The sequence below is a fragment of the Setaria viridis genome, chromosome 8, assembly GCF_005286985.2.
Source record: "Setaria viridis chromosome 8, Setaria_viridis_v4.0, whole genome shotgun sequence".
NCBI classification, from domain to species: domain Eukaryota; kingdom Viridiplantae; phylum Streptophyta; class Magnoliopsida; order Poales; family Poaceae; genus Setaria; species Setaria viridis.
The window spans coordinates 29,270,122-29,342,210 of NC_048270.2; positions in this window are offsets into that span (position 1 = coordinate 29,270,122).

A 72,089-nucleotide genomic window follows, 5' to 3' on the forward strand; every position below is an offset into this window, starting at 1 on the left:
CATCAGTCAGGGCTAGGGAGTAGCATTTGTTCCTGATCTCCCTGAACCTCTGCACATACGAGGATACCGGCTCACCACTTCTCTGTCTAAGGCTAGTTAAATCAGAAAGCTTCATCTCATGGACCCCCGCGTAGAAATACTTGTGAAACTGCCTCTCCAGGTCAGCCCATGTAATTATTGAGTTAGGTGGCAGTGTAGCGAACCATTGGAAGGCCGACCCGGACAGGGATGATGAGAAAAGGCGCACTCGTAGAGCATCTTGCACCGCTGCCTCTCCGCATTGGATGATGAATCTGTTCACGTGCTCTACAATGGAGGTGTCATCCAACCCCGAAAACTTGGTGAAATCGGGAACTTTGTACCGATGGGGAAACGGCAGTAAGTCATAAGTAGGCGGGTATGGTGTCTTGTATGTGTAGGTTTGCATCTTCGGTTTTAAACCGAATTGCTCTTGAATCACCTCCGCTATGCGTGCCGTCCAGTCTGGTTGTTGCTGATGGACTATCGGCTGGGGAACCGGCACGTGTTGGTAGACCGGCGGTGGGATGACTAGGTGGTGGGTGAGAATGTGGGGCGCTTGATGTGACGTGGCCGGTTGAGTAGTCGGGATCGGTTGTCTGAGTGAACCGACAGCTTCGTCATATAGCACGATCGGCGCAACGCCCCAAAGTGCTTCCGTTGCTTCTGCCCCCCTGCTCATCTCTGGCACGACGGACTGATATTGTGGCATCATCGGCCGCGGAGCCGATTGGAAAGGTGCTTGGATTGGAATACTTCCATAGCTGGCCGATTGATCTTGGACGGCCGACACCGATGGTGCCCCCCAAGGCATTGAATTCAAAGGAGACAATTGCGCGGAGGACAACTGAACGGATTGCGGCTGGAGATACGGCGCGTTGTTAGGACCCAGAGGGATTGATGATGAGGAGGTGCCAGGACCTCCAATTGGAGCCTGGATCGGCTGAGGAGCCGAGTAAGGTGTATTTGAATAACTCCTGGTCGGGGCCGTAATAGGTGGGGCATACGCCGGCCCCTGGTACCCTTGGGATATGCCGTTGGCCAAGGAGCTAATGACGGCATTGTATACCGTATTAGAAATCACCGAGGATTGATCAATGAAAGCTTGATAGACAGACTGTTGAACCATCTCGGACATCTTGCCTGAGTCCTCGGTGATAGTGATCTGGCGGGGAGTTGGAAACGGAGTCTTTTTGACAGTTTCCCCGCTCCTGGTACGACTGAAGGATTGCAGACACGTGTTCCAGTAGTATGCCATCTGCTTTTCTAACTCTTCCTTCTGGTCGTCCCTGAGGTCTGCTTCCGTCACTTTGATGATGTTGTCTTCCGAGACTTCGGCAGCTTTCGACATATTGGCGGTTGTATTTGTCCCACCGAGTGTGCCAAAACTGTGTTGGTGCTAGAAATCGGCTGATCGAATTCCCAGCGTCGGACACACGACCCGGGAGAATCTGCTTAGCTCCTGTTCAGGTGATCGCCCTGGTATGGTTCGCGCGACGTGCCAGCCAATCTGACCTGTTGATTGGCAAGGAAAGAAACGTGTTAGATCCCAGAGGTTGCGATCAGCTAAGGTTCCGATCTCGAGATAGCTTATCAGCGAATCAGCCGATTTGCCGTAATAAGGAAATCGACTATAATGCAGCCGATTACCGGGCAGCATTAATAAAGAAGACTGCTGGAGTAATCTAAACAACGCTACTGTAACAACACTAGGAATAGATCTAAATCGGCTATGCGTAAAATAATAGATTGAATAATGAAGCACAAGAAAGCCGAAAGCTCCAATTCCTAGCCGGATAACTAGTGATAAAACTAGAACAATAGGTAAAACCTAGAATTCTAGTGAATATCGATAACTGGTGAATAAATCTAAACGAAATGACAGCGATGCGCCCGAAGTTAAAGCTTAGATATTACTCGGTAAACGGAACTTACAGAATCAGCCGGAGGTCAAGTTGATGCAGCCGAGCCAACTCGTACGAACTCGTGAAAAAGAAGAAAAGTATTGGCGAAGTCGCCTGCTCGAAAGTAAGTACGAGGAAATAGTAGTTTGTTGTATTGATTTGATGATGATTACAGATCTACAAGGGTGGCTATTTATAGCCTTTTACAAACGACTCCTTAACCGACTAGAACTCTATCTCTAATTTTAAACGAAAATGAATATTTACAAGTACGATTCGTACTGAGTTGATCATCATGCTTTCACGGGCTGACTCCCTTTTTATCTTCATAATCCACTTTAAGCCCATACCGGCCCAATTGCTCCAGCCTCCTAATCGGCCGATTTCTACCAACTTCAATCGGCAAGGGACAGCCGATTACGGCCCACATGTCGGGGACTCCGACTACTCCGACCCTGGGACCTAAGGTCAGGCGAGGCGGAATTCCTCCCTCGGATGTTCGGGCGTATCCGACCCCAGGACTCAGGGGTCGGGCGAGGCGGAGTTGCACCCTTAAAGGGCAATCGGCCGATCCTTGACTGTAGCACCAATCAGCCGATTTCCAACCATGACCTCTGTGTCTTATCGTATCTCCTAATTTCTTCCTTTCCTGACACCGATTTCATACGTGTCAAAATCTGGCGTCAACAGGGCTGATTTGCGAAAAATGAGAGGGCTTAAATTCAAAAGAAACAGAGCGCAGCTCAAATCAAACTGTTACAGCTTGGTCGAAAAGATCCGAGCCCTCGGATGTGCAGCGAGCGGAGGAGATCACGCGGCTAGACTCGAGTCCAGCCAGACAGGCGGCTCGGCTCAGCTTGCGGCTCAAAGCTGGGGAAAACAGATCTAAGCCGATCGATTCGAGATTGATGGCGGACGCGCGTGGCGCTGGCGTCAGCATCGGCGGGACGGCAAGGCACGGCAGCTCTTTGCCGGATTTGCTCGAAATCGAGCTCTCGGCCGTGGTTTTGCGTGCGGCGAACACCAGAAGCATGAGAAGATCAAGCCGATTTCGTTTCGGCGGTTCACGACGACTGAGACTCACTGTGAGGTGGTGCTTGGCGGCGGCGCTGGAGCTCGGGTTGCGGCACTTGCTAGGGTTTTGGGGCGCTGCTGCGGGGTGCTTCAGGCTTGGGGAGGGGGGTGGCAGCTTATATAGGATAGGCTGCCGGATTCGGGTAGGAGGCGGATTCCGCGTGGGGAAATCATGCGGTGGTTGCTGGAGGCGGGGCGGAGTCTGGCCACGGTCGGAGAGGAGTCCGTCCGGAGGACGGGGATGACGGGTGGGAGGCCGATGCCGCTGGGCAGGCTGGCGGAACGGGCCGAGCAAGCGAGCTGGGCCGACAAGGGAGATGTGGATTGAGCCAGTAGAGTTGAGGGGAAAGGGGGCACTACTAGATTTTAGGGCATTACCACAGCCATCATCCCATCAACGCAAATTTGGTTGCAATAGGTAGGGGTTATTCAAACGATTTTTAGTTTTCATTGCAACCGGTAGGCATTATTGCCACCATTTGAAAATTCGTTGCAATAGGTAGGCGATATTGCCACGTGTGTTTTTCATTGCAATAATTAATTGTTTTCGTTGCAATATCGACGGGTTATTGCCACGAAATACGTAATGTTGCAAGGCTTTGATATTTTTGCAATGAATTTGTCACGTTGCCACATAGCCCAAGGCAACAACGGAAAATCTGCTGCAATAGGTTGGTGTTGTCGCAACGAGTTGAAAATGGTTGCGAGTTGCTTAACAAATTGCCACGGTTTTTTTGCGTTGTTCTAAAGTTTTTTTTTGTGTTGCAATATGTAAGAGTTATTGCCATGAAATACGTAATGTTGCAATTAGGAAGAAATATTGCAACGAATTTGTTACATTGCCACATAGCCCGTGGCAACAACAAGAAATTTGTTGCAATAGATTGGTGTTGTCGCCACGAGTTGAAAAATGGTTTCGAGTTTTACTTAATGGAAAAATTAAAAGATGCGCAATGAGGGAATCGAACCAGGGTCTCCAGAGTTTGGACTGGAGCACCTCACCACCACGCTACACAATAGTTGGGTGATGGATAGGAGCCGAAGTAAAAGAATTAAATTCTATGTTAGTTACAGAAATAAATTTTATGAAAATTCGTTGCAATAGGTAGGCAATGTTGCAAGGCTTTGACAGTTATTCCATTAACCTCATTCAATCAGTAATTTAATACTGTAATTGTATTTGTCAGGTAGACCAACAGATTGATCAACCGTAACATGACAGATGGGGATCATAGCAAAGACATTGATCAAAATGAGGCTTATCAAGCAACATTTTTCCACCATGCACATAGGCAGTCCAAAAGAACATGACAGATGGGGATCATAGCACTAGAGGTTATGTTACAGACGAAACTAAACACTTTGTGAACCAAGACCTACTTAATGTCTACCTTCTTCCTGCCAAGCCTCTTAACTGCTGCAACTAATGTTTTTGCCTTCTCTTTAGTTATGTCAAGCTTCTTGGCAAGGTCATGGCGCTCCTGCACCACTTTGTTGTACTTTTCGTTGGCATGATTCGCGTACTTCTTGAAAGCAGATTTCAACTCATCGAAATCAGTCTGCAATACATCAAACAGTTAAATAAAATTAGTCTGCAATACATTCTGACATTCAATGTTCAGATTATTTTAATGTTCAATGATTAATGTTTCAGGGGTTTATGCATGACTAACATTCTGACATAGATACATAGATAAAAACATAGACATTCCCCTGTTCACATTCCTGTCATGTTCAATGATCAATGTTGAATCAGTCTCCCAAATATTGGCTAAATGTTCAATGGTTCAGGGGTCAATGTGCAATACATAGCTATATAGATAAATGTTCAATGGTTTAATGACTATCTTAACCATCTTTGAATTGTAGTAAAAATGAGGGATACATAGATAAAAACATATATGAAAGTAAGAACATTACGATTTCATCGATGCATTGCTCGCACATGTGGTCAATATCGTCATCCGTCTCTGTGTCAGACTCAGTTTCGTAGTCAGAGTCAACAGCTATCTTCACCTGAAAAGATTTCCCCAGGGTAAACCCCCTCGAAACCGACCACGTGGTAGGCCGCCTGTTGACGCCACTGTGTAATTGTTGACAACGTGAGGAAGAAGCGTCGTCACGGCAGCCCCGACCTCCCGCGGTGTGGGCCTTCAACGGCGTCTCCAACTTTATGAGGTTGTTGCCCTGGGCAAAATGACCCCTAGCGTCGTGATGGTACTCCCTCATTGACCCGGGCGGTGCGGATGGGGAGCGGCAGGGACTTGGGAGGGGAACAGATCTAGGGGGAGGATGACTGGAGGAGGATGGGGAGGAGGTTTGGGCTCGACGAGAGGAGGCAGACTAGACGAGTGTCGATGTTTTAGACTGGCAACCCGCCCAGGGGGTACCCTAGGTGGTCTTTTGTGCGGTAAGGGTCGTCGAGAATCAAGGAATCAATGGTGACGCAAAGAACATGATTTAGATAGGTTCGGGCCGCTAGATCGCGTAATACCCTACGTCCTGTGCGTTGGTTTGTATTGATGTTTTCTTTGATCTTGAGAGAGATGTCTTGAGGGGGGTCCCTGCCCGGCCTTATATACGCGGGAGGGCAGGGTTACAAGTCTGAGTCCTAGTCGGGTACTATTACAGAGTTCTACTCAGTACTGGCCCGAGTAGTTTTCCATAAACATACAAGACTAACCCAAGAAGGATACGCCCATCCTTGTTCTGATCTTGTCCGAGTACGTCCCTTGGTGGGCCGTCCAACGCCTACTCGTGGACCTGGGGAGTATGCCTGACAAGCCCCGGAGTACTTTGTAGTCGTGCGCCACAGTCTTGGGCACTACGGGCACTATCTGAATAGTTTCACAAACTGAAGTGCTCGAGTACTGTCGCGTGGCTGGAAGGTACTCTTTCTGCAGCTTCAAGTCGTTTCCACTCCCGAGTAGTTTTATATGGTAGTGCGATGTCAATCGCACTCCATATGGAGTAGCCCCCGAGCCTTAGGTTGAGTCGAAGAGTCAGGCTTAGGGTCCAACCAGCTTTTGTCCATTTTACCCTTGGAGATCCTGGAAAAGAAAAAACTAACCAGCGGGTATGGTACTCGCAGCCCCCGAGCACTTAGGCAATCTTTGTCGTTGAAGTGGTCAGCAGCCCGTTGAATAGAGTAACCATTGGGTGTTTAAAGTGATTAATACATGATTAATCTGTCCATCGCGCAATTGATGCGTGGAAACCGGAGCTGGCAGAGATAAAAACTGGAAGGCCCCCTTTCGGTCACTGTTACGTCGTACGGCCATTAGATCTCTTCTTCTTCCTCCTCTGCGCCTCCACTCTGCATTTCGCCACCGTGAGAGCCGCCGCCACCGCCATTGCTGCCTGAGAAAGATCCGAGTGTCGAGCCCCTTCTACCTTGAGGTTTAGTCCATCGAATGCGCACCAAGAAGATGGGCAAGAAACTCGAGAAGATCCAGGGCAAGGCTTCGGCGACGGGCAAGATTAAATCCAAGAAGGGGAAGGAGCTGGTGCTGCCGGCCGCGAAGGTGGGGCCAACGAACCAAACTGCACCGCCGCCGTCTGGGGCAACCTGGCAACACTCGGTGATGAAGGAGGAAGCAGTCCAAGCGTTAGTCGAGGCAAAGCTCCTTCAGCCGAAGGAGATCCTTGAGTGGCGCCCCACATTTCCCAATGCGTGGCAGTTTGAGGAACATCCTGCCAAGACGGTGATGCTTGCGCATTTTTGTGGAAATGGGATTGGCGGTGCCCACCTCCGACTTTTTCAGAGGTATTCTCGAGTACTACAAACTTCAGCTTGTCCACTTGAATCCCAATGGTGTACTGCACATGTCTATATTCGTACACCAGGCGGTTTTGGGGCTGCCTGCTGGAGTATCGGGTACGGCGAAGGAGGTGTCGCCAGTACTTGTTACTGGTACCTTGCTGTCCAGTGTGATCGCCAGTGGTAAGCGTTGTCCCCTCCGATTGTATTCGTTTGAGTAGTATTGTAGTCTTAACTTAGGTTTTGTAGGCCTTGGCGAGAAGACAGCGCCGGTCGATATTCCCACGGCGCCTAGTACTCGGCCGCCTGTCGCCGAGAAGAAGCGTGTGCGACTTCTGCCATGTTCAACCCGGTGAGCTTCCTTGTCTTTTTGAATGACGTTGGATTGTCTTGAAATCATGTAGTGACATTTTTTTGGTGCAGAGATGCAGAGGAGACTATCCCTGTAGAAACAGGGATAGCGCCGGATCCCTTGACTACAACATCTGTTCCTTTGGAGGACTTGACTGTTGAAGAGGTACCCGAGGTTGACGCTGGCCATCTTGGAGCTACTATGTTGATGCTTCAAGACGTGATTCGCTCGGTGGAGGTTCCCGTTGCTGCATCAGGTTCGGGAAGTGCTGGCCTATCATCATCTTCTGGCGGAGCGCTGGCTGTTGTTGAGAAAACCAAACAAGCGACTGCTCTAGGTAAGTGCCTGTAGTCTTTTTTTATTGTAGTCGTAGTCGGTAGCTGACATGGTAAATGTTGTAGGTGCTGCTCTGGGTACGATTCCTCATCTTGTGGAGAGTACCCAAAGACCAGTTCTTGGCCTGCCTTCTGATTTGGAGTTCCAGAGAGCCATCGATGTTTTCCGGGGCTTCCAGGTAGATTTCCTCGTTGATTTTGTTGCATGACCCGAGTAGTCGTGAGGCTTGAAACTTATCACACCATACTTGGATGCTATTAGGAAAGAAGCCATCAGTTGGAGTAGGAATGTGCTCGACTGACAGAAGCTCTTCGGGTTCATGAAGTCGGGGCGAAGTCCTTTGCCGTGGAACGTGTGGATCACGCGGTTCTGTAGAAAAAACTGGAGAGCCGCTACAAGTCCTTGAACAAGAAGTATCAAGGTAAATGTTTCAACTACTCTAGGTACATCCAACTATAGTTGGCTGTGGCCTGAGTTCTTTGTTTTTGTAGAGCTTAAGAAGCAGGAAGCGGCTGCAAGGAGCCAAGTCATCGACTGGAGAAACGCTCATGAACGAGTGGCAGATGAAGCCGAACATCTTCGGGCCGTGCTTACGGAAGCACAGGCTGCTTGCGAGCATCAGCAGGACCGAAAGATGCAGAATGGTGTGATGCTTGCCATGGCTATGGTGGCATGCAAAGATCATGCCCAGACCTTGGGAAGACTTCGAAGCAAACTCCAAGAGTTGTCTGGGGCGGCCGAAGACTTGGTGAATGTCATAGCCCCCGTGGAGGAAGGCGCAGGACCGCAATCACTAGTAGAGCAACTAAGAGCTGCCCCGAGTAAAGTGGTGGGACTTTGCAAGACTGTTTGCAAACAGGTTCTTGCAGTTGTGAAGTCCTACTACCCGAGGGCAGACTTGGTGGCAGCTGGTGATGGCGTGGCTCGCAACTGCACAGAGGAGGCTTATGCGCAGTACCTCGAGGAGGCGGAGCCTATTGCATCCAAGATGTCGGAGTTTGTCTCCTTAGAAGAGCTTTGAGCTTTATGTGTACTCTTGTATTTTGTGTCGAGTACATTGATACTTTTGAATATCGAGCCTTTGGATTTGTTGTTTGTCGTTGTCTTGCAAAGAGTACTTTACTCCATTTTGTTGAATCCCGAAGTGCTGGAATCGGCTGGGCCCGACCCTCTAGGGGAGGAGCTCCGTCTTGCCCGACCCTAAGTCTTGGGGTTGGCTAAGCCTGACCCCTTCGAGGGTGGAAACTCCACTTTGCCCAACCCTGAGTCTTGGGGTCGGGTGAGCCTGACTCTTTGGGAAGGGAGGGGGGGGCGGCTCCGCCTCGCCCGACCCCGAGGGGGGAAACTCCGCCTCGCCCGACTCTGAGTCCTGGAGTTGGGTGTGCCCGACCCCTGAGCAGGTGGTCGGAGTAGTCCAAGCCCCCAAGATAATGGTGTGAGCATAGGCCATGCTTGACTTGGAGTAGTTCTGAGTGTCGAGTGGTCGCAATGTTGTCGAGTACTCTGCTTTTTGAGGGACACGGGTGTACTGTGCTCTTTTGTCCTTTGTGGATGCACGGGTGTACTGTACTCTTTTTGTCCTTTGTGGCATAAGTACTGTCATGTGGGCAGAGTCAGGAGTCGTCAGACTCATTGATCACGGGTGCACAGTAACCCTTGGACAGGTGGTAGTTGCATCTTTCGGCTATAAATAGAGCCAGTTGGAGAGAGAACCAAGCCAAGTTCCTGAGTAGCGATGGATTGCCTTCGGTTGCTTTTGTTTGAGTGTATAGAGCCATCAAAGAGTGCACCGGTGCTAGAAGATTCCTCGTAGATTGAGGCCACCCTCCCTCCACAGACTCATACGCTCGTAAAGATAGCCGCGATGCTAGAAGAATCCTCGTAGGAGGTTTCATCGCACGCCTCATCTTGCAGCTCGTGATCCAGTGGGGTACGCGCTGGAACTCGCGAGTAATGGGTGATGAGTGCCGTGGTCTTTATCCCGCTCTGAAAGAGGTGGAGGTGCGGCCGTAGAGTAGATGGGCTTTGCAAGGCTAGCAAAAGAGCAGCCTTGGTTCCCTCTAGGCGCGTCGTGCCGGATTTGGCATTGCCGCTGTCAAGGCAGTGGCGATGCTGGAGTTCCTAGCGTTGCCTTGGGTAGGGTACCTGGGCATGGCTGTGTTTTGCGCAGCTTCCTTGCGTGTGGGCCCTACTTGTGGTCGGCAGACCTGAGTGGCCTTGTGATATAGTAAAAGCCTGAGGCTTAAATGCAGCCCGCCAGTAGGCAGTTGCTTGTAGTCTTCGTGTATGCTGAGTACTTGTACTCGTATGTAACTTGATGTATTATTGTTTCAATAAAAATTGATACGAAGATTTTGTATTGGGGCAATGATCCTTGTGCTAGAAAACTCATGTCGAAGCTGAGATATCTTGAAGTCGGTAGTCGGGCAGTTGGCCCAAGTAGCTGCCTTGAAGCGATTACTCGGGTGCTGCTATGGGTAGTAGCGACAGAGATGTTCAATATTCCAGGAATTTGGCACTTGTTCTCCTGAGAGCTCTTGGAGTTTGTAAGATCCGGGTCCTGTAACCTTTGATACGATGTAAGGACCTTCCCATGGTGAATTGAGTTTATGCAATCCTGACGTGTCTTGAATACGCTTAAGGATCATATCGCCCGAGTTGAAGGATCTTTCCTTGACGTTGCGGTCGTGATAACACCTTAAACCGTCAAGGTATCTCGCAAATTGCACTAGTGCTGCGCATCTTGTTTCTTCTAAACTGTCTATATCTGTTTGTCGTGTTTCTATTGCAAGTTCTTCATCGTATTGTTCAACGGATGGTGATTGCCACATGATGTCGGCGGGTAGTATGGCTTCCGAGCCATATACCAGAAAATAGGGTGATAGTCCCGTAGTCTTGCATGGTTGGGTACGTAGGCCCCATAAGGCATTGGGTAACCCTTTGAGCCATCTGCCACCTTTGGCATTGCCAACGTCATGTAGTCATTTCTTCAGAGCATCGAGTATCATGCTATTAGCACGCTCGACTTGTCTGTTGGCTCGCGGGTGAGCAACCGAGATATAGCGGACGTCGATGCCACTGTTCTCGCAATATTCCCAAAAGTCGTGATTATTGAAGTTTGACCCGAGGTCTGTGATAATCCTGTTGGGAAAACCATAACGGTGTAAAATTTCATCCAAGAAGTCGAGGACTCGGTCTGCCTTGGGGCAAGTGACCGATTTGACCTCGATCCATTTGGTGAATTTGTCAATTGCCACGAGTACTCTATTGAATCCTCCTGGCGCAGTTGGTAGCGGACCTATCATGTCGAGCCCCCAACAGGCAAATGGCCATGTTGGAGGTATTGTGACTAGCATGTAGGCCGGTACATGCTATTGTTTTGTGAAGAATTGACAACCTTTGCATTTCTGAACTAGTTGTTTGGCGTCGGCCAAAGCCATTGGCCAGTAGAAGCCTGCTCTGAAAGCCTTGCCAACTAGTGTCCTCGAAGAGGCGTGGTTGCCGTAGATTCCTCTGTGAATCTCTTCTAGGATTTCTTGGCCATCTTCTCTGGTGACGCACTTCATGAGTACTCTAGATGATGCGCCTTTCCTGTAGAGCTTGTCTCCGACTAGAACGTAATTCTTTACTTGTCGGGAAATTTGCTCAGCTTTATTCTTGTCGGATGGTAGCTGGTGATCTTTGATGTAGTCGATGAAGGGTGTCCTCCAGTCGACTTCTATCATCATGATTTCTCGGGAGATGTCGGCAGTCGAGACTACTGGTGGTGTGACCTGTTCAGGTATGGACGGCTTGCGTAGTTCGTGTACGAAAATTCCTGCTGGAACTTCTGCACGAGTTGAGCCCATTTTGGATAAAACGTCAGCGGCAACGTTGTTGTCGCGGACGATGTGATGAAACTCCAAGCCTGAGAATTTGTTTTCCAGTTTACGGACTTCTTTGCAATAAGCGTCCATGTTGTCCTTGTTTCGGTCCCACTCGTCATTGACCTGGTTTATGACGACTAGGGAGTCGCCGTACACCAGTAGTCGTTTGATGCCGAGGGAGATTGCGAGGTGAAGGCCGTGTAGCAGTGCTTCGTGCTCGGCTTCGTTATTAGATGCTTCCCAGAATATCTGCAGCATGTACTTGAGCTGGTCTCCTTTGGGGGTGATAAGTAAGACACCTGCGCCGGCCCCCTCAAGTTTGAGGGATCCGTCGAAGTACATTACCCAGTGTTCTGGTCGTTCGACTGGTGTTGGAACTTGATTTTCAGTCCACTCAGCTATGAAGTCGACCAAAGCCTGAGACTTGATGGCTGTCTTTGGCTTGAAGTTCAAAGTGAGAGCTCCGAGTTCGACTGCCCATTTAGAGATTCGACCCGTGGCATCTCTGTTATGGAGAATTTCGCCGAGAGGGAAATCGGAGATGACTGTGATGTTGTGCTCTTGGAAGTAATGGCGCAGCTTCTGGGAGGTGAGCAGAATAGCGTATAAGAGTTTTGTATCGGTGAATACTGAGTTTTGGAGTCCGATAGTACTTCACTGACGAAGTAGACAGGTTGTTGGACCTTGTAAGCGTGGCCCGGTTCAGACCGTTCGACTACTATTGCCGTGCTGACGACATGAGTAGTAGCGGAGATGTATAGGAGCAAGTCTTCATTCGGAGAGGGAGCGGTGAGTACAGGAGGCTTTGACAAAAAGGCTTTGAGTTGTGTTAATGCCTTATCTGCCTCTTCCGTCCATTTGAACTTGTCCTGGCATTTGAGAAGCTTGAAGAAGGGTAGTCCCCGTTCTCCAAGTCTCGAGATGAACCGGTTGAGAGCGGCTATGCAGCCTGTGAGTTTTTGCACATCCTTAATGCTGGCTGGTGCCTGCATGTTTGTGATGGCAGATATCTTCTCCGGGTTGGCCTCAATGCCACGATGGCTAATGATGAACCCGAGTAATTTGCCGGAAGGTACTCCAAAGACGCACTTAGTAGGATTGAGTTTCCATCGGAAAGCGCGAAGACTGGAGAAAGTTTCTTCCAAGTCAACAATGAGTTCCTCCCGGTTTCTTGTTTTGACGACGACGTCGTCGACATAAGCTTCAACATTACGAGGAAGTTGCTTTTCAAAGCACATCTGTATGGCCCTTTGATAAGTTGCTCCTACATTTTTTAGTCCGAAGGACTTTGTTTTGTAGCAGAAGGCTCCAAAGGGCGTGATGAACGTCGTTTTGGCTTGATCTTCTTCCTTGACGCTTATCTGGTGATAGCCGGAGTAGCAGTCGAGAAAACATAGCAAAGCGCACCCAGCGGTGTAGTCAACCACTTGATCGATCCTGGGTAGCCCAAAAGGATCTTTCGGGCAGTGTTTGTTAAGGTCGGTGTAGTCGACACACATTCTCCATTCATTGTTTTTCTTACAAACAAGCACAGGATTGGCGAGCCAGTCAGGATGAAAGACTTCTTTGATGAATCTTACCGCGAGTAGCTCGGCTAATTCTTTTTTGATTGCTTCTCATCTGTCCTGAGCGAACCGGTGTAGTCGTTGCCATTTTGGAGTAGCTTTGGGATCGACATTGAGAGAATGCTCGATCAGTTCCTTGGGCACACCTGGCATGTCAGCCGGCTTCCAAGCGAAGATATCATGGTTAGCCTGAAGGAAACTGACGAGCGCGAATTCCTATTTAAGATCAAGCCCTGTTCCGATCAGGGCTATCTTAGAAGGATCATCGGTCTGGAGGTTGACTTATTTGAAGTCTTGCTCACTGGCGAGTTTTCCGGGATCTCTAGTTCGGTTGGGTGGAGCTTCTTGGAAGCTATGAAGACTTGTTGCATGGGACTAGGAGATTGAGTAGTTGCAGCAATTTCTACGGCTTTGGTGTCACATTCGTAGGATCTCCGGAGATGTCGTAGCGTGAGCTCCCCTTTGGGGCCTGGCATTTTGAGTACCAGGTAGACATAATGTGGTATGGCCATAAACTTGGCAAGTGCTGGCCGTCCGAGTATGGCATGATAAGATGTCTCGAAGTCGGCGACCTCGAATCTGATGTATTCGGTGCGGTAATGTTCCTTAGTTCCGAAAGTGACTGGAAGGACAACTTGTCCCAGTGGTATAGCCGCGTTTTCGGGCACAATGCCGTAGAAAGTTGAATCCGTTGGGGTAAGCATTTCAGTGACGTCGAGGCACATTTTCCTTAATGTCTTGGCGAAGATAACGTTGAGGCCACTTCCGTAGTCGATGAGTACTTTGGTTAACTTTGAACCTGCCACAATTGGATCCAGGACTAGTAGGAAACGGCGTGGTTCTGAAAATTTTGTCCATTGATCTTTTCTGCTGAAAGAAATTGGAACTTCCAACCATTTTAACGGTGTGAGGTCCGTCGGCTCGATGGCCATGATCTCCCTGAGTACGAGTTTGTTAGCTCGCTTGGATGCAGTGCCTGGAATGCCGCCGAAAATGACGTTGACGATTTTTGAAGCTGTTTGGAAATCGCCGTCCTCATTTTCGTCTTTGCGGGCTTTATTTTTACCCTTCTCTCTGTTTTTTGTGTACTCTTCAGGAGTTGGTGGTGCGGGTAAGTCTTGCATGACTCGGCGCATGCTGTAACAGTCTATTGCGGAGTGCTTGCTAGTCAGATGCCATGGGCACTGCTTTTTGAGTAGCTCTGTGAAGGTTGCCCCTTCGTCGTTTCTGCGGTGTCCCTTTTTTCCGGAGTTGGTCATGGCAGCAACGGTGTTGTCGGGCTTCCTTTTGCGATTATGGTTACCCGGATAGGAGTTCCGAGCATCGTTGTACCGAGTTCTATCTGTTTCATTGTTGTGGTTGTTGTCGCGTCCGCGGTTACGGTGGGAACCGAACCGTTCTCGCTCTTTGTCTTCTTCATTGGCCCACTGTTGCACCATGACTTTGAGTTCTTTGATGTCGGCTGGTCGTCGGCGACCGAAGTCTTGGTATGTTCATCGACCATAGAGTCCATTTTGGAAGCACTCAATGACGTCTGTTTCGGAGATGTCCACTATGGTAGCCTTCTTTTCGAAGAATCGTCGCAGATAGTCGCATAAGGTCTCACCCTCTTTCTGCTTAATTTGTCTTAAGTCGATTTTGTTGCCTGGTCTAGCCATGGAGCCTGCGAAGTTGTTGGTGAAAGCCTTTGTCAAGTCTGCCTAGGAATCAATGGACTTGGGTTTGAGTGACTCGAGCTAGGTCAGTGGTGCAGGTTCCATGCATATGGGAAAATGAATGACTTTGGTGTTGTTATTGCCCCCGGCAGCTTGGACAACTAGCGAGTAGCAGCGTAGCCATTGAACTGGGTCTTGCTTGCCGTCGTATTTGGTAATTCCAGTTGGCTTCAACTTTTCGGGTAATTTTGTTTTCATTACCCGTTTGTGAAAGCAAGAAAATGGTTGTAGCTGTCGACTTCTCGTTCGCGCCGACTGTTGAGAATTTCTCGCAAATCGCTGAAGTTGGACATCTCGCGGATCTTCTGAGTGGGGCGGATACTTTTAACCGAGTTGGTGCAGCTGACCTCACCAACGTCTTTCTGTCGAGTAGGAGCTTTGTGCTTGCTTGGACCTTGGTTGTGTTGCCGGGGTTGGTTGACTACATCGTTGTTTCGTGGGGCGGCATTTTTATCTGCAGCTCCCTTGCTACCTTCTTGATGAGATGTGATACGAGGAACGAACAGGATTGGTGATTCTTTGTCGAGTAGCTTGTAAGCTTGCTCCGCGAGTTGTGCGATTAGTCCGTTGTCGCGCTGCACGAGTTGAGCTGTGGCTGCGTTATCCTTATCCTGGGGCATCAATGTCGTCAAAAGGTTGATTGAAGCGATAGCCGCGAGTGGAGTATTGTGCTCTTGAGCCTGGACTACGTTGAAAGCCCTTTTAAGATTTGTAATAGGAATGTTTGTAGCCATCGACTGTCGTCGCTCAGCTCGAGTGGCATTGCGCGCCCTTCGTTGGTTGCGCTGCTCGGAAGTTTCACCGTGAGGGCCATCAGCTGTAGACTCATCTTCGGAGATGTTGTCGATTTGTGCTAATCGCCTGGGGGTTTTGTTCTGGCTAGTACTCGGGTTGTTATTCTGAGTAATAACAGGTATCTCCCTATCCGGGTAGTAGCTTCCGGAGCTTGATGTTGCAATCTCTGTGTAACTTTCTTCGCGGTTGGAAGTGAGTGGAACGCCTTCTTGATATGGTAGGTTGTCTATATGGGCGACAAGGCATGAGTCGTAGTCGCGGTCGAGAAGAGAGGGTCGCAATCCCGGCCAGAGGACAAATCTGCCTTGAGATGTCGAAGTTATTACCAACCCTTGGGCTGGACCAGATAATGGTATCTCCAGTGAGTAGGATGAGTCGGAGTTGACATCTTCGTCGTGCCCGAGTTCGACTCGGGTTTGAGCAAGAAAACCTTGGTGGACTTTGGTTGCGTTGCGGAGTCCGTACGGGAACCGCTTTGAAGTCGAAACCGATTTGGATGCTGACTGGGGCCGTCGAATCCGAAGCGACTCCGACCCTGAGTCCTGGGGTCGGCTGAGCCCGACCCTTTGGAGGAGTAGCTCCACCTCGCCCGACCCCGAGTGAAGCTCCGCCTCACCCGACCTTGAGTCCTAGGGTCGGGAGTGCCCGACCCCTAAGCGGAAGGTTGGAGTACTCCGAGGCGAAGTCGAATCCGACACGTAGTCGAACTCGAACTCGTTGACTTTGAAATCTTGATTTTTTCTGGTCAAATCTTCTGGTTTCTTTTCCTGAACGTCGATGATCTGGCATTGGAACAATCCCGAGCCTTCAGCGACGCAAAGCCAGGATCCAAAAATGAAGGTGGTACCAGCTTCGATGAAGAAGACGGGCCTGATGATGATCTTTGCCATTGAGTTCGTGCTAAGAAACTCGACGAGCTCCCCTACCTGGCGCGCCAGCTGTCGGTGTTTCAGACCGGCAACCCGCCCAGGGGGTACCCTAGGTGGTCTTTTGTGCGGTAAGGGTCGTCGAGAATCAAGGAATCAATGGTGACGCAAGGAACACGATTTAGACAGGTTCGGGCCACTAGATCGCGTAATACCCTACGTCTTGTGCGTTGGTTTGTATTGATGTTTGCTTTGATCTTGAGAGAGATGTCTTGAGGGGGGTCCCTGCACGGCCTTATATACGCGGGAGGGCAGGGTTACAAGTCTGAGTCCTAGTCGGGTACTATTACAGAGTTCTACTCGGTAGGCTCGAGTAGTTTTCCATAAACATACAAGACTAACCCGAGAAGGATACGCCCATCCTTGTTCTGATCTTGTCCGAGTACGTCCCTTGGTGGGCCGTCCAAGGCCTACTCGTGGACCTGGGGAGTATGTCCGACAACGAGGACGGGAGGGGAGGCGTCGGAGGAAAAAACGGTTGGGTTGGGCTTTAGTTTTTTCATGGCGCTGGGCTTTGCTTAATCTTATGACCCTGGTCGTTGCATTCGTGCCTAATATTTGGCGTCGCTACCCTTGTCGTTGCCCTAGGGTAATTACAGGGTGGCAACGGCAACAGGGTCTGGTTGCGGCGGCAGTAGGGCGGCCGTTGTCGGACAATGTGGAGGTAATTATAAATAGATGGAGAAAGCAGAGACTTATTAGCGTACTGATATGAGCAACTAACTATATATGCAGGACATTAATGTCGCATAATGATGATCGGAGTTGGATGCGGCTGCCACAAGTATCAGATCAGTGGCAAAAAGGATTGAAGAAATTTATGGAGACTAGATTTGCAAACACTTGTAAAGGAGATACGGCACCATGTCCATGTACAAGATGCCGTTCCATGTCATACAAAACAGTTGAGGAAATTAGAAATCATTTGGTTTTTAGGGGATTTTCTGAATGTTTCATCCAAGGGGAAGGAGAAGAAAAAGATTCAGATGCGAGCATCACTGAAGGAGTTGGCAATGATGGTGAATCAAGGTGTTGACGCCGGATTTCGTCATCAGTAGAATCGGCGCCAAGGAGGAAAGAAGTCGAGGAAGTACGGATGGGAATCGGTCAAAAGGTACTATAATGCGGAATCGGTCGGTAACTTTTGCTTCGCTTCAGGGTGAATGCGCCAGGTCCCCAATCGGCAATCCTTTGCCGATAAGAAATCGGCCGATCAGGAAGGTGGACTAAGGTGGGCCTGTATGGGCTTGGAAAGATGGAGGGATAAGGTGGAGTTCAGCCCACGAAGCATGGGGTAATTAGTTTAGCACGGATTGTGCTTGTAGATATTTGTTTTCTGTTTGAATTAGAGATAGAGTTCTAGTCGGTTAAGAAGACTGTTTGTACGGGGCTATAAATAGCTACCTTTGTAAATCTGTAAACACAACAATCAATCAATACAACAAGTTACTTTCTTCTGCGCACTTACTTTCGAGCAGGCGACTTCGCCATCACTTTTTCTTCTCACGAGTTCGTACGGGTTGGCAGGGCTGCATCATCTTGATCTCCGGCCGATTCTGTAAGTTCCGTTTATCGAGTAATATCTAAGCCTTAACTTCCGGCGCATCGCTGTCGTTTCGTTTAGATTTATTCACCAGTTATCGATATTAACTAGATTAATAGGTTTTTTGCCCTGTTTTCCTAGTTTCTATCACCAGTTATCCCGCTAGGAATCGGTAGTGTTGGCTTTCATTACTTTCTGTTGTCAGATCCATCTGTTGCCGATTAGATCTTTTCCTAGTGTTGATTTCATAAGCTTTGTACCGATTACTTTAGTATTCATCTGTTTGCAAGGCTACAGAGATCGTGCTGTCTTATAGCCGATTTCATTATCATAGTAAATCGGCCGATTTGCCGATAAGCTTCTCTCGATCGGAAACTTAGCCGATCGTAGTTTCTGAATTTGACACGTGTTCTTCCTTGCCAATCAACAGGTCAGATTGGCTGGCACGCCGCGCGAACCGCACCAGGGCATTCACCCGAACAGGAGCTAAGCAGATTCTCCCGGGTCGTGTGTCGGTCGCTGGGATTCGGTTGACCGATTTCTAGCGCCAACACACTTTTGGCACGCTCGGTGGGACCAACACAACCGCCGTCATGTCGAAAGCTGCTGAAGTCTCCGAGGATAACGTCATCGAAGTGACGGAAGCAGATCTGAAGGACGACCAAAAGGAAGATCTGAATAAGTATTTAGAGCAAGTCCGAAAAAATTGCTTGAAATCCTTCAGTCGTTCCAGGAGCGGGGAAACTGTTAAAAAGTCTCCTTTCCCTACTCCCCGCCAGATCACAATTTCTGAAGATTCGGATAAAATGTCCGATATGATTGAACAATCTCTCCATCACGCCTTCATCAACCAATCCCCGGTACTCTCAAACATGGTGCACAATGCTGTTGTTAACTCCTTCGCCGGAGGTATACCTCAAGGGTACAGGGGGCCTACGTATTTTCAGCCGATTCCACCAAATCAGGCTTATCAGGCTTCACAGCCGATCCAACCCTCTGTCGGAGGATCCGGTGCTTCTGCGTCATCAACTCCTTTGGGATACGGCTCCATCCAACCGTCCTCTGCACCACTTCCCCCAGTCATCCCCTTACCCTGGGGGGCACCCTTAAAAACGACCGGTTTGAATCAATCGGTCAGTCAAGGAAATCCTTCGTTCCAGATACCTTCCCAAACGGCCACTCGGCCGATCATACCACCATACCAGCCTATCGCTCCGGAGGTCAACAAGACGTCAGAGCTCATGCTATATGATGAAACGAGTGGTGCCTACAAGCAGCCGTCCTTTACTACACCACCGGCTTATACTCAGATACCACCTTTTCATCAACCTCCTTTTATTCAACCTCCGATTTATCAGCACGTGCCGGTCCCGCCGCCAACTATTCCCCAGCAACAACCAGATTGGTCGGCGCAAATTGCGGAGGTAATGCAAGAACAATTCGGCCTGAAGCCGAAAGTGCAAACTTATACCTACAGGACACCATACCCATCTACGTATGACTTGTTGCCGTTTCCCCATCGGTACAAAGTTCCTGATTTTACCAAATTTTCGGGGATGGATGATACTTCTACCGTGGAACATGTGAATAGATTCATCATCCAATGCGGAGAGGCAGCTACACAAGATGCCCTGCGGGTACGGTTGTTCTCGTCATCCTTGTCTGGATCGGCCTTCCAATGGTTCACCACTTTGCCACCAAACTCAATTATCACATGGGCCGATCTAGAAAGGCAGTTCCACAAGTACTTCTATGCTGGGGTCCACGAAATGAAGCTGTCTGATTTGACCAGCCTCCGGCAACGAAGTGATGAGCCGATACCCTCGTACATACAGAGGTTTCGAGAGATCAGAAACAAATGCTACTCCCTGGCGCTAACCGATGCACAGTTGGCTGATATAGCTTTCCAAGGCCTCCTGCCACACATTAAAGAAAAATATGCTTCACAAGAGTTCGAGAGCCTGAGCCAGATCGTCCACCGATTATCCGGGCAAGAGGTGCGCCCATTCGATCCAAGAAGGAATTTCCAGAAGAAAGTAGCATTCCTGGAAGAAGCAGAGGATGAAGAAGACGCCGAAATCGGACTTGCAGAGTGGATTAAGGGAAAGAAGCCGATATCATGCCCGTTCGGCAAGAAGGAGCCGGAAGCATGTGGTTTCGATACAACTAAAGCTGACAAAATCTTCGATCTTCTACTCCAGGAAGGGCAGATTAAACTCTCGCCTTACCACACGATACCCTCTGCCGAACAATTGAAGAAGATGAAGTATTGCAAGTGGCACAATGCCACGTCACATGATACCAACGAGTGCAAAATCTTCAGGCAACAAATACAGTCAACCATTGAGCAGGGCAGACTCAAATTTGAAGTGCCGGCAAAACCGGCCAAACCAATGAAAATCGACCAGCACCCTTTTCCTACCAACATGGCTGACACGGGGGGGAATTCTCTCCAAACAAAAGTGCTGACGTCCGAGTCGGCAAAAAGGAGTGGCACTGTCGATCCCAGAAATCAAGTTACTACTAAAGATATCAAGGGAAAGCGACGAGTGGAGGCCGATGACGGTGAGTCAGAAAGACCACGCATTACTTCCCAGTTCCTGCTCCAAAAGTACCAACGCCAACATGAACGTTCGAGGTCCCGAGAGGAAGCGATGCGTCGGCGTGAGGAGCACTGGAGATGCCCATTCTTCATCCATTGTTGGGAAAATAACCTCAGGCTACCATCAGCCGATACTTGCCCAGAGTGCAACGGTCCCTATCGAGGCAATCGGCCGTTCATCAGGTCTCGTTCCAGGGATGGAAGGCCAGAACCGATCAGCAGGAATCGGCGCAACCCAGATGATCAGCGCCCTTCCTTGCGTGATCGGCTGGGGGGCAGAAGTGACCGATATGATCGGTCAGAAAGTAGAAGCCATAATAGGCAGGGGGGCAGGACCGACCGATACGATCAATCAAATAGCAAAGCCAGCGTTCACAGCCGGCTCGAAGACATGGCCGATGCTCGGGTATCAGACGAGAACCCGTTAGGACGCGAGCCAGAATGGGAACGCGCCGGGAAAGAAGGGAGGCTGATAAACCCCAGATGGTGTCCCGATGGTTTAACCAAATCACAAAAACGAAGAGTCCAACGTCTTCGCCAATGGGAACAGCAAGAAGAAGAGAGCGCGATGGACAAGAAGGAAGGGAGGCCTCGGGTATGGCGCCCCAAAGGAAACGACAAGGGCAACGATGAGTCGGCGGGTGATGAATCGGCAGCCGAAATCAGTATGGTTTTCATATTGCCAATGGAGTTCATGACCCCTGCCGATCAACAGGACGTGTCGGCAATAGAGGAACAAACAGCACGGTTGGCTTTAGAACCAATGATGGCCACGTTCGAAAAGCCCGAAGACGACGAACGACAACATATGAAGGCACTGTTCCTTAAAGGGCATGTTGACGGCCGCCCCCTCACTAGATTGATGGTCGACGGGGGAGCTGCCGTCAATATCATGCCGTATGCCGTACTCCGAAGGCTGGGAAAGAGCGACGACGACCTAACCAGGACGGACATGATGCTCAAGGACTTCGAAGGCAAGGTGTCAAACGCTCGCGGTGCCCTCTGCGTCGACCTCACCATCGGCAGTAAGACCCTTCCTACCACGTTTTTCGTCATTAATGGCAAAGGGTCCTATAATATGCTTCTTGGCCGAGACTGGATACACGCAAACTGCTGCATCCCGTCAACTATGCATCAATGCCTTGTACAATGGGTCGGCGATAACATCGAGGTGGTCAAAGCCGACTCCGCGTACAGCATCGCAGCAGCCGACGCACAGCAATGGAGCTGCGAAACCGTCAGGTGCATATCAGGTAGGGTGTGGGAAACCGATTTCCTGAAGGTTACCGATTTTGGCCTACAGCCGATCCGAGCAGTCGGCTCCGAAGAAGCGCAATAGATGGATCAATTCGCCCGAGAAGACGGGAAGCTGGGACACGGATTCACATCGGCCGATTCATTGGAGATGGTAGATTTAGGTGACGGGACCAAACCAAGGCCGACTTTTATTAGTGCAAATTTAGATCCAGAGTATAAGTGTAAATTGACAAATTTATTAAGAGAATTCAAGGATTGTTTTGCTTGGGAGTATCACGAGATGCCCGGATTAGATCGATCTATTGTTGAACATCGGCTACCCATAAAGCCAGGGTATAGGCCGTACCAACAACCCGCACGGCGATGCAATCCTAAAATTTTACCAGACATAAAAGCTGAAATAACTCGGCTAATTGAAGCAAAATTTATTCGGCAATGTCGTTACGCCGAGTGGATTTCTAATATCGTACCCGTGTACAAGAAAAACGGGAAGCTGCGCGTTTGCATTGATTTCAGAAATCTTAATCAGGCCACACCGATGGATGGTTACCCCATGCCTACGGTCGATGTGCTGATCGACGCTGCCGCAGGGCACAAAATTATTAGCTTCATGGATGGAAACGCCGGATACAATCAAATACTTATGGCCGAAGAGGACATACCCAAAACAGCTTTCAGATGTCCAGGCCATCTCGGTCTATTCGAGTGGGTGGTGATGACTTTCGGCTTGAAGAATGCTGGGGCTACATATCAAAGAGCCATGAACTACATTTTTCACAAACTCATTGGCCTCCTGGTGGAGATCTACATCGATGACGTTGTGGTCAAGTCCAAAAGCCATGAGGAACACCTAGCCGATTTGCGAAGGGTGCTAGAGTGTACCAAAAAGCATGGTCTTAAGATGAATCCCAACAAATGCGCTTTCAGCGTCTCCGCCGGACAGTTCTTAGGATTCATGGTGCACGAGCGAGGTATAGAAGTCAATCAGAAGACCATAGCGGCCATCAACAAAATCGTTGCTCCACAGAACAAAACTGAGCTACAGTCTCTAATCGGCAAGGTAAACTTCATCAGAAGATTTATATCTAATCTATCTGGACGGATTCAAGCGTTCACACCACTTCTGAAGTTGAAGCCAGACCAAGAATTTATATGGGGAGAAGAACAGCGCAAGGCGTTAGAAGACATCAAGCGATACTTGGTCTCACCCCCAGTCCTGGTTCCCCCTCAAAAGGGTAAGCCGTTTAAACTATATTTATCAGCCGATGAAAAAGCTATTGGGTCGGCTCTAGTCCAAGAGTTTGAAGGCAAAGAACGGGTAATTTATTACGTTAGTAGAAGACTCCTGGATGCCGAAACAAGATATCCTCCAGTGGAGCGTTTGTGTTTGTGTCTTTACTTCTCGTGCACCAAACTCAGACACTATCTACTGTCGGCAGAGTGTATAGTCGTATGCAAAGATGATGTAGTGAAATACATGCTGTCACTGCCGATATTGAAAGGACGAATCGGTAAATGGATTTTAGCTTTATCGGAATTTGACCTACGGTACGAATCGGCAAAAGCTGTCAAGGGTCAAGTCATGGCCGATTTCGTCGCCCAGCACTGTGGGCCGGAGATCGCCTTCGTGGAACTAGCACCTTGGCAGTTATTTTTTGATGGGTCATCATGCGGAGTCGGATCGGGAATCGGCATCGTTCTCATATCGCCTCGGGGGGCAAGATATGATTTTTCTCTGCCGATAGAAACCGCCGCCACAAACAATCAAGCGGAGTACAGAGCTGTATTAAAAGGCTTACGATTATTGAGAGAAGTCAAGGCCGATTCTGTCGAGGTCTTCGGAGATTCGATGCTAATCGTGGATCAACTAACCGGGAGGGCCGAGTGCAAAGATGACATATTACGAATTCATCACGAAGATTGCTTACAGCTTTTAAAAGAATTCAGATCGGCAGTAATCGAGCACGTCCCAAGAGACCGCAATGAGGAAGCGAACAAACTCGCTCAACACGCATCTGGGTATCGGCCGATTCCGGGCGCCATGGCCTTAGAGCTTGCAGCTGACGATTGGCGCAAAGAAATTGCCGATTACCTGAAGGATCCGTCTAAAAAGGTGGAGCGACGAGTGCGCTTTCACGCTACCAAGTACGTATTGCTCGAAGATGATCTGTTCTACCGAACGATCGATGGTGTTCTTCTCAAATGCCTTGGGACAGAAGAAGCCAAGACTCTAATGGGAGAAATCCATGAAGGGGTATGCGGAGCTCACCAATCAGCACATAAGATGAAGTGGATGATCAGAAACAACGGGTACTATTGGCCTACGATCCTCGAAGATTGTTTCAAATATTATAAGGGTTGTCAGGAGTGTCAAAAGTTTGGAAATGTCCAGCGTGCACCCGCATCGGCCATGAATCCCATCATCAAACCATGGCCGTTCAGAGGGTGGGGAATAGACCTTATCGGCCAAATTTATCCACCATCGAGCAAGGGGCACAAGTTTATTCTGGTTGCTACCGATTATTTCACCAAATGGGTGGAGGCAATCCCACTAAGGACCGTGACGTCGGCTATCATGGCCGATTTCGTAAGGGATCATATCGTCTACCGATTCGGTATCCCTCAAACTATAACAACCGATCAAGGAACAATGTTCACATCGGGGGAATCTGAGGAATTTACGACCGATATGGGCATCAAATTGCTAAATTCTTCTCCGTATTACGCTCAAGCCAATGGTCAAGCAGAATCTTCCAACAAAGGAATAATCAAGTTGATCAAAAGGAAGATTGAAGAATACCCGAAGAAGTGGCACCTATGTTTGACTGAAGCCCTGTGGGCATACAGAATGGCCTGTCATGGGGCTACCAAGTTATCTCCCTATCAGTTGGTATACGGTCACGATGCAGTACTTCCATGGGAGTCGAGGGCAGGATCAAGGCGCATTTCACTTCAGGACCAGTTGTCGGCCAATGACTACTCGGCTCTGATGAAGGAAGAACTTGATGATTTGGCCGGCCAACGACTAAGGGCTCTAATAAGTATCGAAGAGAATAAAAAGAGAGTGGCCAGGTGGTACGATAAAAAGGTCAAAATCAAGCAGTTCTCCCCCGGAGATTTGGTATGGAAGTTGGTACTACCGATCGGGTCGAAAGATCCTAAATTCGGCAAATGGTCTCCTACCTGGGAAGGGCCGTATAAAATCGGCAGATGCGCTCCAGGGAATGCATATATTTTGGAAACAATAGAAGGGGAAGAATTCACTAGAGCTCTGAATGGGAGGTACTTAAAAAGATATTACCCAAGTATATGGGTCGGTGCCTAAAGGAATTAACACGATCATACATGACCGATACGATTCGGTTTTAAGACGCACATAAAGTCGACCGGAACGGCCGATTACATTCATTCGGGCCGATTACATTCATTCGGTATGGGCGACAGATTACATGGCCGACAAAACATTAAGTCGCCCTTAGAACAAAAAATTACAAAAAAACAAACTAATTATCCTTCTTCTGAGAAGATCCCCCATTCCGCTCCAAAGCACGAAGGCGCGAGGCCTCCGCCGCCGCCAGAATGACGGGCCGAGGAAGCATACGGACCCTATCGGTGGAAGGCCGCGGGTTCCGAGGAAGCAGACGGGCCCTATCGGTAGGAAGCCGTGGGTTACCGTTCCTTTCCAAGAAATCCAAGATCGTGCAGGTTGTCGAAGTGATGTCACCTCCGGGAATGTTACGACGACGACCCCTCATGGCTAGAGATCGATGACGGCTTTCGTTCACCACGGCATCCAAGACTACTCGAGCATCTGCGGTAATGTGGTCTTGGAGCTCCTCTTGATGAGCTAGAATCAGAGCCTTGTCCTCCGGGGTCAAAGGGTCCTCAGAGTGTATGCACTCGATGGCACGCACGAGTTCCGGACTGAGGCGTTGAGGCTGAAACAAAGAAGGAATAAGGTGGCGCATTCTTTTCCTGAGATCTAAGAGGAGAAGGCGGAGCGTCACCTGGTTGACGGAAGAGGACGACGACGAGGCCATGACAAAGTAGTTACGCCGATGAGAGGAAGAGGAAAGGCGAAGTGGGAGCCAGATCGATGTTATCGGGAGGAGGCGCCGAGGTCGATATTTATGGGAAAATACGTGGAAATCTGATGAGGCCACGTCCCATCGGTAATAAGGAAGGCAGTAAATAGAAGGCATCGCGAAGGGTCAGTCAAAGAGGGCAGTAAATGTTCGTACAAAGCCGTCAGTGTTTTACAGATTACCCAAAAGGGTATCGATAGCCGTGATGGCCCGACGCCGGATCTGATCGGCAGAGTCAAGAACCCGTTGGTCTTCTTCTGCTGATCCAGGGACCTCCGATGCGATGCGGTGGAGTCTCAGGGCCTCCTGAGAAAAACGCTGCCTCTCCCGTGTCAAATCGGCAATAGCCGAGGGTAACTCTTGAAGTTTGTTCTCTTCGGCACTGATTGCCTTGGTCACTTGCTCCATCTCTTTGGCAAGGTTCGCCCTCCGTCGTTTGAGGCGATCTATTTCACTGATGATCGCCGGCCGTGAATCTTCCAAGACATGGATCCGCCGATTCGCTTCTTGAGCCTGATGCTTGAAAGCATTCTCATCTTCACGGGTCTTGGCCAGTTTCGCGCGATCGGCCATATGACGAAGGGCTCTAAAAACGGGAATCCTCATGGACTCAATAAAGGCTGCCGGTGCCAAGGCCTCTTCCGCTTCCTCTGGTACTCGTCCGCTGACGTCACTGAAGAGCTGCCGAATCGGCGAGGCGTCTTCTACCAGTCGGCCGATGTCCCCTTGAAGGAGGGATCGGATATTGGTGAGTTTAGCCCGGACGTCGTCAGGAACGGAGCTTAAGGTGACTTGGCGGGATGTGGTTTCCTCGTCATCGGAGAGAGCGACCGCGAAAGAGAAAAGGCTGTTGTTGGGAGAGTCTTGTTCCTGAGAAAATAAAGAAAAAGGGTGAATCGGCAGGGGAACAGAGCAAATCGGCTGGTAAAGCTGGTTTAAGAATTTACCATCTTAAAACGGATTTCTTCATGCCGCGCTTGTAAAGCCGTTGTGTCTTGTTCAGTGGCCTGTGTCATAGGTTCATCCGATGAAGAGGACTCTACAACAATCGGCACAGTGCTCGGACCAGCTCCCTGAAAAGGAATCGGTTGTCGAGAAACGCTCGGTGTGCCGATGGTCTGCGTCAAGGAATCGGTTAAATATATTATGCAAGTACCCGAGGGGAGTCCGTAAGATAAGTACCGTACCTCAATGGATGAAGGCAGGGGTGCGTTGGCATCCGGTCGAGTTGTCGCCGACTGTGGCATTTCCATAGAGGAACCCTAAGAAGCACAAAGTTAAGGAGAGTTAATACCGAGTTAACAAATCGGAAATGGCAAAGCTTGAACTCACTTGTAAAGCTTCCAACAGTAGTGAGGCGGCAGCTGCTCCGGCTTGTGTAATGGCTTGAGTATCAGCACTCTGTGTGGCCTGGGGCGGTGCAGTCAAGGTTTCTGCCGATACGGGCACAGGAGGGTCCACCGATTTCGTACGAGCCCGAACTCGGCGACTGGTTTTCTTGACGACCTTCTTATGAACCTTCTTCGATCGGCCAGCAATCATGTCAACTGACGGAGCGTCGTAGCCGATAAGAGGATAAGTGGTGTACGGATAGCTCTCCATTAGCCGACCACTGCGGCTGTGCGTTGGAGGGGCTTGACTCTCGGCCTAAAGAAACAATGAAATTATTAGTGCTCAATTATGTTGAAAAGAATAAAATCGGTAATCAGAAATACCTCGGCGTTGGGATCAATGTTGGCCGGATCTAGAAGATTGCAGTATGCCGATGCTGAGTTGCAGAATAAGAATTGCTTCCATTCGGCCCACCAAAGCTTGAACGGCTGGATGGCAAATGGACATAATAGCCATTCATTCAAATTAATCGTACTGGAGTCCGGAATTCGGTCTCGCAGCCGACAATAATCCAGGCCAGTTTTAAGCGCTTCTCTGAACTTGATTCGGCCAGCGAAATACACCCGTATCGGCAATTGACCCATGCCGAATTGTCGTGCAGCAGTAGATGGGTTGTAGAACTCGTATGAAGGGGCATCTTTCCCCGAAAAGAAGTTGGCCGGTAAGAGTCCTGGTTTGATCAATTCTTCATAAAGGTCTTCATCAAACCGGCCAGAAGTCGAATCGAAGCAGGAGGGGAGTTCGAAGACTGGGATGTCTCGCTGGTATGGAAACCAGATAGTTGCGTCCTCATTGAATCCATTATAGAAGCACCGAAAGTACTCGGCTACCTTTGTAGCGGAATATGCGCAACCTGGAAAAGCTGACGCTGCTTCACCATAAGACATGCATCGGCGACGCTCGGTAGGGTCTTCCGCCGATTCGATATTAGGAAACATCATGTGGTCCACTGGCTGCCGGGTAATCCTGTTCATGTAAAGGTTCTACCATAGATTGACGAACCACCAAGGCCCACCTGGGTTGCCGATTGGTTCTCCCTTGGAGAGTTTTGTGCCGATTTGATGGAGCATATGGTACACGGCACCCAGGAGATGTTTCCCAAGAGGGACGTGGCTTCCTTTGGACAGTGCTTCAGCTAAAGATTGGGTGTTGGTTGTTGGGCCGGCGGCTCTTCCACAGAAAAGGTGTTTTTCTAGCCACATCATCAGGAAAGCGGTGTGCTCCCTGTTATCAACAGTACCGGTCTTCTTGTTATTACTTATAAAGCCCTTCCAGCCGCCGATTCCTCTGGTGTCCAGCCGATGCGATGGTACGGTCAGAAGCTGGAAAGGTGTGTCAGGGGAGGATATGTCCAGGCCGGTCAAGAGGACCACATCGGCCAGAGTGGGGGTCATAGGACCATGTCCAAATAAGAACGCATTAAGTGCGTCAGACCAAAAATAGGAAGCCGCCATCACTAGCGGCTCATTTTTCTCCATTTGCGATAGGGAAAGGTTGATACATTGGCCGATTTTGAGCTCATCCCATGAGACACTCCTTGACGCGGCCACCCGTTGGTACCACTCCCTCCAACCTGGGGTTTCATTCGGCCAGGATCTAAAAGTTCTTGCCCACTGATCTAAGTTCATATCGGACCGTTTGAAAGGTATCCGATCAGTTTCCAAATCTATAAGAATCGCCGGATCTGGGTCTCCCATGGGACCGAGGCAAACAAGGCCAGGACTGCCCGTAAGGTGGATAGTAATTCTATCTCTAACCTCCTAAAAAGGAAAAGGGGCATAGGAATGTAAGGAGTAGATCTAAAATATTGCCGATAAGGGGAGGATTCGGTACTTACCTCCGGGATAAAATTCTGAGTAATCGGCGTGGTCGCCGACGCTGGCGCAGATGATGGGGCTATGATGGGGACCGCCATTGGGATTTCTGATGAAGCTCTTGTATCTGCGAAAGAAGTGACGGCCGTCGCTACCTCCACCGGAGGTACTGTCCCTGGAGCATCGCGTGCGGGGGAATCGCCGGAAGGAGTCGCCATTGAAAGGAAAGGGGAAGAAGTGACAGGAGATGGAACTGGAAGACTTCGGTGGCAAGGGAGAAATGAAGAAAGAAGGATGTGCGCGCGTTGGGAAAAGAGACGTGAGCTTGAAGATGAGCTGCGGTAAAATGTTATTTATAGGATGCCTGAAGAAAGGGTAAAGATGGAATTTTCACCGCGCCGGCGCGTCGGGTTTTTCGGGGTAGTGGCTGTCGTGGGCGCCCGTTTCAAAAATTGCAATGATCAGCCAGGAGACCGCGAAACAGAAGGATATTTTCACTGCGGCCGTTTCGGAAGAGAGGTTATAAAGAATTTCGAAGTAAAAGACTATGTTTTACTCCGAAACTAGGGGGCATGTGTTGACGCCGGATTTCGTCATCAGTAGAATCGGCGCCAAGGAGGAAAGAAGTCGAGGAAGTACGGATGGGAATCGGTCAAAAGGTACTATAATGCGGAATCGGTCGGTAACTTTTGCTTCGCTTCAGGGTGAATGCGCCAGGTCCCCAATCGGCAATCCTTTGCCGATAAGAAATCGGCCGATCAGGAAGGTGGACTAAGGTGGGCCTGTATGGGCTTGGAAAGATGGAGGGATAAGGTGGAGTTCAGCCCACGAAGCATGGGGTAATTAGTTTAGCACGGATTGTGCTTGTAGATATTTGTTTTCTGTTTGAATTAGAGATAGAGTTCTAGTCGGTTAAGAAGACTGTTTGTACGGGGCTATAAATAGCTACCTTTGTAAATCTGTAAACACAACAATCAATCAATACAACAAGTTACTTTCTTCTGCGCACTTACTTTCGAGCAGGCGACTTCGCCATCACTTTTTCTTCTCATGAGTTCGTACGGGTTGGCAGGGCTGCATCATCTTGATCTCCGGCCGATTCTGTAAGTTCCGTTTATCGAGTAATATCTAAGCCTTAACTTCCGGCGCATCGCTGTCGTTTCGTTTAGATTTATTCACCAGTTATCGATATTAACTAGATTAATAGGTTTTTTGCCCTGTTTTCCTAGTTTCTATCACCAGTTATCCCGCTAGGAATCGGTAGTGTTGGCTTTCATTACTTTCTGTTGTCAGATCCATCTGTTGCCGATTAGATCTTTTCCTAGTGTTGATTTCATAAGCTTTGTACCGATTACTTTAGTATTCATCTGTTTGCAAGGCTACAGAGATCGTGTTGTCTTATAGCCGATTTCATTATCATAGTAAATCGGCCGATTTGCCGATAAGCTTCTCTCGATCGGAAACTTAGCCGATCGTAGTTTCTGAATTTGACACGTGTTCTTCCTTGCCAATCAACAGGTCAGATTGGCTGGCACGCCGCGCGAACCGCACCAGGGCATTCACCCGAACAGGAGCTAAGCAGATTCTCCCGGGTCGTGTGTCGGTCGCTGGGATTCGGTTGACCGATTTCTAGCGCCAATGGTCCGTCTATGAATGATTTGGTTTCCTCACTAATCAGTGGTGCATTACATGGAGAAATCCGAACTGAAGAGCCAAATGAAAGCGCTAAGAAATTCTTTAAGTTATTAACTGAGGCGCAGAAAGAACTATATCCAGGTTGCAAGGAGGCTACTAAGGTCTCATTCATTGTCAGGCTATTTCAGATTAAGTGCATGTTTGGTCTTAGTAATAGTGCTCTGGAAGTTGTGCTTCAGCTATTCTCGCTTGTGCTCCCTGAAGGTTATTGTGTTCCAGATAGTTTGGATAAAGTGCAGAGGGTGGTTCGTGATCTAGGGCTGGACTACGAAAAGATACATGCATGTATCAATGATTGTGTTTTATTTAGAAAACAATATGCTGACTTGGATAAATGTCCAACATGTGGAGAGACTATATGGAAACCTGTTGGTTCAAGTGACAAGGAGGCAGCTAAGGTATTTTCCAGTGACCCCTCGTCTGCAAAGGTTATACATGAGAGCGACCACATCTGAATATATGCGTTGGCATAAGGAGGGACTTGTTCAAGATGGAAAAATGCGGCACCCTGCTAACTCCATGGCATGGAAACACATGGATGAAATTTATAAGGAATTTGCTTTGGATCCTCATAATGTTAGGATGGGTCTTGCATCTGATGGTTTCAATCCATTTGGGATGTTGAACGTGACATACACTACATGGCCTGTGATCCTAATCCCTTACAATTTGCCTCCTTGGTTGTGTTTGAAACAACCATTCTGGATGATGTCAATGTTGATACTGGGGCCAAAATCTCCAGGAAATAACATTGATGTGTATTTGTAGCCCCTTATTGATGAGCTCAAAGATCTTTGGCTCAATGGTGTTCAGACATGGGATGCAAAGGTAAAGAAGAATTTCACTCTGCGTGTTGTTCTACTTTGGACAATTAATGACTTCCCAGCATACGGTATGCTATCTGGTTGGAGCACAAAAGGCAAGTTTGTATGTCCATACTGCCACAAGGATATTGACTATTTATGGCTGAAATTTGGTTCAAAGCATTGCTACATGGGTCATCGCCGCTTTTTACCGATGGATCACAGGTGGCACCGCAACAAGATTAGCTTTAACAGCCAGGTCGAAATGAGGGAGCCTCCAGTGCCACTGGATGGGGAAGGTGTGCTGAACCAGTATGAAAGCTTTGAGCAAGTGACATTGGGGAACACGACTAAAAAGAGGAAGCAGCGTGAAGAGGACACTAGATGGCACAATTGGAGGAAGAAGAGTATTTTTTTTGAACTATCTTACTGGGAAAAGTTGCTGGTCAGGCATAATTTGGATGTGATGCACATTGAAAAAAATATATGTGAGAGCATACTAGGGACCTTTCTTGACATGGCAGGAAAATCCAAGGATAGTGAGAAGGCTCATCTGGACATGCAACATTTGGGCATGAGGAAGGATCAACATCCTTTGGTGATGAATGACAAATACACTTTGCCTCCAGTGTTGTACAGTTTGGGTCAAGATGACAAGGTATATCTATGCAAATTTTTGCAAGGTGTCAAGATGCCTGATGGTTACGCATCTAATATCAAGAGATGTGTGGATGTGCCGAGGTGTAAGCTTTCTGGACTTAAAACTCATGACTGCCATGTTATATTTCAAAAACTATTACCCATTGTGGTTCATCACATACTGCCACAAGAGGTTGTTAAACCACTGATTGAGCTTAGTAGGTACTTCAATGCAATATGTTTTAAGGAGCTGAGCACCAAAGAGTTAGACAAATTGAACATTTCAATTAGAGAGACTCTTTTTCGTATGGAGATGATCTTCCCACCAGCTTTTTTTGATATCATGATGCATTTGCCAGTTCATCTTGCTGAAGAGGCTAAACTAGGAGGACCTGTATGCTATAGATGGATGTATCCAATAGAGAGGTATCTACGTACGTTGAAAGGCTATGTGCAGAACAAAGCCTATCCTGAAGTTTCAATAGCAGAGGGATATATACTAGAGGAGTGCATGACTTTTTGCTCTCGCTTTTTCGATGACGTGGACACAAAGATTAATCATCCAGAGTATCATGAAAGGTCTGCAGTGAATGAACCACCAGCAGGTTTAAGCATATTCAGCAACATTGATTATACTAAGAAAGGATTTGCAATTGAGCAACTTACAAGGCTAGATATACAACGGATGAGGTACTGGATATTAACAAATTGTGATGAGGTTATTCCATGGGCCAAGTAAGTAGTAACTTTAATTTACTTACATTGGAGTATGCACATACATGTTTTTTTGTTGACTTTGTATTCCCCCCTTTTTGCCCGTTACTGTAGTATGCATAAGGATTTACTCAGAAAACAGTGTGTTAGGAATGTTGAACAACGTCATACAGAACAATTTGTCGGCTGGTTTGAGTGTAAGGTGAAGTACAATTTCCTCACAGGTTTTATTGCTTTTAGTGCTCATGTACTAATACATTGTTCTTTTTATACTTACAGCTGAACATACTTTATGCAGAAAGAAAAACAAGTGATGCCACGCATGCACTTTCTTAGGGACCAGACCATCGGGCACGTGTTTTCAATAGGTGCTTCATCAATGGATTTCTATTTAGAACTGCTCATGTAGAGAAGAATCTGACTACACAAAATTCTAGTGTTGTTGTGAATGGTGATCCTACTACTGGCAACATTGACTGGTATGGTGTGGTCAAAAAAATATACGCACTAGATTTCCTGACACAAAAGGAAGTCATCCTATTTCAATGTGACTGGTACGATGTGCCTGCTGCCAGTAGGAGCAAAGGTAGAGGATTCAACAAGGATCAGTATGGTATTATAGATATCGATACAACTCAATTGCGATATTTAAAAGAACCTTACATTTTGGGGACACAGGCTTAGCAAGTGTTATGTGAAAGGTTCAAAGAAACAAGATTGGAGCACTGTTATTAGAATGAACCCTAGAAATGTGTTCTTCATGCCCAAATTAGACAACCTAGAAGAAATTGATGTTGATTCAATCGATGTCGGAGTCAGAAATATGATCGAATCGGGCACACATGAAGATTTGACAAACTGGACTAGGATTGGCGTTGAAGGTGTCACCGGTGATGCATCTATTATTGAAAAGGCTCTTGCTGAGTCTGTACCCGAACCACCAACTATTGACTTAGCAAATGAAGATGAAGAAGACGACATGGACGACTACATCGAAGATGGATACATTGCGCCTGTGAATTCTACTATGGACGGAGCGGAAGATGTGTTTTTTTATTTAACTGTCATAATTTGTAGTTCTTTGCAATTAACGTTGAATCTCACAATATAATAAACTAAAGATTTGGGATATGGCGACCTACCCGTTCCCCGCCGGTCGGCAACCTACCCATTGACCGGAAGGCGGCGTCGGATCCCAAGTTCATCGGAAGGCGGCGCTTGATCTCGGTGCGGCGGAAGAGCGACGGCTGGCGTAGGAGCTCAGGGTGGAGCGATTTGGGGCCTTATGTGGGAAGAAGCGAGCGAGACGGGGGAACAGGGAAGAATTCGTAATGGGTCAGCCCACGTACGAAATCTGTTATGCCAGAGTTCATGGCCACAATTTTTAGTACCACCTCGCTCACGAAGAAGCTCGTTGCCATACTTAAAAAGGGAGGTGCACAAGCACCATTGAAATCCTCTAACTTACCATCTGATACGCCACCTAATTCGCTACCTGACTGCTTGCTCTTGGTGGGCTCGGTTGGGCTTCCTCTGTTGTTGAGCCTTCTATTGGGCTCCCTATGAGGTTGAGCCTCATCGGGGCCCCTTCGGCAGTGGTCCTTTTTTTACCTTTCATTTTTTTACTACATACATTGTGCATTTTTTTAGATTAACGAACATTGTAGAACCTATCAAATTCCCAATAATTTTACTTAAGACTTGTGAAACATATGATTACATGTGACTACGTATGATTACATGCCACTGTCTCCGGGGTCTCTTCTTGTGTGTAGATGCGCATTTGGTTTTAAGCCGCTTGTGTAGATGTGCCGCTTCAGCAGTAAGTGAGTACTATGGAGTAGTAGATGTGTACGTGAAAATGGGCTGGGCGACTGATGTGACTTGATGTTGATCACCACATTTACACTGCTGTGACTTGATGTTGATCGCCTACTCAAGTGAGTGTTGGATCCTTTGCACCGTGTTTTTAGGTTACTATTGTAACTGGTAACATTGGCAAAAACTCCAAGAACAAGATAAAACTACTAACTAGTTACCATTAAAACATAAAAAGAACAAGTTCGACAACCGAAACAAAAGACCAGTTCATTCCATTGACAACATTTACATATAAACTAGTTCGTGTGCCCCTTCCACTCCTTCTTCGCCGCCGCCTCCTCCCGTTCTTTCCTTGCAGCCACACGCCAGCGGTGTTCCACCTCCATCGCCACCCGTTGCTCCTCCCTCCGGGCGGCGTGCTCTGCTTCTGCGGCGGAGATCTCGACAGCGCGCCTGAGGATGCAGTCCTCAGTATCCTTTCTTGTGATGGCGCGCAGGTGCCGGTCCTCCTCTTCTTGGCACGCTGTCTCCAAGGAGTTGAGGACGGCAACATCCTCCGGACATGGCCCCTGCTGAGCCATCGCCAAATCCTCCACTTCCAAATCGGTCTCCCGATCCAGATCGTCCTTGACGTTGACCTCAAAGTTTGATGAGTCGGACGACGGCGGGGGAGGCGGCGGCGGCGTCGAGTGAGGTGGGAAGGAGGAGCGTTCCGAATTGTCGGATGACGGTGGGGGAGGCCGCGTCGTCGGGGAGCGAGGAGCAGAGGAGGAAGGGTTGAGAATGGCCCAAGTAGTCTTCCAGCAGCGAGGCATGGTGGTGACGGCTTGTTGCGGGAGGGTGCAGAGGGCTTGTTGTGGGAGGGTGCAGAGGGATTGTAGGAGGGCGCATATATATATATATATATGCGTGCGTGCATGAGAGATAGAGCATTAACGCAACCGCATGCTGGGAGACGAGATGCCTCTTGACTGGGGGAACAAAGGGACAGAGCAGATGAATGACCGATTAAAGGGCGGCTGTGCGGCGTGAAACAGCGAGGCAGCGAATGGACTACTGTGTTAAATGGGGTGTGCATGGGAAACCTGCGTGCGCGACGTACTCATGGCACGGGCGCAGTACTGCAGAGCCGCTGGCACATCCGGCGCAATGGCACAGTGCCAACAACTCCTTGGAGCTACTGGCATGCTACAGTAGGCAGTGACAGGTCGAGCTGGACTCACAACGAGCTTTTTGGACTCACCCTGTGTCGCCCGCTTCGCATGCCGCGCCGCCCGCTTCGCATGCCGTGCCGTTCCCCACTCATTTACTCACTGTGTGTCGCAGGTCGAGCCCGCCCGCTCGCCTTGTTCCTCGTAGGCACTATTCGTTGCCCGCAGGGCAGCCAATCCTCGCAGGCGCGGAACGCCAAGCAACAGCACGGAGCACGGCAAAAAAAAGGATGGGAGTAGAATTTAACGTGATTGTGATTGCCCTCTCTCTCTCAAGAAGGATGGGATGCGTGATTACTGAGTCATTCAGATCCGATCGACCGACTCTTGTTTGCACAGTGCTGGATTTCAAGTTTGCTTTTGCAGTGTTGACAGACACGCAGAACCCATGTATTACCTCACAAAATTGGGATGCACGGCTAGTTAAAAATATACGATTGCAAGATTAGTTTCTAAACATGGTCCCACGACTCCAACTCAAGCCTGTGTGCCACTCTCACTGCCGTTGTGGTGCATGCGTGGCAAGGACACCGCGATGGTCTACACATCGAGCCCAGCCCACCACTCAGTTGTGTGAAGCTGGTCGGTACGGTGGTGTGAACTGTGAACCTCCCTTGTTCTTGATGGTTAATGTGATGGCAAGGCAATGAAAATCTAGGCTAATCCCAATGGAGAGTTTCATTTTGATGTTTCCAAGATAGCCACATAAGCAACATGAAAATGAAATTGTGTTTGAAATTACCTCTACAATGCAAAATTTCATGGTGTAGTTTCATATGCATTAGTACATGCAAGACACAAACTGTGTTGGTAACTGTGTATACATGGTTTCATATAGATGAAAATTGCATGGTGTTGTTTCATATGCATTAGTTTCATATGCTTATTTCTTGGAGAGTCTGTTGGAGGTATGCCCTAGAGGCAATCATAGAGATGATGATATTCCATTTGTATCCATGATTTGTATATTGTGTTCATTGAATATCCATTAAAGGCTACTTGAATTGATTTGCAATTATGTGAATTGTGTGTGAAACTCTTTACTTGTATGGTTATTCTAAAGTTGTCCCTAGTCGGAGTTCATGTGAGGACACACATGAATATTAGACTAGCACATGTATTAGTTGATGACTATGTTTCACAAGTCATGGACATGGAGATGTTGAACTAATAATGTGGACACATGTGGAGACATGTGTTAGGACTGACCCAACACGAGAAGTAGTTCTCTCTTTAAACAACATATACGCTTTGTCCTTAGACATGAGATTGTCGCATGTATTCTAGATGTGGATTGACCTACTTAGGGGCTATCAAACGCTACGCCGTAACAGGGTAGTTATAAAGGTAGCTTTCGGGTTTGTCAAGAAGCATGCTATGAGACATGGTCAATCAAGATGGGATTTGCCCCTCTCTGATTGAGAGTGATATCTCTGGGCCCCTCGAGTGATCGGATCAGAAAATGCATGGCCATGCTACGTACGGTTAAGAGTTAACCTACAAAGGGATTCCGAATCACAGGATCGAGAAAGAGCGGTCGGCTTGAAGCTAGACCAAATATCGTGAGGCAAAGGGAATAGCATGTATATTATGTTGTGATGGTTCGTCTGATATGATCTTCGTATGCGTATAGGAGTTGGCACGTCTTGCTAGAGGCCGCTACCGACTATTGGGCCGAGTAGGAGTACTCGGGCCATGTCTATACGTATCCGAACCCATAGGGTCACACACTTAAGGGGCTGGAAGCCCAATTCGGATCTGATCCGAGTTGGATTAGGTTTAGGAGTACTAATGGGCCTCGGATCCAGAGGCCCATCAGGAACCCCTATAAATAGAGGGGTGGGGGCGCCCTAGGGTTTTACACCTTTTGGCTGAACAGACTTGCCGCGCCTCCCACGCCCTCGCCTGTTGCAACTCGCGGATCTAGCAGTCCGGCTTGCGACGCTTCCTCCCTGCACGTGTGGATACCTTGGAGGTGTTGCGCCTGCAGCACTTGGACGAGCCATCGACGAGCCGCCGACGAGCCACGACGAGCCGACGACGAGCCGCGGCACCGGAGGCGATCTTGCTGTGCACGTGGACGAGCTGCTGAGGAGCTGCTGGACGTGATCGACTACGTACGACTACGTTGATCGACTACGTACGACTACGTGATCGTCTTCACTGCACCGACGCATATCTACATCTTCCGCACCAGTAGTGCGTCGAGTGGTAATCCCGTGATCCTTATACGGCAGTTCTTCCTGGTTATACGCGGTAGAAATTTTGTTGTGCGCTAGCGTAGCCTACCTCGTATCCCAACAGTGGTATCAGAGCCGTAGCTGCTTAGTTTTGGATTCGGGATGTGTGCATATGGAGATATGCGAGTTCTCTGTTTTATCTATGTCCTGATTTCGTGCCCTTGCTGCAATGGTAGTGTAACGACATACTCCTACCGGTCGGTTTCTGCCATCGGAGTTAAGTGATACACGTAAATCCAGTTGCAGTGAGGGAAGATCAATATGATTGGTCGAAACGAGATCCAGGGTCATACGCCAGGCGCATTAGATGTGCTATAGTAGATGGGATCTACTGCCGGGGTCGGGATTTTTGCCGTATGCGTATGCTTCGGTAAATCAGCCGTAACTTTTCGGTACGATCTCGGATCGGGGCGATTTTTATACGAAAATTGATCTATAGAAAAAGTTACACATGAAATTCAACCGCTTCGCCGTTTTCGGCGAAATTAGATTTCCCAAATTCGGCTTGGAAGATGGAGTTTCGGGCCTCCGAAGTTTGGAATGTTAGGACGCCTAACTCTCTTTTGCAGGATGTATGTATCTTGTGATCAGTATGGCCCCTTGTGTATGTGATGCATGTGTGTAACTCATTCGTGACCTGCGTGTCGCGCGTACGGCAACACGGCAGGAGCCATATGTGTTGTCACTTTATTGTATTTAATGGTCTGCGTACCAATCTGTGATGATCCAAGCAACTATGTAATCTTCATTACTAGATTATTTACTAGCTATTAGGTGTAATAGCATACTCTAGTTCTTGGAGGACTCATCACCAAGAGGATGGCGCACATGGAACATGGAGATGAAGATCACCATGGTGAACAGGTTCTATGGAGATGGAGATCACCATATGAAAATGGGCCATACTGTGTCACAACTATGTGAATGCTATTCTGTTTATGTTTTACTTTCTGCATGCTGTGATGTTAGAAGTAGAACGATCCCTCACAAAGTTTAAGTTAGTATGCCCTCCCAACTAAAACTTGCACCGTCCCATGTCTTGTACAATTAGTGGTGGGTCTATGAAATTAGAGTGCCACTAGTTTTCCTTGACTAGACGGGTTTGTGTCGGACACTTACACGCATAAGGGTTGGTTAGCTTAACGAGGTCATCTTAACGGTTAAGGACCTTGGGGCATAAAGGTTGGGCGCCGAGACATAGAGATGTCACCCAACAACAGGAGTCATATGTGATATGATTAGCAAAAGTTGCTTACCGATCTACCTCGTTTGCTAGCGGTGATGCTAAAGCTCACTAGTAGACTTGTTAGTTGTGGATCCTGAATCACTAAGTTTCAATAGAGGGATATTGATTTTAGTGGGAGTAGATTCTGTTAAAATAGTTTAATGTAATTTGCTCTATCATGGATACGTTTGTCTTAGTGTATTTTGCATTACTTTTGTTGTAGATTAAATGGCACCTAGCAACACCACCACATCGTTTGCTTTGCGTTCAGTCCTTGAGAAGGACAAGTTGAATGGAACAAACTACTCGGATTGGATCCGCAACCTGAGAATTGTTCTCAGGGCTGAGAAAAAGGAAGATGTTCTAGACAACCCACTACCAGAAGAACCTACTGAGGATGCACCCGCTGCTGCTAAGAATGCTTACAAGAAAGCATGTGATGCTAACCTCGAAGTAAGCTGCCTTATGCTTGCTTGCATGGAACCCGAGCTGCAGATGCAGTTCGAAACAAACCATGAGGTGCACGATATGATCGTGGCGCTTAGAGACATGTTCCAAACACAGGCCAGGACTGAAAGGTTCAATGTGTTTAAGGCCTTTGTTGAGAGCAAGCTAGCAGAAGGCGCAGCAGTAGGACCACTCGTAATCAAGATGGTTGGTTACACTCAACGGTTGGAGAAGCTAGGCTTCCCACTAGGCCAAGAGTTGGCCACTGATTTCATTCTTTCATCTCTTCCGGCTAGCTATGGGAACTTCATCTCGAACTACCATATGCATGGGACGGAGAAGGGTCTGAATGAGCTGTGTGGCATGCTTAAAACAGCAGAGGCTGACATCAAGAAAAGCGCTAGTACCAGCCATGTGGTGGCGATATAGAACAAGCCCAGCTTTAAGAAGAAGGGCAATTCTTGGAAGAAGAAGGGCAAGGCTGGAACATCCAAGCCAAACCCACCGCCCAAGGCTAAAGCTGGACCTGCTCCAGATAAAGAGTGCTTTTACTGTCATGAACTTGGTCACTGGAAGAGAAACTGCAAGCAGTACCTAGCTTCCTTGAAGAACGGCGGAAGTAAGAGTACTTCTACCTCAGGTACGCTTGTTGTTTATGTTATAGACAACATATTTCTCGCTGATACAGTTATTAATTCTTGGGTATTTGATACCGGATCGGTTGCTCATATTTGCAATTCGATGCAGGGAATGATAAGAAGTAGAAGCGTGGAAAGAGGAGAAGTTGATTTCCGCGTGGGCAATAATGCAAGAGTTGCTGCTTTGACCGTCGGGACGATGCAACTCCACCTCCCGTCAGGATTTATTATGGAGTTGAATAATTGTTATTTTGTTCCTAGTTTAAGTCGAAATATTTTATCTCCTTCATGTTTGATGAAGGATGGTTATTCATTTGCGAGTGAAAACAATGGTTGTGTGATCTCTAAGAATAATATGTTTATGGCTTTTGCACCCATTGTGAATGGATTATTTATTTTAAATCTTGATGGTTCACCTGTCTGTAATGTAAGTGCTAAAAGGCCTCGGCCTAATGATTTGAGTCCTACCTACTTGTGGCATTGTCGTTTGGGTCATATAAGTGATAAGCGCATGAAGAAGCTCCATTCTGATGGACTTCTAACTTCATTTGATTTTGAATCATACGAGACATGTGAGGCTTGCTTGCTAGGCAAGATGACCAAGACGCCTTTCATAGGATTTCCTGAGAGAGCAGTAGACTTGTTGGAACTCGTACATAGTGATGTATGCGGACCAATGAGCACGACGGCTAGAGGAGGATTCCAATACTTCATAACTTTCACTGATGATTTTAGTAGATATGGCTATGTCTACTTGATGAGGCACAAGTCTGAGACCTTTGAAAAGTTCAAGGAATTTCAGAATGAAGTTGAAAATCAGCGTGGCAAGAAAATTAAGGCCTTACGATCTGATCGTGGAGGCGAGTATTTGAGCCACGAGTTTAGCAATCATCTAAAGAGTTGCGGAATTGTTCCACAACTTACGCCGCCTGGAACACCTCAGAGAAACGGTGTGTCCGAGCGACGTAATCGAACTTTGTTAGACATGGTTCGATCAATGATGAGCCAGTCAGACCTACCGTTGTCATTTTGGGGATACGCTCTAGAAACAGCAGCTTTCACACTTAATAGGGTACCATCTAAATCCGTAGTTAAGACACCATATGAGATGTGGACTGGAAAGGTTCCTAGTTTGTCTTTTCTAAAGATTTGGGGATGTGAAGTGTTTGTCAAGCGACTTCAGTCAGACAAGATCACACCCAAGTCGGATAAGTGCATTTTTGTGGGATATCCAAAGGAAACTTTGGGATATTATTTCTACAACCGATCAGAAGGCAAAGTGTTTGTCGCTCGGAACGGGGTTTTCCTAGAGAAAGAGTTTCTCAAAGGAGAAAAGAGTTGAAAGACAGTGCATCTTGAAGAAGTTCAAGATGAGCCAATCGGGCAAGAATCAATGAGTGATGCTAACGTAGCAGAACAAGTTGAGATACCCATGGCAAGAGAAGCACCGCCACAACCACGAAGGTCGGCAAGGCTCCGCGAAATGCGGGAAATATTATTGTTAGACAATGATGAGCCTGCGACATATGCAGAAGCAATGATGGACCCAGACTCCGAAAAATGGCAGAGTGCCATGCAATCCGAAATAGAGTCCATGGGAGACAATCAAGTTTGGAACTTGGTTGACCCGCCTGATGGTGTTAAAGCCATAGAGTGCAAGTGGATCTATAAGAAGAAAAAGGACATGGATGGAAATGTTCACATCTATAAAGCACGACTTGTCGCAAAAGGTTTTCGACAAGTTCAAGGAGTTGACTACGACGAGACCTTCTCGCCCGTAGTGATGCTTAAGTCCATTCGGATTATTCTAGCTATAGCTGCATATTTCGATTATGAGATATGGCAGATGGATGTCAAGACAGCTTTCCTGAATGGAAACCTAGCTGAGGACGTGTATATGATACAGCCCGAGGGTTTTGTCGATCCGAAAAATGCTGGAAAGGTATGCAAGCTTCAGAGATCCATTTATGGATTGAAGCAAGCATCTAGGAGTTGGAACATTCGTTTTGATGAAGTAGTCAAAGGGTTTGACTTCACCAAGAACGAAGAAGAGTCTTGTGTTTACAAGAAGGTTAGTGGGAGCTCTGTAGTATTTCTAATCTTATATGTGGATGACATATTACTGATTGGAAATAACATTCCTATGCTTGAGTCCGTAAAGACTTCACTGAAAAATAGTTTTTCGATGAAGGACTTAGGGGAAGCGGCATATATTCTGGGTATTAAGATCTATAGAGATAGATCGAGAAGGCTTATAGGTTTAAGCCAAGATACTTACATTGACAAAGTGTTGAAGCGGTTCAGCATGGAAGAGGCAAAGAAAGGGTTCTTGCCTATGTCACATGGCATACATCTCAGCAAGACTCAGTGTCCTTCGACTGCTGATGAGCGGGATCGCATGAGTAGAGTGCCATATGCCTCGGCTATTGGATCTATCATGTATGCAATGATAAGTACTTGCCCAGATGTTTCATATGCGCTAAGTATGACAAGTAGACACCAATCTGATCCAGGTGAGAGTCACTGGACAGCGGTGAAAAACATTCTTAAGTACTTGAGAAGGACTAAAGATATGTTCCTCGTCTATGGAGGTCAGGAGGAGCTCGTTGTAACAGGTTACACCGATGCTAGTTTCCAAACCGACAGAGACGATTCAAAGTCACAATCAGGATTTGTGTTCACGCTAAATGGTGGTGTTGTTAGTTGGAAGAGTTCCAAGCAGGAGACGGTGGCCGATTCTACGACAGAAGCCGAGTACATCGCGGCTTCGGAAGCCGCGAAGGAAGGTGTTTGGATAAGGAATTTCCTCATTGAGCTTGGTGTGTTCCCGAATGCGTCCAGCCCATTGAATCTCTACTGTGATAATAATGGGGCAATTGCGCAAGCAAAGGAGCCAAGGAACCACCAGAAGAACAAACACGTAATGCGGCGATTTCATCTCATTCGAGACTTCGTTAACCGGGGTGAGATCAAGATATGCAAAATACACACGGATCTGAACATTTCTGATCCGTTGACAAAACCACTCCCGCAGGCTAAGCATGATGCGCATGTAAGAGCTATGGGTATTAGGTACCTTCTAGATTGACTCTAGTGCAAGTGGGAGACTGTTGGAGGTATGCCCTAGAGGCAATCATAGAGATGATGATATTCCATTTGTATCCATGATTTGTATATTGTGTTCATTGAATATCCATTAAAGGCTACTTGAATTGATTTGCAATTATGTGAATTGTGTGTGAAACTCTTTACTTGTATGGTTATTCTAAAGTTGTCCCTAGTCGGAGTTCATGTGAGGACACACATGAATATTAGACTAGCACATGTATTAGTTGATGACTATGTTTCACAAGTCATGGACATGGAGATGTTGAACTAATAATGTGGACACATGTGGAGACATGTGTTAGGACTGACCCAACACGAGAAGTAGTTCTCTCTTTAAACAACATATACGCTTTGTCCTTAGACATGAGATTGTCGCATGTATTCTAGATGTGGATTGACCTACTTAGGGGCTATCAAACGCTACGCCGTAACAGGGTAGTTATAAAGGTAGCTTTCGGGTTTGTCAAGAAGCATGCTATGAGACATGGTCAATCAAGATGGGATTTGCCCCTCTCTGATTGAGAGTGATATCTCTGGGCCCCTCGAGTGATCGGATCAGAAAATGCATGGCCATGCTACGTACGGTTAAGAGTTAACCTACAAAGGGATTCCGAATCACAGGATCGAGAAAGAGCGGTCAGCTTGAAGCTAGACCAAATATCGTGAGGCAAAGGGAATAGCATGTATATTATGTTGTGATGGTTCGTCTGATATGATCTTCGTATGCGTATAGGAGTTGGCACGTCTTGCTAGAGGCCGCTACCGACTATTGGGCCGAGTAGGAGTACTCGGGCCATGTCTATACGTATCCGAACCCATAGGGTCACACACTTAAGGGGCTGGAAGCCCAATTCGGATCTGATCCGAGTTGGATTAGGTTTAGGAGTACTAATGGGCCTCGGATCCAGAGGCCCATCAGGAACCCCTATAAATAGAGGGGTGGGGGCGCCCTAGGGTTTTACACCTTTTGGCTGAACAGACTTGCCGCGCCTCCCACGCCCTCGCCTGTTGCAACTCGCGGATCTAGCAGTCCGGCTTGCGACGCTTCCTCCCTGCACGTGTGGATACCTTGGAGGTGTTGCGCCTGCAGCACTTGGACGAGCCATCGACGAGCCGCCGACGAGCCACGACGAGCCGACGACGAGCCGCGGCACCGGAGGCGATCTTGCTGTGCACGTGGACGAGCTACTGAGGAGCTGCTGGACGTGATCGACTACGTACGACTACATGATCGTCTTCACTGCACCGACGCATATCTACATCTTCCGCACCAGTAGTGCGTCGAGTGGTAATCCCGTGATCCTTATACGGCAGTTCTTCCTGGTTATACGCGGTAGAAATTTTGTTTTGCGCTAGCGTAGCCTACCTCGTATCCCAACAGAGTCAAGTATCTCAACTTTGACCAAATTATAAGTCATTCCAAGAAACTTGGAGTTTCAAAGTACCTAATTTCCAAGAATATTGGAGAGTCAAGTATCTCAACTTTATGGTGTCAACTTAGTTTCATTAGATTGTTCATCTCTATTCCACGCTAATCGGTATACTTTCCAATGCAATCCTAATGCTTTCTCTCTCACTAAGGGATATGCCTTATGTTTATTGGCTTCACAGGCATTGGCTTCACCAGTGAAGCCATTTTATTTGGATGAGCCACGCCAAAGGGGAGCTTATTGTGTGCCATGTGAATATATACATGTACAGATGAAGCAATGTGCATATTGATTTCAATATTGAACACATTGCTCAAATGTTCCAATTAAACACGCATGAAACATAACATGCTGATATATACCAAAACACCTCCTCCTCCTCCCCAGCCAAATTTTTCCCGCTTGCCCTGCCCAAATTTCCCCTAGCCCCACCGAAATAACCCTTCCATATATTTTTACCAATCCCCATCTACTAAAACTCCGGCAACATTAATCACGTTTCCTTGACGTTCATGGGGGAGAGGGGGGTGACACCCGACGACTCTTGGTTCCTTGTCGACATGGCGACTGAAGATGACGACAGGAGGCCGAGTCCGACCCACACCACCAACGACCAACAGATGGTGACTGGATTCGACGGCAGGAGGCCGACTCCGCCCCACACCGCCGGTGACCATGAGATGGCGACTGAAGATGATGGTCCTGATGAGTTTTTGTTTGAACCTCCCAGAACTAGGTATGTTTTCTCAAGCTATTGTGAATCCAATCGAAAATTCGCATAGGGTTATAGTCCTATGTGATATTGGATGATCTGGATACATGCCTAGGGTTATATTCCTATCTCAAATTGGAAGATCTCGATACATGTCTAGTTTCTAGTGCTAGGGTTATATATAGTCCTCTATTGAATTTATAGATTAATATTCCTGTGTAAGAGTAAGGACATTACCTTGGTCAGTGAATGATTGCATATGAGTTTGATTGTAGACTCACTGGTGAGAGGTGGCGTGTAATTATCGATTGCGTCGGGGCACCTTTGGGTCATGAAACTGCCCAGTTCACTTGTGATAGGGCTAATATCACTTTTTTTAACTTGGTTTGTTTGAAGTCAAAGCTCGGCTACTGTGGACGTGCCTTCTTGTACTATAAGGAGCGATGTGGCAGGAACACAGCAGTCCTCGTCCCTCTTGATTATGACCACCAAATCCCAGCCATGTTACAAAGTAATTCAAAAGACAGGAAAATAAGGATCCTTCTAATAAGGGATCAACAGACTAACTTGCAGGTAACCATAACTCCCTTGAAGCGATGAAGGGAAACAACTACAGAAGGACGACGGATAGGAGCACAAATAGATGCTTACAAGATATGGCTTCAAAACCTGCAGCAGGATGAACAAGACACAGGTAGGTACAATTCCTCCAGTCACAATTTATATAAGTTGTGTGTTGTATTATCCATTGCACTTACATATTCGTTACGTGCAGAATTTAAAGATGATTACAGGGATGAAACCATCGAGACATATACAGAATGGTTAAGGCGTAAAGAGTATCTTCAAGACATTAGTAATTTCTATTCATTCATTCAGCAATCAAAGTTGATATACTTGTGAACAAAAAATGTATAGACTGATGTGGATCCATTGTATGATATGCAGTATCTTATTTAGATCAAGATGACAATGACGAAATTGAAAACCTTCCTAATGATGAAGGTCTTGCAGCCATGCAATCACCACCATCAGATAGGCTACCTCATGCTCGGCGTGACAAAAAAGCAATAAAAGGAGGACGTGGTGCCCTTAAGTGTTTATCAGCAGCCATAAAGAGGATAAGGAGCGGCTCACAGAAACTTAAAATTGAATTTTCCACAAAGCTGGGAGGTCCCGTAGGCCCTAACGCTCGGTCATTTGTGGATGAAATTGTAATGTTTACAAGGAAAATGGCTCCACTTATTGGAGTCAACAAATGGAAAGACGTAAATGAAAATGTGAAAAATTCTATAGCATCCGACATGCTGGTACGTATGATGTTTAATTCTATTGCATGATTGCTATAATAATCCTCAAATAGCCAAATACTTCTCTGTCTGAATGTGTTCTCACATAAACAGAATAGGTGGGAGCTTGTAGACGTTGATGATGAAAAGGACAAGATTTGGGCCATCGCGATGGCGTGATACAAAGGATGAAGATCATCACTCAGTGCCATGTACAAGGCGTACGACAGCATTGGCGCTAAAGATTGGCCAATTGAATCCCTAGCGTCGGACACATGACCCGGGAGAATCTGCTTAACTCCTGTTCGGGTGATCGCCCTGTTGCGGTTCGCGCGACGTGCCAGCCAATCTGACCTGTTGATTGGCAAAGAAAGAAACGTGTCAGATCCCAGAGGCTGCGATCGGCTAAGGTTCCGATCTCGAGGAAGCTTATCAGCGAATCGGCCGATTTGCTGTAATAAAAAAATCGGCTATAATACAGCCGATTACCAAGTAACGTTGGTGAAGAAAACTGCAAGAGTAAACTAAACAATGCTACAGTAGCAACACTAGGAACAGATCTAATCGACTATGCAAAAAAGCAGTGGATTAAACAATAAAATATAAGTAAGCCGAAAGCTCTAATTCCAAGTTGGATAACTGGTGATAAAACTAGAACAACAGGTAAAACCTAGAATTCTAGTGAATATCGATAACTGATGAATAAATCTAAACGAAACGACAGCGATGCGCTCAAAGTTAAGGCTTAGATATTACTCGATAAATGGAACTTACAGAATCAGCTGGAGATCAAGTTGATGCAGCCCAGCCAACTCGTCCGAACTCGTGAAAAGAAGAAAAGTATTGACGAAGTCGTCAGCTTAAAAGTAAAGTGCGAGGAAATAGTAGATTGTTGTATTGATTTGATGATGATTACAGATCTCTAAAGATGGCTATTTATAGCCTGTTACAACCAATCTCTTAACCGACTAGGACTCTATCTCTAAGTTTAAACGAAAACAAATATTTACAAGCATCACTCGTATCGGAGTTGGTCGTCGCGCTCCTATGGGCCGATCTCCTTTTCATCTCATGTATTCCCGCGTAGAAGTATTTGTGGAACTGCTTCTCCAAGTCGGCCCATGTAATTATGGAGTTGGGTGGCAGTGTAGTAAACCATTGGAAGGCCAACCCAGATAGAGATGACGAGAAGAGGCGCACTCGTAGAGCATCTTGTGTAGCCGCCTTCCCACATTGGATGATGAATCTGTTTACGTGCTCCACGGTTGAGGTATCATCAAGCCCCGAAAACTTGGTGAAATCAGGAACTTTGTATCGATGGGGAAACGGCAGTAAGTCATAAGTAGGCGGGTACGGCGTTCTGTATGTGTAGGTTTGCACCTTCGGCTTTAAACCGAATTGCTCTTGAATCACCTCCGCTATCCGTGCCATCCAGTCTGCTTGTTGTTGATGAACTATCGGCTAGGGAACCGGCACGTGTTGGTAGATCGGTGGCGGGATGACCGGGTGGTGGACGAAGGCGTGCGGCGCCTGTGGTGACGTGGCCATTTCATCATATAGTACAATCGGCGCAGCGCCCCGAAGTGCTTCTGCTGTTTCTGCCCCCCTGCCGATCTCCGGCGTGGCTGGTTGATACTGTGGGACCATCGGCCGTATGGCCGATTGGAAAGGTGCCTGGATCGGAGAGCTTCCATAGCCGGCCGACTGATCTTGGCCGACTGACGCCGATGGTGCCCCCTAAGGCACTGAGTTCAGTGAAGATGATTACGCGGAAGAAATCTGAGTGGGTTGAGGCGGCACATGCGACTGAAGGTATGGTGCGCCGTTGTATCCCAGATGCATTGATGACGAAGGAGCGCTAGGTCCTCCAGGCTGACCTTGGATCGGCTGGGGAGCCGAGTAGGGTATGCTTGGAAAACTCCTGACTAGGGCTGTGATAGGTGGGGCGTACGCCGGCCCCTGGTATCCTTGAGACGCACCATTGGCCAGGGAGCTGATGACGGCATTGTACACCGTATTGGTTATCACCGGGGATTGATTGATGAAAGCCTGGTAGACAGACTGTTGAACCATCTCGGACGTCTTGCCTGAGTTCTCGGTGATTGTAATCTGGCGGGGAGTTGGAAAAGGAGCTTTCCTGACAGTTTCCCCGCTCCTGGTACGACTGAAGGATTGTAAGCATGTCTTTCGGTAGTGTGCTATTTGCTTCTCTAGCTCTTCCTTCTGGTCATCCTTGAGGTCTGCTTCCGTCACCTCGATGACGTTATCTTCAGAGACTTCGGCAGCTTTCGACATGGTAGTGGTTATGTTGGTCCCATCGAGCGTGCCAAAAGTGTGTTGGCGCTAAAGATTGGCCGATTGAATCCCTAGCGTCGGACACACGACCCGGGAGAATCTGCTTAACTCCTGTTCGGGTGATCGTCCTGGTGCGGTTCGCGCGGCGTGCCAGCCAATCTGACCTGTTGATTGGCAAGGAAAGAAACGTGTCAGATCCCAGAGGCTGCGATCGGCTAAGGTTCCGATCTCGTGGAAGCTTATTAGCGAATCGACCGATTTGCTATAATAAAGAAATCGGCTATAATACAACTGATTACCAAGTAACGTTGGTGAAGAAAACTGCTAGAGTGAACTAAACAATGCTACAGTAGCAACACTAGGAACAGATCTAATCGGCTAAGCAAAAAAGCAGTGGATTAAACAATAAAATATAAGTAAGCCGAAAGCTCTAATTCCAAGCTGGATAACTGGTGATAAAACTACAACAACAGGTAAAACCTAGAATTCTAGTGAATATCGATAACTGATGAATAAATCTAAATGAAACGACAGCGATGCACCCGAAGTTAAAGCTTAGATATTACTCGATAAACGAAACTTACAGAATCGGCCGGAGATCAAGTTGATGCAGCCCCGCCAACCCGTACGAACTCGTGAAAAGAAGAAAAGTATTGACGAAGTCGTCAACTTAAAAGTAAAGTGCGAGGAAATAGTAGATTGTTGTATTGATTTGATGATGATTACAGATCTCTAAAGATGGCTATTTATAGCCTGTTACAACCAATCTCTTAACCGACTAGGACTCTATCTCTAAGTTTAAACGAAAACAAATATTTACAAGCATAACTCGTATCGGAGTTGGTCGTCGCGCTCCTATGGGCCGATCTCCTTTTTATCTTCATAATCCACTTTAAGCCCATATTGGCCCAACTGCTCCAGCCTCTCAATCGGCCGATCTCCACCAACTCCATCCGCCGAAATACTGCAGCACCAATCGGCCAATCTCCAACTGTAGCACCAATCGGCCGATTCCCAATCGTGACCTTCTTGCCTCGCCGCATCAGCCAATTCTCTCCCTTCTTGACGCCGATTCCATATGTGTTAAAATCTGGCATCAACACATGCCCCCCAGTTTCGGAGTAAAACATAATCTTTACTTTGAAATTCCTTTCAACATCCCTTTCGAAACAAATGCATTAAAAATATCCTTCCGTTTCGCGGTCTTCTGCCTGATGATTGCAATCTTTTCGAAATGGGCGACAACGACAACCACTCCTCCCAAAAAAATCGAACCGCCGGCGTGGTAAAAATCCCGCTTTTACCCCTTCTCAGACCGTCCTTAAATATCAGCACGTCCCGTACTTCTTTTTCACGAGCCCAAGTCTTCCTTCTTTGGCGCACTGATCTCCTTCTTCCTCCGGCATCTCCCTAGCTCCCAATCTCTCCCTCCGATGACCTCTTCCATCTACATTCCATCCCACCTCCCCGATGGCGACACCTTCAGGCACTTCACCAATATCCGAGGTCCCGGAGATTGCTCCACCAGCGGCGGCTCAAGCCGCAATGGCGGCAGCTCCATCGGCAGGAGCGGGAGCTCCATCGGCGGGAGCAGGAGCTTCATTGACAACGGAGGCCCCTCCGACAGCTTCGGCATCTGCAGCTCCGCTGGCAATCCTGCCAACCACGATGAGCTTCATACCGGAGGTTTTTTTGCTGAAACTTTCCTTTCCAATCTTTACTGCCAATGTATTTACCTTAGATCCGTTCTTACTTTCTCCCTTTTTACCTCTTTTAGGCGGTTAGGCACCAAATTACTATTCACCTCACCGAAACTCCCGGTCTTATTTTTCTTGGTCCAATGGGAAATCCAGATCCAACACACCTGATCAATTTGGAAACCCATAGAATTCCATTTAAGCAATCAACCATGGACCTAGATCACTGGTCAGGTACCTTTAGATCATGGCCAAATGAAACCCTCAGCTGGAGGGAATGGTATCAAGGAATAGCCGCCTCCAAAAGAGTTCAATGGGACAGGAACAAAATCGGCCAGTGTATCGACCTGTCCTTGTCCCAAATGGAAAGGAATGAGCCTTTAGTAATAGCAGCCTCCTACTTTTGGTCCGATGCTCTCAACGCGTTTCTCTTCGAACATGGGCCTATGACTCCCACCCTGGCTGATGTGGTCATGTTGACCGGCCTTGACATCTCCTCCCCTGATACTCCTTTCCGTTACCTGGTCAAAACGTCCCATCGGTTGGAGACAAAGGGAATCGGCGGGTGGAAAGGATTTATCAAGAGCAACAAGAGGACCGAGACGGTCGCAGAGAGAGAGCACGCAGCCTTCCTGATGATGTGGCTGGAGAAGCACCTTTTTTGTGGGAGAGCAGCTGGTCCATCCTCCAATACAGAGGCTCTGGCCGAGGCACTATCGATAGGAGCTTCTGTTCCTCTCGGTAAGCATCTACTGGGATCAGCCTATCATATGCTCCACCAGATCAGCGTCAAGTTATCCAAGAGAGAACCGATTGGAAACCCAGGTGGACCTTGGTGGTTCATTAACTTGTGGCTCAATCTGTACATGAGCAAGATCTCTCAGCAGCGAGTGGAGTACATGACGTTTCCCAACATCGAATCGGCAGAGAACCCCACTGTACGGCGCCGGTGCACTTCTTTTGGCAAAGCAGTGTCGGCCTTCTCTAGTTGCTCATATTCTGCCACCAAAGTAGCCGAGTACTTCAGATGCTTCTACAATGGCTTCAGTGAAGACGCAACCAGCTGGTTCCCTTATCAAAGGGAGGAACCACTCTTTGAGCTCCCCTCTTGCCTCAACTCGGCCACCAACACATTTGATGAGGACCTCACAGCTGAGTTGATCAAGCCGGGAATCCTGCCGGCGAATTTCTTTTCGGGGAAGGACGCCCCCACTTATGAGTTTTACAACCCTTCCATCGTAGCACGGCAACTCGGCATGGGTCAACTGCCGATTTATGCATACTTCGCCGGTCGAGCAAATTTCAGAGATGAGCTCACCAAAGGTCTCGACTATAGTCGGCTGCACGACTAGATTCCAGACTCCAGCACCATAGACCTAGCCGATTGGATAGTGGCCCCTTTTGCCGTCCAGTAGTTCAAGTATGGTGGGCAGAATGGAAGCAACATCTATTCTGTACTTCTGCGGCAATATATTGCAACATCCTGGACCCCGACAACATCGACCCAAATGCAGAGGTATCGCTCCTCCTTTAGCTGATTTTCAACTCCCTCCTTTTATATGCTATTGACTCTTATTGTTTCTTTCAGTCTGAGAGCCGCCTTCCCCCAAAACGTAGCCGGAGTGGCCGGCCGATAGAGGATCGTTATCCATACACGGAATTCCCCCTCATCGGCTATCACGCCCCCTCCGTTGATGATATAGCTGGCTGGGTGAAGCAAGCGCAGAAAAAGATCATCAAGAAAACAAGTCACCGGGTGCGCGCCCGCACAGAATCGGCTGATCCCCTCGCGGCTGCATCGGCGGAAACTTTGGCTGCGCTGACCCTTCCGGTCGCTGAAGAAGTTGACCTCCAAGCTGCTATAGAAGCTGGAGCGGCTGCCGCGTCATTGTTGGTGGAAGCCATTCAGGTAAACTCACCATTTAACTTTCTCCTGGTCGTCACTTCAATACTGACTTTTCCCTATACCAGGCCGCACAAACCGCCCCAGTGGACCCACAGCAATCGGCGATGCCTCAAGCAGAAATTGAAGTACTAGTGCTTCCACCTGCTGAGGTATAGGGTTTCTCAACTTAATTCTTTTAATATTTAAACGATAACCTTACCGATTTTGACGCAGGTCATCGGCGCGCTAACTGTGCTCCCTGAACAGCCGCCTGTCAGAGAAGTCCCTCAAGAAGCTGGCCCGAGCAGAACGCCGATCATCGTCGAATCCTATTCTTCCGATGAGCCAATCGCACCAGTCCCCGAGCCGAGGGTAATGATGCCGTAGGCGCAGATAGAGGAGATTCGCTTCAAGGAAGTAAGGAGTCTTATTACCCGAACTGGCCAATTTGCTACCACCATCGGCTGACTTATTTTTTCTTTTATTTATCATTCTACATGAGCAGGATACCCCCAATAATAGCCTCTTCTCATTTGCGGTTGCACTCTCTGATGATGAAGAAGTCGCTTCTCGTCAAGTCACCTTGAGCTCAGTACCCAATGATGTTCGTGCCAAGCTCAAAAATATACGGACCTTTCTCCAAGAAGACATCGGCCGATTGGTAGAGGATGCCTCGCCGATTCGGCAGCTCTTTGGTGACATCAGCGGCCGAGTCCTAGAAGAAGCCGAAGAAGCCTTGGCACCCGCCGCATATATTGAATCAATGCGGATCCTGGTTTTTAGGGCTCTGCGTCACATGGCCAATCATGCCAAGCTGTCCAAGACTCGTGAGGAAGAGGACTCGTAGAAGCATCGCCAAGAGGTACACCATCGGATTCACTTCCTCGAGAACTCCCATCCCGGAATTGTCAGCACGATAGATCACCTCAAGCGTCGAAGGGCAGAACTCACCAAGGAGATGGAGCAAGTAACCAAAGAGATAGCCATTGAAGAGAAGAAGCTTCAGGAACTCCCCTCCATTATCGTCGATTTGAAGCAGGAGAGGTAGCATCTAGCCCACGAGGCCCTCAGACTTCATCGTCACATGCCAGAAGTCCTGGGGTCGGCAGAGGATGACCAGCGAGTCTTAGACTCGGCCGATCAGATCAGGCGATGAGCGATCACAGCCATTAATGCCATTCTGGGATGATCTGTAAAAGTACTGGACATTTTGTAAGAACATTAATACCTTTTGACCATCCTTCGCGGCACCCTTTTATTTATTACCCTTTTATTCTGACGGGACGCGTCTTACCAAACCTCCGCCATTTCTCTTCTTATAAATACCGGCCCTGATTTCGCTCTCAAGAGTACTTGCCCCACTCGATTCCTTTCCCTCCAATTATTTTTTCATCGGAACATTTGCAGGCATGTCTTCTTCGTCTTCTTCTTTCTCCTCTTCTTCCGTCAATTAGGTATGAGACTCGTCTCCGTTCCTTCTTTTTAGTTTGATTCCTTTAAACCGTCCTAACTTTTAGGCGGTTATATGTTAACCTTTTCAGCCAAGGCGCCTTAGCCCCGAACTCGAACGGGCGATCGAACTCATGCACTCCGACGAGCCATTGTCGCAAGTGGATAGGGAACTGATCAAGGCACACCGTGAAGAACTCAGAGATCACGTTCCTACCAACGTCCAACGGATTTGGGACTTCATTGACAGAAATGGTTACAGATGACCGCAAGTTGATAGGAGTCACCCACTCCCTCATCCGGTCGTCCTTGAAAACACCACGGCAGGGACATCTCGCCCTGTGCTAGATCGGAGCCATCCTCTTCCTCGCCAGGTTGAGGCGGAGGCTGCAATGAAGGATGTGGAAGAACGGAGTGCTCGTCTTCTGATGGAATTAGATCAGATCGAGAAAGAGTTTAAGAAGAAGCGTAATTAAATATTTTTTGTTCTAAGGGCGACTTGTACTGCGTCGGCCGTGTAACTTTATCGTCCGTACCGAATGATAAATCGGCCAACTTGAACGATTACTCTTTTCTCCTCTAGGCGGTTTCTTCATCGGCTACGTGATTATCTAGGAAATAACCACTCTATCTCGTCATAATGATTTTTATGCATCGACCCATATACTGGGGTAATATCTTTTCAAGTACCTTCCGTTCAAGGCCCTAGTGAATTCTTCCCCCTCGATTGTCTCCAGAATGTATGCGTTTCCCGGGGCACATTGGACGATTCTATACGGCCCCTCCCAAGTGGGAGACCATTTACTGAATTTAGGATCTTTAGATCCGATCGGCAGCACCAACTTCCATACCAAATCCCCTTGGGAGAACTACTTGACTTTGACCTTCTTGTCGTACCATATGGCTACTTTCTTTTTGTTCTCCTCAATACTGATCAAGGCTCTCAGACGTTGACCCGCCAAATCGTCGAGTTCCCTTTTCATAAGCGAGGAGTAATCATCGGCCGTCAGTTGATCTTGAAGTGACGTTCATCCTGATCCCGTTCTCAACTCCCACGGCAATACCGCCTCATGACCGTATACTAGTTGATAAGGAGATACCTTGGTAGCCCCATGGCAAGCCATTCTATACGCCCATAGAGCTTCGGTCAAACATAAGTGCCACTTTTTTGGTTGCTCTTCGATTTTCCTCTTGATCAACTTAATTATCCCCTTATTGGAAGATTCGGCTTGGCCGTTAGCCTGAGCATAATACAGGGAGGAGTTTAGCAGCTTGATCCCCATATCGGCCGTGAACTCCTCGAATTCTCCCGACGTGAACATCGTTCCTTGATCGGTCGTGATGGTCTGAGGGATGCCAAAGCGATAGACAATGTGGTCCCTTACGAAATCGACCATAGCAGCCGATGTTATGGCTTTTAATGGAATCGCTTCCACCCATTTGGTGAAATAGTTTGTTGCTACTAGAATGAATTTGTGTCCCTTACTTGATGGAGGATAAATTTGTCCGATGAGGTCTATTCCCCAACCTCTGAACGGCCACGGCTTGATAATTGGATTCATAGCCGATGCGGGCGTGCGCTGCACGTTCCCATATTTTTGACAATCTTGGCATCCCTTATAATATTCGAAACAGTCTTCAAGGATCGTCGGCCAATAATATCCATTATTTCTAATCATCCACTTTAGCTTATGCGCTGATTGATGAGCCCCGCACACGCCTTCGTGGATTTCTCCCATTAGGATTTTTGCCTCCTCTGTCCCCAGGCATTTGAGCAGCACGCCATCAATCGTCCGGTAGAATAAATCATCTTCTAGTAATACATACTTTGTGGCTTGAAAACGCACTCGCCGATCCACTTTCTTAGACGGGTCTTTTAAATAATCGACAATCTCCTTTCGCCAGTCGTTGGCCGCGAGTTCCAGAATCATGGCACCTTGAATCGGCCGATACCTGGACGCGTGCTGGGCAAGCCTGTTGGCCTCTTCATTATAATTCCTGGGGATATGCTCAATAACCGCGGATTTGAATTCTTTCAGGAGTTGGAGGCAATCTTCATAATAAATCCTTAACACGTCATCTTTGCACTCGGATCTTCCTGTCAATTGGTCCACGATGAGCATGGAATCTCAAAAAATTTCTACGGCGTCGGCCTTAATTTCTCCCAATAATTGTAACCCTTTTAGGACGGCCCGGTACTCCGCTTGGTTATTAGTAGCGGATGCTTCTATCGGCAGAGAGAAATCATAACTTACCCCTCGAGGCGATATGAGGACGATGCTGATTCCCAATCCAGCCCCACATGATGAGCCATCAAAATATAGAGTCCACGGGACTGGCTCTACAACAGCGACTTCTGGTCCGCAGTGCTGGGCGACGAAATTGGCCATAACTTTACCCTTGATGGCTTTAGCCGACTCGTATCGTAGATCAAACTCCGATAAAGCCAAAATCCACTTTCCGATCCGCCCTTTCAAAATCGGTAATGATAGCATGTATTTCACGACATCGTCTTTGCATACTGTTGGCGCTAGAAATCGGTCAACCGAATCCCCAGCGTCTGACACACGACCCGGGAGAATCTGCTTAACTCCTGTTCGGGTGATTGCCCTAGTGCGGTTCGCGCGGCGTGCCAGCCAATCTAACCTATTGATTGGCAAGGAAGAATACGTGTCAGGTCCAGAAATCACGATCGGCTAAATTTCCGATCTCGAGAGAGCTTATCAGCGAATCGGCCGATTCGCCGTAATAAAGAAATCGGCTATGAAGCAGCCGATCACTGTAGCCGTGTAGGTAAGAAAATATTGGAGTGATCGACACAATGCTATAGTAACAACACTAGGAATAGATCTAGTCGGCTATATGTGAAATAAATGAATTTAATAGCAGAATGTAAAGAAAGCCGAAACCGCTGATTCCTAGCTGGATAACTGGTGATAAAACTTGAAAGACAGGTAAAACCTATGATCCTAGTAAATATCGATAACTAGTGAATAAATCTAAACGAAACAACAGCGATGCGCCCGAAGTTAAAGCTTAGAATTTACTCGGTAAACGGAACTTACAAGATCGGCCGGAGATCAAGTTGATGCAGCCCTGCCAACCCGTACGAACTCGTGAAAAAGGAGAAAGTATTTGGCGAAGTCGCCTGCTTGAAAGTAAGTACGAGGAAATAGTAGTTGGTTGTATTGATTTTGTTGATGATTACAGATTTACAAAGGTAGCTATTTTTAGCCCCGTACAGATGACTCCTTAACTGACTCGAATTCTATCCCTAATTCAAATAGAAAACGAATATTTACAACCACGATTCGTGCTAGGTTGGTTATTATACGCTTCACGTGCTAATCTCCCCTTCATCCTTCTATTCCTTTCCAAGCCCATACCGGCCCAATTACCCCAACCTCCTAATCGGCTGATTCCTTATCGGCGATTGGGAACCCGGCGTGTCCGATCCGAACCCCGAGGGTTAAGCGAGGCAGAAGTTATCGGCCGATCCCGTACTGTAGCATTAGCCGATCTTGGACTGTAGCGCCATTCGGCCGATTCCCAACCGTACTTTTCCAATTTCCTCTTCTCTTGGCGCCGATTCCACTGGTGACGAAATCTGGCGTCAACACATGCCCCCCAGTTTTGGAGTAAAACATAGTCTTTTACTTCGAAATTCTTTTCAACTTCTCCTCCGAAACAGCCGCAATGAAAATATCGTTCCGTTTCGCAGTCTTCCAGCTGATGATTGCAATCTTTTCAAAATGGGTGCCCACGACAACCACTACTCCCGAAAAACTCGAAACGCCGGCGCGGTAACAATTCCATTTTTACCCCTCTTCAGGCGCCCTTTAAATAGCAGTTCACCGTGCACTTCACCTTCAAGCTCACGTCCTTCTTCCTCAGCGCGCGCGCCCTCTTCTTCCCTCAGCATTTTTCCTTAGCGCCGAAGCTTCCCAGCGCCATCCTCCTGTTGCTTCTTCTCTTCCCCTTCAATGGCGGCCCCTTCAGGCAGCTCTCCAGCGCGCGATGCTCCGGAAATGGTGCCTCCGGCGGTAGTGGCGACAGCAGTTGCTCCGTCGTCAGAAGAAGGAGCTTCATCGAAGATCCCAATGGCGATCCCCATCGTGGCCTCAACCTCCGTAGCTGCACCGGCGGTCACGCCGACTACTAGGAACTTCATCCCAGAGGTTATTACCGAATCCTTCCTCTATCGGCAATGTATTTACTTTAGATCTATTTCTTACTTTTACACCCCCCCTTTCCTTTTTAGGCAGTTAGACATCGCATCACCATCCACCTTTCGGGAAATCCTGGCCTTATCTATCTCAAACCCATGGGGAACCCAGATCCAATAGAGCTTATCAATTTAGAAACCCACAGAATCCCCTTCAAACAATCCACCATGGACCTGGATCACTGGTTGGGTACTTTTAGGTCCTGGCCGAATGAAACCCCAGGTTGGAGGGAGTGGTACCAACGGATAGCCGAACCGAAAAGGGTCCTATGGGACGAGCTCAAAATCGGCCAGTGTATCAACCTGTCTTTGTCCCAGATGGAGCGAAATGAACCGTTGGTGATAGCGGCCTCTTACTTTTGGTCTGATGCCCTCAATGCCTTCTTGTTTGGGCATGGACCTATGACTCCCACACTGGCCGATGTGGTTCTGTTGACCGGCCTTGACATTTCCTCCCCGGACACACCTTTCCGCCTCTTAGCCGCAATGTCACATCGGCTGGACACAAGAGGGATCGGCGGGTGGAAAGGATTCATCAGATGCAACAAAAGAGCCGGGTCTGTTGAGAATAGGGAGCACACGGCCTTTTTAATGATGTGGTTAGAAAAACACTTCTTTTGCGGAAGAGCAACCGGCCCATCAATCAACACCCAGGCTTTAGCCGAAGCGCTATCAGCAGGAACCCCGTTCCCCTTGGGAAACACTTGCTAGGGGCGGCGTACCACATGCTCCACCAAATCGGCATCAAACTATCCAAGGGGGAGCCGATTGGAAATCCAGGTGGCCCCTGGTGGTTCATCAATTTATGGTTGAACCTTTATATGAGCAAGATCACTCAGCAGAATGTGGGTCACATGATGTTCCCTAACATTGAATCGGCAGAAGATCCTACTGCTCGTCGCCGATGCACATCTTTCGGTGAAGCGGCGTCGGCCTTCCCGGGTTGCTTGTACTCTGCTACAAAAGTGGCCGAGTACTTCCGATGCTTCTACAACGGCTTTAATGAAGATGCAACCGTCTGGTTTCCTTATCAGCGGGATGACCCAATCTTTGAACTCCCAACCTGCTTTGACTCAACTACTGGCCGATTCGACGAAGAACTCACTGATGAGTTAATCAAGCCAGGAATCCTGCCAGCCAACTTCTTTTCGGGGAAAGATGCCCCCATGTACGAGTTCTACAATCCCTCTGTTGCAGCACGCCAATTCGGCATGGGTCAGCTGCCGATTCAAGTATATTTTGCTGGCCGAGTCAAGTTCAGAGATGGGCTCACAACAGGTCTGGACTACAGTCGGGTACGAGACCGGATCTCCCGGACTCCACCACTATTGACCTGAACAACTGGATAGTAGCCCCCTTCGCTGTCCAGCCATTCAAACTTTGGTTGGCCGAATGGAAACAATTCCTCTTCTGCAACTCGGCATCGGCATACTGCAATCTCCTAGATCCAGCCAACATCGACCCAAACGCCGAGGTATTTTCCTTAGCCGATTTTTACTCTTTTTTCAACGTAATTGAATACTAATGCTTTGCTTCATTTCTTCAGTCTGAGAATCGTACTCCTCTAACACACAGCCGGAGTGGTCGGCTAATAGAGGGTCATCATCCATACACCTCCTACCCTCTCATCGGCTATGACGCTCCGTCCGTGGACGTGATTGCTGGCCGATCGAAACAAGCACAGAAGAGAGTTACTAAGAAGACCAGCCACCGAGTCCGAGCCCGTATAGAATCGGCGGATCCTCCCATGCTTGTATCGGCAGAGACTTCGGCCGTGCCACCCCCTCAGGCTACCAGAGATATCGACACTCAAGTCATCGCACAAGCTGGGGCAGCCGCCGTGTCATTGTTGTTAGAGGCCGTTCAGGTAAACTTATGTTTTAATCCTCCCGATTGTTGTTTCGATATTAATCCTTCTTATCTTAGACTGCACAGAGTACTCCCATGGACACACAACAATCGGCAGCAACCCAATCGGCCATCGACGCGCCCCCGCTTCCATCCGTTGAGGTACAACACTATTTCACTGATTCCCCTAGTATTTGAATAATATGCTTACTCAACCTTCTGACACAGGTCATCGGTACGCCAAGCGCTCCTCAACCACTGGTCCCCTCTCAGGAAGCTGGTCCAAGCACCACGCCAATCATCATGGAGTCTTCCTCTTCTGATGAACCTATGGTACAGGCCCCTGAGCAGGGAATGACGGCTTCCCGAATGCAACTTGAAGAGATTCGCTTCAAAGTGGTAAGACATCTTTCAGCTTTATTTAGCCGATTCGCTATCACCGTCAGCCGATTTATTTTTTCTTCTTTATTATTTCCAGGAACAGGACACCCCTGACAATAGCCTCTTCTCTTTCACGGTCACCCTCTCTGATGACGAAGAAGTCGCTTCTCGCCAGGTCGCCTTGAGCTCCATCCCTGACGACGTCCGAGCTAAGCTTGCTAGCATCCGATCCCTTCTTCAAGGAGACATCGGCCGATTAGTAGAAGATGCCTCACCAATTCGGCAGCTTTTCGGTGACATCAGCGGACGAGTGCCAGAAGAAGCGGAGGAAGCCTTGGCGCTAGCTGCATTCATCGAGTCCATGAGGATCCCGATCTTCAGAGCCCTTCGTCACATGGCCGATCGTGCCAAGTTGGCCAAGACCCGTGAAGAAGAGGATGCGTACAAACGTCAGGCTCAAGAGGTACACCAACGCATCCACTTTCTGGAAGATTCCCGCCCAGGGATTGTTGGCGAAATAGACCGCCTCAAATGCCGAAGGGCAGAGCTCGCCAAGGAAATGGAGCAGGTGACCAAGGCAATCAGTGCCGAAGAGAAAAGGCTTCAAGAACTTCCTTCCGTCATTGCCGATTTAAAACAGGAGAGGCAGCACTTGGCCCATGAAGCCCTGAAACTCCACCGTAGCGCGTCAGAAGTCCCCGGATCGGCGGATGAAGACCAACGGGTCTTGGACTCTGCCGATCAGATCCGGCACCGGGCGATTACGGCTATCGATGCCCTTCTGGGTAATCTGTAAAAGCACTGACTATTTTGTATGAACCTTTAATAACTGCTTTGACCGTCCTTCGCGACGCCTCTTTTATTTATTGCCCTTCTTACTTCCGATGGGACGCACCCTTACCAAATTTCCATGCCTCTTTCTCTTATAAATACCGGCCTAGACTCCCCCTTCCGAGAGCACCAGTTTGGCTTCGGTCTTATTTTCTCAACTTGTTCTTATCGGCACGACCTTCTGTCATGTCTTCATTGTCTTCTTCTTCCTCTGTTAACCAGGTGAAAACCTCATCCTTCTTCTCCGTTCAACTTTTCTAAAGGAGATCACTTTTTTACTCTTTCTTTCCCCAGCCTCGACGCCTTAGCCCCGGACTTGAGCGCGCCATCGAGGTTATACACTCTGATGAACCTTTGTCATCGGAGGATAAAGATTTAATCAGGGCTCATCATGATGAACTTCGAGAACACGTCTCTGCTGACGCCCGTCGGGTACTGGACTTTCTGGAAGGCAACGCCCGTCGGCGACCTCAAGCCGACAGAAGTCATCCGCTTCCTCCGCGAGTCGCCCTTGAAGACGCGATGGCAGGAACATTACGCCCGGCGGTGGACCGGAGCCACCCTCTCCCCCATCAAGTCAAAGCGGAGGCTTCAATGAAGGAAATAGAAGAAGAGTACGTCCGTCTCATGATAGAGTTAGGTCGGACTGAGAGAGAGCGCAAGAAAAAGAATAATAAGTTATTATATATTTTTTATTCTAAGGGCGACTTGTATTTTGTCGGCCGTGTAATCCACCGTCCGTACCGAATGAATACATCGGTCGATTTGGACGATTACATGTTTGAACCGTTTTGTATCGGTTGTGTGCGATTGTATTACGGTCAATCCTTTATGCTCCGACCCATATACTAGGGTAGTATCTTTTTAAGTACCGTCCATTCAAAGCCCTAGTAAACTCTTCTCCCTCGATTGTTTCCAAAATATAAGCGTTCCCCGGAGCACATCTGCCGATTTTATACGGCCCTTCCCATGTAGGGGACCACTTTCCGAATTTAGGATCTTTCGACCCAATCGGCAATACTAACTTCCAAACCAAGTCCCCAGGGGAGAATTGTTTAACTCTGACCTTCTTATCGTACCACCTGGCTACTTTCTTTTTGTTTTCCTCAATGCTTATTAAAGCTCTCAATCGCTGGCCAGCTAAGTCATCAAGTTCCCTTTTCATGAGTGACGAGTAGTCGTCGGCCGTTAACTGGTCCTGGAGCGAAATGCGTCTCGATCCCACCCTTGACTCCCACGGTAGTACTGCATCGTGACCGTACACCAACTGATAAGGGGATAACTTGGTGGCCCCATGACAAGCCATCCTGTACGCCCATAAGGCCTCAGTCAAACATAGATGCCATTTCTTTGGCTGCTCTTCAATTTTCCTTTTGATTAACTTAATTATCCCTTTGTTGGAGGATTCGGCCTGGCCATTGGCTTGGGCGTAATACGGAGAGGAGTTTAACAATTTGATCCCCATATCGGCTGTAAATTCTTCGAATTCCCCCAATGTAAACATTGTTCCTTCATCGGTTGTAATAGTCTGGGGAATGCCGAATCGGTAGACGATATGATCCCTTACGAAGTCGGCCATGATAGCCGATGTTACGGCTCTTAATGGAATTGCTTCCACCCATTTGGTAAAGTAATCGGTAGCCACCAGGATAAATTTGTGCCCCTTGCTTGATGGTGGGTAAATTTGGCCGATAAGGTCTATTCCCCATCCTCTGAACGGCCATGGTTTGATAATGGGATTCATGGCCGATGCGGGTGCACGTTGGACATTCCCAAACTTCTGACAATCCTGGCATCCCTTATAATATTTGAAACAATCTTCGATTTTCATTGGCCAGTAATACCCATTATTCCTGATCATCCATTTCATCTTATGGGCCGATTGGTGTGCTCCACATACCCCTTCATGGATTTCTCCCATTAGAGTCTTGGCCTCTTCTGTTCCCAGGCATTTGAGTAGGACGCCGTCAATCGTTCGGTAGAACAGGTCGTCTTCGAGCAGTACGTACTTAGTAGCATGAAAACGTACTCGTCGTTCCACCTTCTTAGACGGATCTTTCAAGTAGTCGGCAATTTTTTTCCGCCAGTCATCAGCCGCGAGTTCCAGAGCCATAGCGCCTAAAATTGGCCAATATCCAGATGCATGCTGGGCGAGCTTGTTGGCATCCTCGTTGTGGTCCCTTGGGATGTGCTCGATTACTGCCGATTTAAATTCTTTTAAGAGTTGTAGGCAATCTTCATAATAAATTCTTAATACATCGTCCTTGCATTCAGACCTTCCGGTTAATTGATCCACAATAAGCATGGAATCCCCGAAGACTTCGGCAGAATCGGCCTTGACTTCTCTTAGTAGTTGTAAGCCCTTCAATACAGCTCGGTACTCCGCTTGATTGTTAGTGGCGGTGGCTTCTATCGGCAGAGAAAAATCATAGCTTGCCCCCCGAGGCGATATGAGAACGATGCCGATTCCTGATCCGACCCCACATGACGACCCATCAAAGTATAAAGTCCAAGGCGCTGGCTCTACGAGGGTAACCTCTGGTCCGCAGTGTTGGGCGACAAAATCGGCCATGACCTGACCCTTGACTGCTTTTGCCGATTCATACCGCAGGTCAAACTCTAACAAAGCTAAGATCCATTTGCCGATTCGTCCTTTCAAGATCGGCAGTGATAGCATGTATTTTACTACGTCGTCTTTGCATACGACCACGCATTCTGTCGACAGTAAATAGTGCCTGAGTTTGGTGCATGAGAAGTAAAGACATAGGCACAATCGCTCCACCGGAGGATATCTTGTTTCAGCGTCCAGAAGTCTTCTACTGACATAATAAATCACTCGTTCCTTTCCTTCGAATTCCTGGACTAGAGCCGACCCAATAGCCTTTTCATCGGCTGATAAGTATAATTTAAATGGCTTACCAGTCTGAGGAGGAACCAATACCGGTGGTGAAACCAAGTACTGCTTGATATCTTCCAATGCTTTGCGTTGTTCCTCCCCCCATATGAACTCCTGGTCAGGCTTCAACTTCAACAGCGGTGTGAACGCCTGAATCCGCCCAGACAGATTAGATATGAATCTTCTGATGAAATTCATCTTGCCGATTAAAGACTGCAATTCAGTTTTATTCTGCGGGGCCACGACTTTGTTGATAGCCGCTATGGTCTTCCAATTGATTTCTATTCCCCGCTCGTGCACCATGAATCCTAAGAACTGTCCGGCGGATACGCCGAAGGCACATTTATTGGGGTTCATCTTCAGCCCGTGTTTCTTGGTGCACTCTAGCACTCTTCGTAAATCGGCCAGATGCTCTTCGTATCCTTTGGACTTAACCACGACATCATCGATGTAGATTTCTACCAGAATGCCGATGAGTTTGTGAAATATATAATTCATGGCTCTCTGATACGTGGCGCCGGAGTTCTTTAAGCCAAAAGTCATCACCACCCACTCGAATAAACCAAGGTGGCCTGGGCATCTGAAGGCCGTTTTGGGTATGTCCTCTTCGGCCATAAGTATTTGATTGTACCCAGCGTTTCTGTCCATGAAACTAATAATCTTGTGTCCCGCAGCAGCGTCTATTAGCACATCGGCCGTCGGCATGGGGTATCCGTCCATCGGTGTGGCCTGATTAAGATTCCTGAAGCCAACTCATACGCGTAACTTTACGTTCTTTTTGTACACTGGTACAATGTTGGAGATCCATTCGGCATAACGGCATTGCCGAATAAATTTTGCTTCGATTAGCCGAGTTATTTCGGCTTTTATGTCTGGTAGAATTTTAGGATTGCAGCGCCGAGCGGGCTGTTGGTACGGCCGATACCTTGGTTTTATGGGTAGCCGATGTTCAACGATCGATCGATCTAAACCGGGCATCTCATGATACTCCCAAGCAAAACAATCCTTAAATTCTCTTAACAAGTTTGTCAACTTACATTTGTATTCTGGGTCTAAATTTGCACTAATAAAAGTCGGCCTTGGTTTGGTACCATCGCCTAAGTCTATCATCTCTAGTGAATCGGCCGACGTGAACCCGTGCCCTAGCTTCCCATCTTCTCGGGCGAACTGATCCATCTATTCTGAGTCTTCAGAGCCGACTGCTCGGATCGGCTGTAGGCAAAATCGGTCACCTTCAGGAAATCGGTCTCCCATACTCTGCCGGATATGCACCTGACGGTTTCGCAGCTCCATTGCTGCGTGTCGGCTGCCGCGATGCTGTATGCGGAATCGGCGTTGACTACCTCGATATTGTCGCCGACCCATTGTACAAGACATTGATGCATTGTTGATGGGATGTAGCAATTTGCGTGTATCCAGTCCCGGCCGAGTAGCATGTTGTAGGATCCCTTGCCATTAATAATAAAGAAGGTGGTGGGAAGGGTCTTACTGCCGATGGTGAGGTCGACGCAGAGAGCGCCGCGAGCGTTTGACATGTTGCCTTCGAAGTCTTTGAGCATCATGTCTGTCTTGGTCAAGTCATCATCGCTCTTCCCAAGCTTCCAGAGCACGACATATGGCATGATATTGACTGCAGCTCCTCCATCTACCATTAATCTGGTGAGGGGGCGACTGTTGACATGCCCTTTGTGGAATAATGCTTTCAGGTGTTGTCGTTTGTCATCCTCGGGCTTCTCGAACGTGGCTGTCATTAGCTCCAAAGCCAACTGTGCCATCTGCTCTTCTATCGCCGACATATCCTGTCGATCGGCAGGAGTCATGAATTCCATCGGCAGTATGAAAACCATGCCGATATCGGCTGCCGATTCATCACCCGCCGATTCGTCGCCCCCTTTATCGTTTCTTTTGGGGTGCCATACCCAAGGCCTGCCTTCCTTCTTGTCCGTTGTGCTCTAATGTTCCTCTTCCTGCTGTTCCCATTGGCGGAGACGTTGGACCTTCGTTTTTGAGATTTGGTCAATCCATCGGGACACCACCTGGGGTTTATTGGTTTGGCTCCTGACTTGGCGCGTTCCCACTCCGGTTCGCATCCTAAAGGGTTCTCGTGTGTCACCCGAGCGTCGGCCATCTCTTCAAGCCGACTGTGAACGTTGGCCCTGTTTTCTGGCCGGTCGTGTCGATCAAACTTGCCTCCCGGTCTGTCACGGCGTCTGTCTTCTGACCGGTCATATCGGTCACTTCTGCCCCCCAGCCGATCACGCACGGGAGGGCGCTGGTCATCTTGGTCGCGCCAGTTCCTGCTGATCGGTTCTGGTCTTCCGTATCTGGAGCGAGACCTGTTAAATGGCCAATTACCATGATACGGGCCATTGCATTCTGGGCAATTATCGGCCGAAGGTAGCCTGAGGTTGCTTTCCTAACAGTGGATGAAGAATGGGCACCTCCAGTGATCTTCGTGCCGCTGCATAGCTTCTTCCCGGGATCTTGAGCGTTCATGTTGACGCTGATATTTCTGGAGTAGGAACTAGGAAGTAATGCGTGGCTCTTCTGATTCGCCGTCGTCGTCCTCCATCCGCCGCTTTCCCTTGACGTCCTTAGGCGTTGCTTGATTTCTGGGGTCTACGGCACCACTCTTTTTAGCCGATTCGGACGTCAGCACCTTTGTTTGGAGTGAGTTCTTCCCCGTATCAACCATGTTAGTGGGGAAGGGGTGCTGGTCGATCTTCATTGGCTTGGCCGATTTTGTTGGCACTTCAAATTTAAGTCTGCCCTGCTCAATGGCCGACTGTATCTGCTGCCTGAAGATTTTGCACTCATTAGTATCATGGGATGTGGCGTTGTGCCACTTGCAATATTTCATTTTTTTTAGTTGCTCGGCAGAAGGTATTGTATGATATGGCGAGAGCTTGATCTGCCCTTCCTGGAGGTGGAGGTCGAAGATTTTATCGGCCTTCGTCGTGTCAAAACCGAACGCCTCTGGCTCCTTTTTGCCGAACGGGCATGATATTGGCTTCTTTCCCTTGACCCACTCCGCAAGTCCGACCTCAATGTCTTCTTCGGCCTCCACCTCTTCCAGGAACGCCACTTTCTTCTGGAAATTCCTCCGTGGATCGAAAGAACGTACCTCCTGTCCAGACAATCGGTGGACGATTTGGCTTAAACTCTCGAACTCCTGTGAGGCGTATTTTTCTTTGATGTGGGGCAGGAGGCCTTGAAAGGCTATATCGGCCAGCTGCGCGTTGTTTAGAGCCAGGGAATAGCACTTGTTCCTGATTTCCCGAAACCTCTGTACATATGAGGATATCGGCTCGTCGCTTCTCTGCTTGAGGCTGGTCAAATCGGACAGCTTCATCTCATGTACCCCGGCGTAGAAGTATTTATGAAACTGTCCTTCCAAATCGGCCCATGTAATAATCGAATTCGGCGGTAAAGTCGTGAACCACTGGAAGGCTGATCCGGACAAGGATGATGAGAATAGCCGTACTCGTAGAGCATCTTGCGTGGCCGCTTCTCCGCATTGGATGATAAATCTATTCACGTGCTCCACGGTTGAAGTGTCATCCATCCCCGAGAACTTGGTGAAGTCAGGAACTTTATACCGATGGGGAAACGGTAGTAGATCGTATGTAGACGGGTATGGTGTCCTATAGGTGTAAGTTTGTACCTTCGGCTTTAAGCCGAATTGTTCTTGAATCACCTCTGCAATACGTGCCGACCAATCCGGCTGTTGCTGGTGAACCGTCGGCTGAGGTATTGGCACGTGTTGGTATACCGGAGGTGGAATAGCCTGATGCTGAGTGAAAGCCGACTGTGTATTCAGGGTCGGCTGTTTGAATGAGCCACTCGTTTCATCATATAGTACGTGTTGGAGGTATGCCCTAGAGGCAATCATAGAGATGATGATATTCCATTTGTATCCATGATTTGTATATTGTGTTCATTGAATATCCATTAAAGGCTACTTGAATTGAATTGCAATTATGTGAATTGTATGTGAAACTCTTTACTTGTATGGTTATTCTAAAGTTGTCCCTAGTCGGAGTTCATGTGAGGACACACATGAATATTAGACTAGCACATGTATTAGTTGATGACTATGTTTCACAAGTCATGGACATGGAGATGTTGAACTAATAATGTGGACACATGTGGAGACATGTGTTAGGACTGACCCAACACAAGAAGTAGTTCTCTCTTTAAACAACATATACGCTTTGTCCTTAGACCTGAGATTGTCGCATGTATTCTAGATGTGGATTGACCTACTTAGGGGCTATCAAACGCTACGCCGTAACAGGGTAGTTATAAAGGTAGCTTTCGGGTTTGTCAAGAAGCATGCTATGAGACATGGTCAATCAAGATGGGATTTGCCCCTCTCTGATTGAGAGTGATATCTCTGGACCCCTCGAGTGATCGGATCCGAAAATGCATGGCCATGCTACGTACGGTTAAGAGTTAACCTACAAAGGGATTCCGAATCACAGGATCGAGAAAGAGCGGTCAGCTTGAAGCTAGACCAAATATCGTGAGGCAAAGGGAATAGCATGTATATTATGTTGTGATGGTTCGTCTGATATGATCTTCGTATGCGTATAGGAGTTGGCACGTCTTGCTAGAGGCCGCTACCGACTATTGGGCCGAGTAGGAGTACTCGGGCCATGTCTATACGTATCCGAACCCATAGGGTCACACACTTAAGGGGCTGGAAGCCCAATTCGGATCTGATCCGAGTTGGATTAGGTTTAGGAGTGCTAATGGGCCTCGGATCCAGAGGCCCATCAGGAACCTCTATAAATAGAGGGGTGGGGGCGCCCTAGGGTTTACACCTTTTGGCTGAACAGACTTGCCGCGCCTCCCACGCCCTCGCCTGTTGCAACTCGCGGATCTAGCAATCTGGCTTGCGACGCTTCCTCCCTGCACGTGTGGATACCTTGGAGGTGTTGCGCCTGCAGCACTTGGACGAGCCATCGACGAGCCGCCGACGAGCCACGACGAGCCGACGACGAGCCGCGGCACCGGAGGCGATCTTGCTGTGCACGTGGACGAGCTGCTGAGGAGCTGCTGGACGTGATCGACTACGTACGACTACGTTGATCGACTACGTACGACTACGTGATCGTCTTCACTGCACCGACGCATATCTACATCTTCCGCACCAGTAGTGCGTCGAGTGGTAATCCCGTGATCCTTATACGGCAGTTCTTCCTGGTTATACGCGGTAGAAATTTTGATTTGCGCTAGCGTAGCCTACCTCGTATCCCAACAGTGGTATCAAGAGCCGTAGCTGCTTAGTTTTGGATTCGGGATGTGTGCATATGGAGATATGCGAGTTCTCTGTTTGATCTATGTCCTGATTTCGTGCCCTTGCTGCAATGGTAGTGTAACGACATACTCCTACCGGTCGGTTTCCGCCATCGGAGTTAAGTGATACACGTAAATCCAGTTGCAGTGAGGGAAGATCAATATGATTGGTCGAATCGAGATCCAGGGTCATACGCCAGGCGCATTAGATGTGCTATAGTAGATGTGATCTACTGCCGGGGTCGGGATTTTGCCGTATGCGCATGCTTCGGGAAATCAGCCGTAACTTTTCGGTATGATCTCGGATCGGGGCGATTTCTATACGAAAATTGATCTACAGAAAAAGTTACACGTGAATTTCAACGGCTTGGCCGTTTTCGGCGAAATTAGATTTGCCAAATTCGGCTTGGAAGATGGAGTTTCGGGCCTCCGAAGTTTGGAACGTTAGGACGCCTAACTCTCTTTTGCAGGATGTATGTATCTTGTGATCAGTATGGCCCCTTGTGTATGTGATGCATGTGTGTAACTCATTCGTGACCTGCGTGTCACGCGTACGGCAACACGGCAGGAGCCATATGTGTTGTCACTTTAATGTATTTAATGGTCTGCGTACCAATCTGTGATGATCCAAGCAACTATGTAATCTTCATTACTAGATTCTTTACTAGCTATTAGGCGTAATAGCATGCTCTAGTTCTTGGAGGACTCATCACTAGGAGGATGGCGCACATGGAACATGGAGATGGAGATCACCATGGTGAACAGGTTCTATGGAGATGGAGATCACCATATGAAAACGGGTCATACTGTGTCACAAGCTGTGTGAATGCTATTCTGTTTATGTTTTACTTTCTGCATGCTGTGATGTTAGAAGTAGAACGATCCCTCGCAAATTTTAAGTTAGTATGCCCTCCCAACTAAAACTTGCACCGTCCCATGTCTTGTACAATTAGTGGTGGGTCTATGAAATTAGGGTGCCACTAGTTTTCCTTGACTAGATGGGTTTGTGTCGGACACTTACACGCATAAGGGTTGGTTTGCTTAACGAGGTCATCTTAACGGTTAAGGACCTTGGGGCATAAAGGTTGGGCGCCGAGACATAGAGATGTCACCCAACAACAGGAGTCATATGTGATATGATTAGCAAAAGTTGCTTACCAATCTACCTCGTTTGCTAGCGGTGATGCTAAAGCTCACTAGTAGACTTGTTAGTTGTGGATCCTGAATCACTAAGTTTCAATAGAGGGATATTGATTTTAGTGGGAGTAGATTCTGTTAAAAGAGTTTAATGTAATTTGCTCTATCATGGATACGTTTGTCTTAGTGTATTTTGCATTACTTTTGTTGTAGATTAAATGGCACCTAGCAACACCACCACATCGTTTGCTTTGCGTTCGGTCCTTGAGAAGGACAAGTTGAATGGAACAAACTACTCGGATTGGATCCGCAACCTGAGAATTGTTCTCAGGGCTGAGAAAAAGGAAGATGTTCTAGACAACCCACTACCAGAAGAACCTGCTGAGGATGCACCCGCTGCTGCTAAGAATGCTTACAAGAAAGCATGTGATGCTAACCTTGAAGTAAGCTGCCTTATGCTTGCTTGCATGGAACCCGAGCTGCAAATGCAGTTCGAAACAAACCATGAGGCGCACGATATGATCGTGGCGCTTAGAGACATGTTCCAAACACAGGCCAGGACTGAAAGGTTCAATGTGTCTAAGGCCTTTGTTGAGAGCAAGCTAGCAGAAGGCGCAGCAGTAGGACCACACGTGATCAAGATGGTTGGTTACACTCAACGGTTGGAGAAGCTAGGCTTCCCACTGGGCCAAGAGTTGGCCACTGATTTCATTCTTTCCTCTCTTCCGCCTAGCTATGGGAACTTTATCTCGAACTACCATATGCATGGGACGGAGAAGGGATTGAATGAGCTGTGTGGTATGCTCAAGACAGCAGAGGCTGACATCAAGAAAAGCGCTAGTACCAGCCATGTGATGGCGATACAGAACAAGCCCAGCTTTAAAAAGAAGGGCAATTCTTGGAAGAAGAAGGGCAAGGCTGGAACGTCCAAGCCAAACCCACCGCCCAAGGTTAAAGCTGGACCTGGACCTGCTCCAGATAAAGAGTGCTTTTACTGTCATGAACTTGGTCACTGGAAGAGAAACTGCAAGCAGTACCTAGCTTCGTTGAAGAACGGCGGAAGTAAGAGTACTTCTACCTCAGGTACGCTTGTTGTTAATGTTATAGACAACATATTTCTCGCTGATACAGTTATTAATTCTTGGGTATTTGATACCAGATCGGTTGC